The 72,089-nt window shown below is 45.0% G+C and overlaps 3 protein-coding genes across 3 annotated transcripts; all 3 read right to left on the bottom strand.

The window, feature by feature from the left end:
• Positions 1-9,816: 9,816 nt before the first annotated feature.
• On the bottom strand, positions 9,817-15,900 carry LOC136575053 (gap junction alpha-4 protein-like). The gene is made up of 2 exons (XM_066575058.1): positions 15,750-15,900; positions 9,817-11,752 (listed from the first exon to the last, which is right to left on the bottom strand). The coding sequence occupies exon 2, from the start codon at positions 11,732-11,734 to the stop codon at positions 10,688-10,690; it is 1,047 nt and encodes a 348-aa protein (XP_066431155.1). The 5' UTR covers positions 11,735-11,752; positions 15,750-15,900; the 3' UTR covers positions 9,817-10,687.
• A 5,351-nt stretch (positions 15,901-21,251) lies between these two features.
• On the bottom strand, positions 21,252-27,305 carry LOC136612137 (gap junction alpha-4 protein-like). The gene is made up of 3 exons (XM_066592267.1): positions 27,193-27,305; positions 26,297-26,403; positions 21,252-22,381 (listed from the first exon to the last, which is right to left on the bottom strand). Exon 3 carries the CDS (start codon positions 22,361-22,363, stop codon positions 21,356-21,358), a length of 1,008 nt encoding a protein of 335 aa, XP_066448364.1. The 5' UTR covers positions 22,364-22,381; positions 26,297-26,403; positions 27,193-27,305; the 3' UTR covers positions 21,252-21,355.
• Positions 27,306-46,462: 19,157 nt separating this feature from the next.
• On the bottom strand, positions 46,463-47,452 carry LOC136588106 (gap junction alpha-2 protein-like). Its single transcript, XM_066587120.1, has one exon. It carries the CDS (start codon positions 47,450-47,452, stop codon positions 46,463-46,465), a length of 990 nt encoding a protein of 329 aa, XP_066443217.1.
• Between the last annotated feature and the right edge of the window lie 24,637 nt (positions 47,453-72,089).

Genomic DNA, 72,089 nt, shown 5'->3' with positions numbered 1-72,089 from the left:
GAGCATGTGTAGCTTAACCAATACCACACATTTCTCACCAAAACCCATCCTATGAGGAACAACCCACAAATAATTCCATTTGACACTGTTGGAAAGTTTGGTGGCGTCAAGTGTAAAAACAGCCCTGCTCCCACTGAATCAATGATCCACCTAAAGATTCAATTATAACCTCTTTAAATTAATAGCAGTTGATTTTTTTGGCATAAATCTGGACTGATCCTCATATATTACATTCGTCATTACTAAAATTAATCTATTCGTAAGTACTGTCTCCAAGATTTTAACATCAGTGGTCAACAGAGATACTGGGTGATAGGACTCAGGAAGAGACAAATCTATTCCTGGTTTAAGAATGAAAACAGTCATAGCATCTCTCATTGATTGTGGATATATGTCTTCATGCAATGATTCATTAAAACTGTTAATAAATGTGTCAGAAGCATATTCTGGTAAAAATTTATTTGGAAGACTATTCAACCAAGCTGTTCCATCATTAGGAAGTGCTGCCACTGCATCCCTCAACTCATTCAGTGTCAAATGAGCCTCTAGTGTCACTCTTCAATAAAAAAACAAAGCTAGCAATTGCGCCCTATTAATAAAGAGCTTCACAATTCACACTAAGGCTGCATTCCCACGAACGTATATCGGCCCCACCAATAATCCACTAATAAAAAGGACTACTGTGTTTCCCGAAAATAAGACACTGTCTTATATACATTTTTGCCTCAAAAGAGGCACAGTGTCTTATTTTCAGGGGGTGTCTTAAGCTTACCCAGCCACCTGCGTCTGTGTCCCTCGCACTGGTCCCCTGCGCTGCTGCAGGCTGCAGTTCTCAGCGCTGACAGGAGTCTCTTCTTCTGGTAACTGGGCTTTGAATACCATGCCTCCGGTAAGCGCTATGATTGGTTCATCGAGCGCCGGCTCTGATCAGCTGCCACTCGATCCAATCACAGCAGTTACCGGAGGCAGGGCGGGATATTCAAAGCCCTGTTACCAGGAGAAGAGAATCATGTCAGCACTGAGAACTGCAGCCGGCAGCAGCACGGGGACCAGGGCCAGGGACACAGATGGCGGCGGCTGGATAAGTATAAGCAATAAGGTAAAAAAAGCAATAATCACCTAGCCGCCGGCGTCTATGTCCCTCACGCTGGTCTCCGGTGCTGTGGCAGGCTGCAGTCCTCAGCGCTGACACGATTCTCTTCTGGTGACAGGGCTTTGAATACCCTGCTCTGGTAGGAGAGTGCTGTGATTGGATCGAGTGCCAGCCAATCAGAGCCGGCGCTTGATGAACCAATCACAGCCATTCAGTGATGTCATTCACTGAATGGCTGTGAATGATCGAGCGCCAATCACAGTACTCGATCCAATCACAGTACTCTCTTACCAGAGGCGGGGCATTCAAAGACCTGTCACTAGAAGAGAATCCTGTCAGCGCTGAGGACTGCAGCCTGCCACATCCTCGGAGACCAGTGGGAGGGACACAGATGCTGGTGGCTAGGTGAGTATTGCTTTTTTTTACCTAGTGTAATAAGCTAGGGCTTATTTTTAGGGTTGGGCTTATATTTAAAGCCCCATCCCCCCAAAATAGGGGGTAGGGCTTATTATCAGGGTATGGATTATTTTCGGGGAAACACGGTACTTATTACTTTTATATACAGTAAATATAGTTAATGTTTATAAATTCAGTAGGCAGCGTCCCTAAAATTATCAAACAAAAAAGTCTCTCTCTGCATCATAACTCTCAGCCGTGCCGGATACAAAATAGCATAAGGCAGCTGTAAACCCCGTAACCTTCTCTTAATGTCTTGAAACTGCATCCGTTTTTTTTTGTATGACCACTGAATAATCTGGATAAACAGCTGTACAATGACCGTCCACAGTTAACTCTTTCATTTCTCTAGCTCTCTTTAAAATAATGTCCTGATCTTTATAATGCAGGAGTTTTATCAAAACGGTTCTCGGCATGACACCAGATGGAGGTGGTATAGCAGAAACTTCATGAGTCCTTTCCACAGCAAAAAGTGGAGAAAATATCTTCCCTAATAGTTGACTTCATCTATCCCTCAAAAAATTCTCTCGGATACAATCCTTCCACCTTTTCTGGAACACCCAGCAATCACAAATTATTTCTCCTTAGTCTATTTTACAGATGATCTGCTTTGTATTGCAACGTGTAGATAAACTACTCACATTCATGAATTGTTTCCTGCATAGGACTGATTTTTCCTCCATGTCATTAATGTGTGTCTCTGCTTTAGGCAATCTTTCAGTATCTTTCTGCAAATTGTGTCTTATAATTCCAAAATTGTCTTTTAGGCTACCAACCTGAGCAGAAAGAGATGCCAGAACAGTATTACTTTTGGTCACAACTAAAAAATATCATGTAGAGTAGGTTCATTTTGTATATCACTTTGCATATCTACACCACTAGCTTGTGCTGATATGGCCTGCCTAATATTATTCGCAGAAGCAGATGAAGCAGGTGAAACATATAAAACAGGGCCATGCTTATCCCTCTTATCAGAGTAAGATAACGTAGTAAAAGTCCCATCACGGGGGCAAATATGTAGTGGCCCAGAGTTAATGGGGCCCTTCTATAATGTTATGTGTTTCTTTCGTGTAATTGTATTGTCAGTGTCTTACATGTAGTGTGCATTTGAGATGTGTATTGCACATTTGCAGCAGTGAATTGGTTAATGTATGGGTTAGGCCTGGAAAATGTATCTTGTTATATGTCATGTGACCATGTTACATATATGTTTTTTATAGGTGTTTGCAAGTGAGTCTGAGAGAGTTAGTTGGGGTCGGTCTGTGAGTGAGTGAACCCCACAGACACTGGTCAGTCTGTGTGAAGAGAATGGAAGAAGCTAAGTGATCTCCGTCAGCTTGGCCTGGGCCTACTCAACCCGGGATATGCTGGTGCTCCCACTAAAGCACCGTAGGAGAGAGAGAAAAGCACATGAAGTGTGAGTGTTGACCGGTAGAGAGAAGGAGGGAAAGAGAGTCGCAGAGAGCTGAATCACACAGATAACTGGGACTGTGGATTGTCTGGATTACCCCGAGAGATCCTTCCTGTCACACCACCTTCTAGGAGTATAACTTGTGCTGAACTACTGTTATTTGTTGGAAATTTGTTGGAGGTAAAGTAAACATACCTTACCAACCATTCCCGGTTAGTCTAGAAAGTTATCCCTGTGTGTGGACTATTTGTTACAACTTCAGGATTCACCGCAGAGGATAGAATCACAAGTGACAAAGAACTTTAAGGTAACTGCTTGTTACTTTTTCCTTGTGACATCCCCCAGCAGCAACTTGGTCAGGTCCCGTGCTACCCTCAGGGGAGGAGATGGTAGAGCCCTACAAGGACCTCATCTACCCTGCCATCTCCTCGGCTGTGGGCCTGCTCCTCGGATGCTGCAAATACAACTGTAGATGTTTTGCGAGCATTTCTTACCAGGGTTGGAAGAGTAATCAAAATGGTCAAAGCCTTCCATGCATTCTACATGATCACCCTGCTTAATAATCAATTTTACTTCCAAAGCTGCACTGGCAGTGTCAGGGTGCAAAATACTTCCAGTAGCTTTGGCAGTTGTCTGCGCCTGAGTGCTATCATGCTGTGCCCATGCACGGCCGGTTTATTTTTTTCTCATCATTGCAACTTGGTTAAACAAGAGATAGAACTCATAACAGACCAACCTCTGCTGTTATTGCTCCTCCACTCCTCGACAACAGGAACCATGGTGCAGCACAACCAAAGGCCTAGGGACGAGCAAGGCAGTCAGCACAGCAGAGTCAAAAACACCACCTCAGAAAGAAAACCAAGCTAGGAAGCTTGCATAACAGGTGGAAGCTCTCCTGGTGTCTTCACTGCTCACGAGAAACATTTAGTAATGATAGTTCTCAGTAAGAGAAACCAAGTAATCTTGTAGATATGATACCTTTTAATGGTTAACAAAAATACATGATGTTGTTGCGAGCTTTCAAACCTCTCAGGGTCCTTCTTCAGGCATAATGGAGCAAATCTAAATATGTATTTATATTAAAACATATACACATGATCACGTGGGAGGATCAGACATCGTGAACTTAATTTGCAATAGTTAAATACCAGAGACAGGACAAGAGGCACAGACATTGTGATTAATAACACTTAGATTAATACCAGGGAGGGATGACCATAACAGTAAATAATTAGTCCAGTGACAAGGAATTTGAAAGTTTATAGTCTGTAAATTGCTGTTAGGGGTCAACACCAGGCCAGCATGCTACCTCTGCTCTGGGTTTATCATATCTCATAATCTCCACTGGTGTAAAAAATCCCTCTGAGATTCATACCATTTCTGATAGTATCAAGGGTGGTTATAAACGTTTAATTCTTCTGTGACATTGGGACTTAAAATTGCCCTTAACTATAATAATTCTCATATGTTGTATGTTGTGTCTGTGACTAGAAAAGTGCTGGCAAAAAAGGTAATTCTGTTCTTTTCTCTTTAATCGTGTGACCTGAGGAAGGACACTGAGAGATCCGAAAGCTCGCTGTAACATCATGTATTTTTGTTAGTCATTAAAAGGTATCATATTTACAAGATTACTTGGTTTCTCTTACTGAGAATAATCAAACTCCAGTGCTCACATCAGAGTCTGGTGCTTTGTGTGGTCATCTATTTATCATGAGTCCAATTAAAGTTGCAGTAACATTAGCACTGATGTCGTTCTTTAATTATGGGGATAAAACATGGTTTGGGGTTCCTGTCCTCCTCACTTCCTGGTAGCTTCTTCCTAACCACTCTATTCATTTCAATGGGGCTGCAGGAAATAGTGGAGTGCTTAGTACTGCTGTCTGTAGCAGTCCTGTTGAAAATGGGTGGCTGAGTGGTGAAATGGAGACATTTTTATATAACTAAACTGGTTAAATTGTTTTTGTTGTATAGGCAAACACAAACTTCAAGAACTGCTATCACCATTAAGAGATGTATTTAAGTAAGGTGTTGGGTGGAGATACGACTCATATAATCTAATAAAGGCACCAGGAGTCAGGAAGCAGAAGGAAATAGATTTTAGTGAAAGTAGGGAGACATTAGCCAAGTAAAATAGCGTGTGGTCAGGTGAAAAAACAAGGTTAACTGGCTGTAGTTTTGCCAGTCAAATGTGGAAACGGAAAAGTTTTCCACTCATGTTATCAGGTCAGCAGAGGACTTGCATATAGTAATGAGTTGCACTGAATCTCAAAAGTATATTAAACCTCTAAAATCCTACAGTAAATGGATTGTTTCTAATAGGAAAGTTGCACATACATCGGTAAGGTAGCGGAATATGAGATGGGGAAAGGAACGGATTACAGGAAAGAATATGTTTAGAAGAAAATAACAAACTTTTAGTTTAATTAATAAAAAAATCATGTTAAGAGATATACATGCTGTATTCCCTTTCAAAAGTTGTAAAGAAATTGAAAAGAAATGGTTGCTTTCTTCTAGAAACAGGGTCACAGCTAACTAAGGTTGTGTCTGGTAATACAGCTCAGCTCCATTGAAGTCCATAGGGTGGAGCTGCAATCTCACACGGAACCTACAGCCAGGTAGGACACTGTTTTAGGAAGACAGTCATTTTCTGTTCTAATCATGTACATCATGTTTACATTTTAAAGACCTTAATAAATTAAATTAAACACTCTCCTTAAAAAAAATGGCAAACTGTGTAACCCCTTAGGGTCTCAGCATATTTTGGCATTAAGAATAGAGATGAGCGAACGTGTTCTTAACGAACACTTACGCACCCAGACACCGGCTTATCCGAGGACTTCAGTGTCCGCGCGTAAGTATTCGGCCGGCGCCGGGCGGCGGGGGGAGGTGCGGCGGCGCGGGCGGCAGCAGCGGGGAACAGGGGGGAGCCCTCTCTCTCTCCCTCTCCCCCCCACTCCCCGCCGCACCCCCCCGCGCTGCCACGGCGACCCCCGAACTTTTTTCGCCCGAGCACGGAATTGCTCGCAAAGTTCGGTGCTCGGGTGAAAAGGGGCGGAGCCGAACACGTTCGCTCATCTCTAATTAAGAACCATGGTAATATATTCATTTATACAGTGCTGAATTCAGAGGGCCATTGGCATCAGAGGCATTGACTTCACCCCCACTGACTTCTATGGGGAATGTTGATGTGCGAATACATAGAAAAATAGTGCATGTTCCTTTTTTTTTTGTACTACTGAAATGTATTTGCAAAATACGGAAATGTGAATGAACACATTAAAATCAATGGGTTCTATTGTCTGCGTATTGTGCGGTCAAATACATCCATGTGAAACTGGCTTTAGATTCCATGATTGTTATTGGCCTTGGTATCTAACAGGTTAAACAGCTGAAATCAGAAGCTGTGCACATGTCCTCATCATATCAGAGCTGCATGGCATGGACCCATGTAGGCTGACATGGCTCACAGGTCATCAACATTTTAGTCCTGGAAGACCCCTTTGATTTGTAATCATGACATTAGACAACCAAAGGTATTATTGCAGGATACAAAATATATTGCTATATAGTACAGCTGAGAATGCACTTATTAAGCCATGGTTAAAAAGTAGGCCCTTTTATCGAAAATCCTGAAAGAGTTAGCTTAGACATAGCAAGCCACTATGCATACATATATTAAAGATTACAAAATGAGCTACTAGTTTGGTATGATGAGAAAGCACCATCGGTCCCATACAAATAAAATAGTATAAATCCCTTCGGCCTCCAATCACAGACATTTTTGTACAGCGTTTAGCGCTGCTTTTTCAACACAGAGCTAAACACTGTACAAGGCTCCCATTCACTTCAATGGGGCTGCTCACACAAGGCTGGAAAACGCAGTGTCTTCAATGCTGCGCTTTGACAGCGCTGTATGTTGTATTTTTGGCAGTTTTCTGCCCTGTTTTGCCCATTGAAATGAATGGGCAGTGGTTTCAGCGCTGCCAAAAATGCAGAACAATCGCACTTTTGGCAGCGCTAAACGCCCTAGCTGCACTGCCTGATTAAAAAACAAAATCAATACTCACCTTACAGGTGATGTCACTGTCCCCGGCGGTGCTCTCATGACATGTCAGCCAGCAGGGGAACTTTTTTTCTGGTGACAGGGATTTGAATTCCCCGCCTCCAACAAGAGAGTGCTTTGAATGGCTGAAGGCCGCTGATTGACAGCCCACTCACCCAATAACAGCCGGCGCTGGATGCGTCCAATCACAGTCATTCATTCATTGAATGGCTGTGATTGGAAACATCCAGTGCTGGCTCTGATTGGCTCAGACAGCTGTCACTCAGTGGCGCTTAGCCAATCAGAGCAATCGGCCGGCTTCACAAGGTCCCAACAGCGGCGCTGGGGACAGCGACTTCACCAGCTAGGTGAGTATTGATTGTCTTTCTTTTATCAGCAGCCTTGGCTGTGCTTTCAGGTGTGCTGAAAATGCAGCCAAAACGCTGGCATAACGCATTCCTGCGCAGGTAAAAGCGGGCAGAATCTGCAGTAAACGCAGCATTGAAAAACGCTGTATTTCTGCAAACGCCTGTGTGAGGGAGGCCTTAAGGTTACTTCCCACGGGATGGAATGAGTCCTTGTGGATTTTTCTGCATTGCAATGTTATACCTATGGGGCTTGAATTCTGCACCTGTTAAAATCCACAGATCTTTACTACAAAACTGGGAGATTCAATTCCACAATCCAAAATCTTTCTGCTGCAGAATTAAGGACATCATGCGGAATTGTTGTTGCGGATTTATAACATACAGCAGATGTAGTTAACGGATTAAAGTCTATGGGAAAAATGCAATAAATCCTGCAATACGTTCCGCAGTTAAAAATGCAAAAAGGTCTGCGCTGTGTCCTGCAGACAATTCTGCTCGTGTGAAAGGTCCTTTAGTTGAATAACATTTTTTTTAGCTCCTTGAGGCCGCCTTCATGCGGGCAAGAAAATCACGCAAAATTTGCATTACAAATGGGGTCATACACATGAGCGTTGTTTTCTGGCATCGTACGGCGATGCAAGGCAGGGAGCAAATCCCAGCATGCTCCATTCTTGTGCGAGCTCTTGCATCGCATCCCCCATTGTTTTTAATGGGGCTGGTGGCAGCATCGCTAGGTGCACACAGGGCGATGCAAAGTTTTCCCTACAGAAAACAATGGGAGAAACTCTGCAATCCTCCACCACAACCTACAGCCGTGGTAGAGGATTGCTACTTTACCAAAGTGATGCGAGGCAAAATTGCATGTTGGTGAGTGCTATATCAGGCCATGTGAGGTCAGCCTAAGAATGGGTCATTCAGAAGGTGAAATTTCATTCCTATAACCAGTGCTAAAACCACATGAAAGGGTTAACCCATATTCAGAAAACATTATATGTTCTTGGAAGCTGCTTTTTGCAAATAAAATTTACAGTTATTGCAATTTATCAAAGTTTTTTATTGCTTCTTTTTTCTTTCTTTATAAAACTAGAAGAACACACATTAAACGTGTCGTAGAGTCTGACTGTTACCAATGTCGTTGACACTATTTTTCCTTAAAAAAAAAAATTGAAATTGCGCACATTTAAAAAATAACTGCTAACAAGATCTGCTAGCCATCGATGAACTGTATGATTTTTGAAAATGCTTCAGCAATCCCTGAAAACAATATTCAGAGAAGAAAGAACACTAGACACTTGTACAATATGTCACTACAGTAGCGGATTAGCTGCTGCACCTTATGCCAACAACTAGTGCCATGACACATTTAGGTTAACAAATTGCACTGGAGGAACACATCACATTCTTTTATTAGGCCTCTTTCACATGAACATCATTTTGACGCTAAGTAGGCACGCCAAAAAATCGTGTCCATTAGACACAATGATTTCCTATGGATTTCTTCAGGTGAATGATATTTTGATGCACCTAAAAAATCGCACCAAAAAAGATAGGACATAATCGCGTTATATCTATGCCAAAATTTCTTGATGCGCTAAAAAATAGGTCCTGTCCTCATATGCAGGAGGCTCCATAGATTCCTTTGGAAGTCTATACGAGCCATCCGAAAAAGGAAAGGAGAAGGAGTTAAGCAACGGCGAGCGCTGCTAAACACTGACAGGTGCCTCTCGATGAGACCTTTAAGAGTCATTAAAGTTGTTCTGCCGACAGAGGGATTTCGGGGCTGCGGTGACATAACGTGTGAATGAATAATAAAATCGCCTTTGTTCATGCGATTTTTGGCAGAGTAAGGGGGCCTACCCACTTGCGTTGCTGATTTTCGCGCGTGAAAAACACGGCGTTTTCGCACGTTTTTTGCGCGTTTTTCATGGCGTTTTTTGCGCATTTTTTGCAGCCCTCCATTGACAATCATGGGTGCATTAAGAGAAAAATAAGGAGACATATGCAACTGACAGTTCCTATGTGAAAAAACCCCACGAAACGGAAAAAAAACCCCAGATAGACAAGAACACATTCTATACTAATTGCTCTTGAGAAAAAACGCAAAACATCACAGGAAAAAAAATCACAAGTGGGTAGGCACCCTTAGGGTAGTTTCACATGGGTGATAAAAACACACAGTTTTGCGTGATGCGAGACTCAGTAAAAAAGCAGATTATCAAACCAGTGATTTACATTTGTTTCCTTCACATTTGTGATGTTTTCACCCATGAGACGTGGAGTGAAAAAATAAAAATCTCAGCATGTCCTATGTTTCTGCGTTTTGCGTTTTTTAAAATCTCCTATGGTTCCTCCTTTTTATCGCAACAAACATGCGTTGTGATGCGATTTTAACATTAGAAAATCCTATTGACTTTCGCGTTAAAAACACAAGATTTTCTTGCAGGATTTTAATGCTGGTGGCAGCGATGCGATATTATTATTATCAAGAAAAAGCATCACTGATGCTCAAAAATCGCAGGAACAAAGATGGGATTTTGCCACGATTTTCATGTGGCAAAATCGCGATTGGCCATATAAAAATAGCCTTAGTTGAAATTTTTTAGTGCGGCTCACTTTGCCGTGAAATTATGCTCATGTGAAAAAGGTCTTAGCATGCTCTGCACTTTAATTCAGTGCCTGTTTTAGGCTGCTTCTGACCTCAAGCAGTACCCAAATGCCCATATGGTTAGCATTTCCTGTATGACAGGATCACACATTTTGCATAATTACAGTTAATATAATTTACAGTTTCAGAAAGGTATGCTATTATCAGCATTGCCCTGTAATCTGAATTGCAAGGAAACATTAAAAATAGTGCAAAAGAGTTCGTAAAAATTCATGCAATTATATACATCTGTGCATCATAGTCTAAGTCACACTGAAGGTCAAAAAGATATTTTGTACTATTTATTAAATGGGAAACCAACAAAACAGGGATAGAAGCCTCTAGTTATCTGGTCACCAGGAGTCAAAATGAGCCTGATGGCACTTCATCGATACACCAAGGTTGTGATGTCTTGGCTTAGGATGACTCCATTGACTACCAAACAGGCATAGAAACCTCTAGTCATCTGGTCACCAGGAGTCAAAATGAGCCTGATGGCACTTCATCGATACACCAAGGTTGTGATGTCTTGGCTTATGATGACTCCGTTGACTTCCTTCACATTTTTTGTACAATATTTTACTTATTATTTACTTAGAAATAATAATTATAAAGACCTAGAAGACAGTATTGTCAAACAAGTATTTTCTTATAACATGGCAAAAAGATTTGATCAAACGTATTGTTGCTTAGAGGCCGAACTACTGGCTCTGCTTGGTTGCTTCTCTACTACAGCATGGGAACTGGTAGGCACAGGAGTGAAACTACTAGAGTAAGATTGTTTCCCAACATGCATTGCTATCTGTTTCTCTGTATTGAAGTTAGTCCAGTTGTCCTCATTCTGAATTTTGTAAGCCGGGTAGGAAATGTTTTCGCTCATTGGAAGGTACATGTAAGCTTTGTCATTAAAAGGAGCAGTAGCAGTCGTAGGGCATTGACCAGGGTAACCATCCTCTTCTTTTGGGTATCTTGTGTTTGAATTGTAAGGAGAATATTTTTTCAAGGTATGAAGCATACTCTTGAGAACTAGATGTATAAGTTCTAAAAGGTTGAGTAAAAGAGAAATAAGTGACACCACTAACATAAATATGATGAAAATAGTTTTCTCCATTGGTCTAGACACAAAACAATCCACTAGGTGAGGACATGGTTGTCTTTCACATACGTATATAGCAGGCATAACAAAACCATATAGGTACCACTGACCAAGCAGGAAGGCAGCTTCAAAAATACTTTTGAAAATGACACTTGTAACATATGTACACATCAAAGCCCCCCTGATTTTGATTCGGCCATCTTCTTGAATGCAGATTTTTAGTCGTTTCCTCTCTATGACTGCTATGGCTTGGTCCACTTGATGATCTTTGTCACTTATAGCTCTTAGTTCCTCCTCTTTTTGCTTGAGCTTCTCCTCCTTTCTAGACAGATAGATCACATGGCCCAGATAAAATAATGTTGGGCTGCTAACAAAAAGAAACTGAAGCACCCAAAATCGTACATGGGAGATTGGAAAGGCTTTGTCGTAACAAACATTCGGACACCCAGGTTGATCTGTATTGCAGACAAAATCTGATTGTTCATCTCCCCAAACAGATTCACCTGCAAGACCGAGAATCAAGATGCGAAAGATGAACAGCAATATTAGCCAGACCTTTCCAAGGCCAGTGGAGTGTTCTTGCACCTGGTCCAGCAACTTTTCAAGAAATTCCCAGTCCCCCATTGTACATTCGTCCTTTCCCTGTAAGAAAGAAGGATTAAATAATATTTTTCTATTTATGATTTATACTCTAATTCATAAATTACCTTTTTGAAAAATAAGTAGCCTTAATCTACATTTTTATAGTTTAAAAATTCAATAAAATGTATTTAATCCAGCACAGCCAAACCCAATTTGTGCTGGATTCTCAAATATTTTGGATTATCAGTCACTCACAGTTAAAGAGGTTGTGTCATTACACCAAAAAAATTCTAACAGCTGGGTCTGCTTCAGGACATAGCTAAGTGACTTCTACGGCCCCAGCACTGACTCCCAACATGTATGTCCAATAGTCAGGTGATCGTTGTGGCCAATTAGAGGCCGGAGCCTCATCGTGCGAACTCCTGGCATCAGTGCTCATAATCTAGGCACCAGCCATGATGCCTGGAGTTTGGAACAGTGACCTTGTGGCTTCTGATTAGCCTCAGCTATCGCCTGGATGTCCATGCTGGGAGCTGCTTAAGGCACAATGATCACAGGCAAGTCATATTCTGCATGTAGGAGCCCGCAGTGGAATCTGTCTCTGCCTGCGGGCGAGGACACCGCGTACATGACCGGCTCTTCTATTCTCTGGTCGCGGATGCGCGCATTTGCAATGCATTTTTTTCTTTTAACTCCTGCTTTACCGCGGAATTCATGGCTTGTCTGCAATTCAATTGTGGACTGGCCTTGGATCAGATGGCTTTCATTGACCTGAATGAAAGCCATCCATGCGGGATCTACACTGAAATGGAGCATGCTGCGATTTGATTTCCGCATCCAAAGATTCGCAAATCAAATCTGCATGCTTTAATTCAATTGTGGACGCACATGCTTCCCTATGGGTGGCTTGATATGCGGATGCCGCAGATCTAACTCGCTTGTGGACATTGGGCCTAACTGTGTCTCGGGGGCTGAAGACTGGTGCGTATACTCTCTTTTTTTATTTTATGAGAGCCTAAACAGTTAGAACTTTTGTTTACAATGACAAAACCCGTTTAATGATGAAAAAGAAGTAACTGCACAAAATTAGAAAAAGACATGTCTGATTCCCCCCCCCCCAAACAGTGCCATTCTTCTTTCTGGACCTAAAGGTTAACCTTATTTAATTAAAAATGCGCAAATGCAAGATAATTGCTACAAAACAAGTTTATAATTTCATAATTGTGACAAATAATGCCAAGAAATATGCTGACATTTTTTGTGAAACTACTATGTATGTGGCGCCCCTTAAAAATTGAATGTAGGCGTTTAAAGGTTTTTCTTATACCTACATATGAGGGATTTTTTTGTTGGATTTCCCTACAGTCAAGAATGGAATGTGTTGGCAGCTGTTTACTCAGCTGGGCATGTGTTTAAACACATGCTGGGCCCTGCAAACAACTCATGCAGGTCCTTTTACATGCAAAGGAAGATGATAAAGTGTTAATGGACATTAACACTTTATGCAAATACATCGCTAAATCTTTCAATCTTCTGGCAGTTTTAAAAATTATCTTTGGCTGTAAAAGGACCTTTAGACAGTAATTAGTTCCAAATGGGAAAGGCCTATGTTTCATATACAGTAAAGAGGCCCCTCAGGTTAATATCTTCAGCTAGGCTTAAGGCCCTTTTACACGGGACGATTATCGTTCTAGTTGTTCAAAACCCCTGCTCTCACGATGGGTTTTGAACGGTAATTGTCCCGTGTAAAAGCATGCAGAAACTGAATGACTGGATGAGTCCAGTCGTTCACTTTTAAGCAGCTTAAAATCCGAACGACACATCGTTCAGTGTAAACAGCAGCTGTTCAGTACTGAACGGCCACTGCTTACAGTGAATGAAGAGGGGTGGGGGAGAGCGTGGGGAGAAATCTCCTCCAGCTGCCCCACCTCCCTGCTGGTCATGCTGTGAGCGAGCCAGTGATACTCGCTCATGTGTAACAGCACGGGAGCGAGTATACATGGGGATGAGTGTCAGGCATCGTTTGCCCGACACTCGTCCTGTGTAAAAGGGCCTTTACAGTACCTCAGTCCAGCACTGTTGCAGGCTGAATTCTGTTGACAGAACAAGAGAGTAAGAATTTGATATCCCTACTAATATCTACTACTCGGCTCTATTTTAGAATCTTGGGTTTAAAGGGGTTATCTGACAATATTGGGCAAAGGCAGAGGCGTAACTTGAAGCTCCTGGGCCCCAATGCAAAACCTGGAATGGGGTCCCCAACTATAATGCTTTATTTATAGTACTGAGCCTTATGGGCCCCCCCAAGGCTCCTGGGCCCGGGTGTAACCGCATCCCCTGCATCCTCTATAGTTACGCCCCAGTGCTTGCTCTCAGTCGCTTTACTTTGTTTATAAGGCTGCAGTGGTGACAACAGGTTGGGAACACATGGCTGCTGTGGCTAATCAGTAGCCTCAGTGTTGGGGGTTGTAGCACTGGGGTGGCGGGAGATTTATTCATTAAGTAAAGCTTACTTTGTTATTTTGCATCACCCCGACCTCCGGCTGTATAACATGATGCCCGCAGCTCAGTCAGCATATTCAGATTGACAGGCTCCCTTTAAGATTGGTATTTTGGGAAACTCATCATTATATTTGTAAAGATAATTCATAATTATTTCCAAACTTTAAAATCATTGAATGAAATCCCTGTGCGTATTTGTATGTTCAACGCTATAGAAAAAATATTAATATTAGTGACATTTTTCCTGCTTTTGGTTTGGTGGTATAGCTTCTGTACATTTTCCAACAAAATAACTAATGTAGGCATACTAGTGTATTAAGTTAATATGCAACGAACATGCTGCGAGGGATACAGCAATATTATCCTGGGCATTTTGTCTACGTTTTTCATCTATGAGCAATCTAATGCAGAAATATTCGAAGTTTCGACGATGAAAAGGAAATTGAGTCATAGCCGTGTAGTTGTGCTCTTGTATTTCTGCATAATTTTCTCTCTCTCTTACCAGCACAGTGGTAGATAAGCTTTCCTTCACTTGGGGTAAACATTCACTTAACTGCCCTAACCCAGTATCTGAATGCCCTAGACAAAACAACATGGCCTTTTGTTGCCACCTGGCACCCAGCACTATGGTCATATCTCCTTCCAACCTCCCAGGTACACCCTAGCATAACAGACTACTTCCCCATTAATATTTACTGGTTATCTGTTGTATATGTCAGATCTATGTTTATATACAAAATGGAACAGATGACATTGAAGAGGAGAGGTATTAGGGATATGTGCTTATGGATTGTGGTAAGATTTTCAAACCAATTAAGTCTTTTTGTGTAATTCCAAATGCCATTTCGATCATGGTGAAACTGTAGACCAGAGACATATCTGGCACATGTAGTAGGTTGTGACCTAGCTTCAATGAGTACCTAAGTAAATAGTCCAATTGTTGCTACTCAGAAGTCAGATAAAACCACAATATATTTCCAATCCAGAACTGATCTTGAAAGTTCTAGCTTTGTACAATGCTAAACATTTAGTGAATGCATTCATAGCAAAAAAAAGCAGTAAGATGTATAGTGGTCTTATGTATGTTGTTTATTATTGATATATCACACATTCAATGCCTAGAAAAACTAGCTCTGGTTCTATCATTTTTTGCCTGGGGCATCCTTATCCAGTTCTCTCTTGGTAGCATGTAAGAGCATATGGGGCTTTGTGTAGTAAAGTTGTGATGTATAGTCTAATTTGGAGTGTAATTTGAAAACTTGGTTCTACTAAAGGATTAAATCCATCATCCCACATACCTTTTGCTAATAGCGTCATACAAAAAATTGTTTATGTAATTTTTTAAAATAAGGATTAAAGAATTCAAAATGATCCTAAAACAAAAACTAATTCTTTTTATGTTGTTATATACAATATTGTTGAATAAAAAGAATTATCCTTTTTAACTTGCTTCTTATTTTCTACATCACTATGTTACACATTTCTCTCCTAAGCTGTGAGCAGAACAAAATGCCAATCATCTCCTTCTTATACCGTAAGTTAATATTTAACCTACCTTATCAGTATAGGAGCTCTACCTATAAGATGCTAAGGACTTTGTTCTTGCATTCCAAGGAAAGTCCCCGTAACCAACTGTAGTGCAAGTCTTTCTTGATAGAGCCATATGAAGTTTGCAGTACCAGAGACTGTGAGATAAGAGAGCTGGACAGATGATGCCCTTGTTTGAAAACAGAAAAGATCTCAGAGGGAAAAAGAGGAAACTATGGGATGGACTAGAGGAGGTGCAGGATATTAGGGGTGTGCACAGATGAGAGCTTGCTAGTTTATGGATGGAAATTTGTTCTTAACATGTAACAGGCAAGAATTGTGTCCTGCAGATTGTAAGCGGATATAACAGAGATGTAAGGGTGGTTCCGTTCGGGGAGCAGGAAAAGGGGAATCCCCATGGCCAAACGGATCTGTCTTATGACAGAACTGAACGGACCCCATTGACTATAATGGCGTCCGTTTGGTTTCAGCTATATAGCATATTACCGGACAATTTTCCTCCAGTATTTTGTGCTAGATATTCAAACACAGGTTCAAACACAGCTGTGAAACCACCCTTAGGCCACTCGCACACTCATCACTTTTTACTGCATTTCAAACGCCACACTAAATGCTGTACACCGCTTTCATTGATTTTAATAGGACTTCGGAAACTAGCGTTCTAACGTGGCATTTCTAACGCCATGATTTTCAAACACTGTTGTATTTTTGTACGTTTTTTATCGCTCATCACCAAATGACGGAGTACATTAAAAAACACCGTTGAATGCTGAAGAATACATTCGAAAACGTCGCTTGAAATCGGGGTAAAATTCCACGTTTTCGAGTTCAGCGTTTTTCTAACGTCTGCATGAGAGCGGATTTAGAGAGATGCACAGGTAGATATTAGTCACTGAATATGAATTGTTTCTATTTTAAATGAGCTTTAACAAATTTTTTCTTACATGTTTGGAATGACATTTCAAAGACATAGTAAAAGAGAATTCAAACAAATGAATAGTTTCTATAGATGGTAATTACCAAACAGATATGGGGGTGTTTGAGACCGAAATACATGGTAAAAAGTTAGTAGATGCTATAACTATATTTAACACCTGTGGTATAATGTGAAGTCATTTCATGTTTCCTAAACCAGGGGTCCCCAACTCCAGTCCTCAGGGACCACCAACAGGTCATGCTTTCAGGATCTCCTATAGTAAGAACACCTGTAGCAATGTCTGAGGCACCAACAATAATTACATCACCTGTGCAACACTGAGGAAATCCTGAAAACATGATCTGTTGGAGGTCCCTGAGGACTGGAGTTGGGGAACCCTGTCCTAAACTATGAACAAAAATTGTCAGGAAACTAACTTAGGGTTTCTGTACTCTACTACAGAAAAAAGTTGGCTAAATCAAATGTCGACTACTCATAATAGATCTTTATGAGGCATTTGACACTGTAGATCTTCAACTACTCCTCAGTATACTTCCCTCCACTGGCCTTCAGGCTAGTGCTCTCCCCTAGTTTTACCTCCTATCTCTCTAACCACTCGTTCAATGTATCATTAAGTGGGGATGCAATGTCACTTTGCATTAGAACCAGAGTGATTTTAATAGATATCTGTAAAAACCTTTGGTTTGCAAAAATATTGACTCCATTTGTCTATAACAGAGCAAAATTCTATGTGCAACCTTGCAAACCACGTTTTTATGCGTTCCTGTACAGCTCATACTTAGAAGAATGTGCTCACATCCATATAAGAGTCAGGGGTGTATGCAGGATTTTCTTAAAGTGGATATTCAGATTCTGACCCATCCATAAATATACAGTATATATATATATATATATATATATATATATATAATCTATCTATCTATCTATATTGGGGAGGACAAGTTTAATAACACAGTGGATTCAGCGGTTCAGCTCTAGTATACCTATAACTAATTTCACAGAGAGAGTGATATCGGACCGTGTAAAAAACACGAGCGATCCTCTGGGCGTGGCTCTCAGCCGTGCCGGAAGATTGGCAAGTGTTTCCCATTGATTTCAGTGTGAGACATCGCATCATACTCGCGTGCACCTTGCACGCCATGTGATGTTTTTCCGGCCCCATTGAAAACAATGGGTGAGGCGTTTCGAGTGGATGTCCAAATATAGGACATGCTGCGATTTTTTATTGTGAAAGTCAATGGGACTTTCTAATGTTAAAAACACATCACATCGATAGAAAATTGCAAGTTTTGTGCATTGCGATGCAATAGAAAAGAGGCTCCATAAAGAAACATGGGCGATAAAAATAAATTAAATTCCACACTGTAAAAAGATAGAGCATGCTGCGATTTTCTTGCCCGTGTGAAAACGGCCTTATGCAGCAAGCAGCCTCATAGGAGAGGAAAGGCAGCGTGGTAGATTTGAAATTGCTCAACTTCCATTATATTATCTACCAGTAGCTCAGTTTCTGTCAATCAGTCTATTCTATTAATTTAAATGAAAAATCGAGTTCCTAATAAGTGAAGAAGAGTATAGAGTCATAGTTGGGGATACAGGTTACATATCAGATAGTAAGGCTAATTTCACACAGGCGAAGGCAATATAGGGATGCGATTCCCGCCCCCATATCGCGCTTGCCATTCATAGGAGAACAGCCTCGCATCACTTCAGGGATGCAGAGATCCTCTAGCTGTCACAGCCACGGCAGAGGATCGTGGAGTATCTCCCACTACTTTCAATGGGGCTGCTGTCGCCATCCCCATTGAGAACAATGGGGCTGCAATGCAAGATCGCGCACCTAGATAGAACATTCTGTGATTTATTTCCAACATAGAATCGCATCGCAGTGTCATACAGTAAAACATCACTCATGTGTATGACCCCATTCAAAAGAATAGGGCTCATATTTGTGCAGCTCGCAACACACAAATCTTGCACGATTTTCTCATCCGTGAGAAGTCGGCCTTGTTGTTGATTATAAACAAGTATTTATTTTTTGAAATGTAAATCATAACAAGTTTAAAAGTGAATCACTGGATATAAACTATAGGCTCCCTGCACACGAGCAGAAATTCCACGGCGGGATTTCCCGCAGGATTTCCGCCCGTGCCCGCTGCCATAGGATTGCATGCATGCATGCAATCCTATGCACACAACTGCGATTTGTCTGCGTGAAAACACACGCAGAAAACAAATCGCAACATGTTCTATTTCTGTGCGGGTCGCGCAGAGGCCTGCACAGGAACGTCAGTAGATACCTGCCGGCTCTGTTCTGCGCACGCGCCGGCTGGGCGGCAGCCAGAACATCACAGAGAAGAGGAGACGCCGGGAGCCGGTGAGCTGCAGGTTTCTGCAGGAGCACAGGTCCGCATCCTGCTGCGAGAATTCTTGCAGCGGGATCTGACCCGGCTGTCTGCAGGCAGCCTTAGGCCCAATGTCCACGGGAAGATCTGATTTGCAGCATCCGCGTGGAAGATCCACAAATCAAGCCGCGCACCCATAGGAATACACCCGCAGAAGACTCTGATGGGTAAGTGTATGTTCCACAGTGCCCTCGGCCACAGGCATGGTCAGATTCCACTCTGGGCTCCTGCAAGCGCAATGTGATCCGCCCTTGGACATGGGGCCTAAGGGCGGCTTCACACAGCCGAGAAAATCAATGGAGGCGCATGGGCTGTGGGTACCCACATCATCACTTAGCAATGGTGCAGAAAATACATACACTGAAAAAAAAAAAACTGTACTGTGCATGATCGACGGCGAACCGCCACGGTCCTCTGCAACACAGAGAAATAAGGTACACAGGGTGACCGCCCGGGCTCACAGACAGAATCTACTGCAGATCTCCCACATTGGAATCAGATCCGTTCGTGTGAACCCGGCCTTACTTGTGTTTTTTGCTGAGGTGTTTTTTTTTGTCAAAATGCAGCATCCAGAGGGAAATATTGAACACACTATAAACAATGCATTTTTATGGCTTTTTTTCACCTGTTATGCATTTTTTAGAGTGCTGACATTTTTTGCACTTGGAGCAGGTTGTAGGTTTGGCTGTTTTTCTGGCAGTTTTGCATAGGCTTCTTTATGAGGCATGAAAAGTGACAGAAAACAAATATATGTGAGATATTTGTGAATAAGAAAGGAACACCTGAAAAACAGCTTTAAACATAATAAACTACAATACCATGCATTATAAATACATGATGTAAGGCTGTTCTCACATATGCATGCAGAAAACACAGCTTGAAATCACGTCATTTTTACCGTGATTTTGAGCTGCGTTTTTGAAATCACTGTACAGTGTTTGACAGCGCTTTTTAATGCACCCCATCATTGTGACAGGTGATGAGGTATGTTAAAAAACTCAAAAACAAACAAAAATAGAACAGACAGCCCTCAAAAATTGCGTAATTGGAAACGCCACATTCGAGCGCAGGTCTAAGAACCCCTTATTAAAATCAATGACAGCGTTGTACCTTGGTCAGCACAGTGCTCGGGACACTGCGCTAATCGCGGCAAAATAGCGGTGGGTGTGAGAGTGGCCTAAAGATCTGTGCTTTATTAGAATTAATTCAGCATTACTGCCCTGTGTTGTTATGAAAATACGGTACTGTGTAAAAGTTTTAGGCAGGTGTGGTTCCCACAGCAGATTCTGGCTTTGGCAGCAGCTGGTGACCCCGTGTTCCTGTATTTTCTCTTTTTTCTCTGTACTGCAGATGGTCGTGGCGAGCCGCTGTCGGATATGCGCGGTACAGATTATTTATTATTTACTTTTCCAGTGACGTCACTAGGCAATGATGCGGAATCTGCGACCTGTCCTCTGGTCTGATGGGTTCCATCGACTTCAATGGGAGCCAACCACGCGGAGTCCATGCAAAAATGGTGCATGCTGCAATTTTTTCTCCGCAAACGTAAATCACAATTGATTTCCACCGTGTGCAGAAAGAATCAATTTCCCATAGCATGCTATGGACGGTATTGTTGCGGATCCGCAGTGCGGACACCCACCGTGGATTCCGCAGCAAAAATCTGCCCGTGTACAGGTGGCCTAAAGAAGAACAGGGGGTCCTGGAAGTAATGATATTGCCCCCACAGAACTCTGATCTCATCATGATCAGGTCTGTCTGGGAGTACATAAAAATACAGAAGGATTTGAGCAAGCCTACAACCACAGATCTATGGTTAGTTCTCCAAGTTGTTTGAAAAAATTGCCTGCCAAGTTCCTTCAAAAACTGTGTGCAAGTGTACCTAGAAGAACTGATGCTGTTTTGAAGACAAAGACTGGTCGCATCAAATATTGATGTGATTTACATTTCTCTTTTGTTCATTCACTTTGCATTTTTTACTTAACCAAAAAACTATTATTAACACTTCTATTTTTGAAAGCATTCTTACTTTGAAGCACTTTTTCACACCTGCCTAAAACTTTTATACAGTATTGCATATTTCATACACTCTGTACATACCTAAGCTGGTAAGAAGTTCCTGGAAACACATATCCAATCTGAAGTTTTTATTTTTTTTCACTTGCAGGAATAATTTAAAAAACATATCAAAAGTAGGAAGCAGCAAGAAAAATATCCAGATTTTCAACACTTTGCAGTTTTTGAAGAGTCAGGATGGGACACATATTGCACGTTTTAAACGTATTGCTTTTTCAACACAGAACTATTTAATTGGTTGGGAGCGTGTGTAGAGTCATGACAGTAAACATTACGTTCCAGGTTGGAGTGCAAGCCCACATTTAGTCCCAACTCCTTCTCTGTATTGTAGTTCGCCCAGTTCTCCTCATAGGATATTTTGTAAGCAGGGCATTTATCCTTGTCCATAGGAAAGCACAGACAAGACTTGTTCAGCGCTAGTTCAGTAGGCGAGCTGTAGGCTTTTTCATGGAATATATCGTGGGTATCACCTGTATACTTGACAGACGCACAGCGCTTTACTTTCCGGCAAATGCTCTGAATGATAAGGATAGTCAGTTCTAGTAAGTTAAGGAATAAAGAGATGAGCGAGACAACAAGCATGAAAAGGATGAATATGGTTTTCTCCATGGGTCGAGACACAAAGCAGTCCACTCTGTGAGGACATGGAGGTCTTTCACACACATATTTTGGTGTCATCACAAAGCCATAGAGATACCACTGACCAAGTAGAAATCCAGCCTCAAGCACACTCTTAAAAACAATACTAGTTATATAAGTGCACATCAAAGCTCCCCTAATCCTCACTTTGCCATCCTCCTGAATTAAGAATTTCCTAGGCTTCTTTGCATCATGGTTTGCTTGATGGACTTTATCGTCCATAATTGTATAATCACTTTCTTTATTCCGTAACTTTGCTTCTTTCCTTGATATGTAAAGTACATGGCCCAGATAAAATAGGGTAGGGGAGCTGACAAATAGGAATTGCAGCACCCAGTAGCGAATATGGGAAATAGGAAATGCTTTATCATAACAAACATTTGGACATCCAGGTTGTTTGGTGTTGCAGATGAAGTCCGATTGCTCGTCCCCCCAAACCGACTCTCCCGCTAAGCTCAGAATCAGGAGACGGAACACAAATAAGACCATGAGCCAGACTTTTCCAATTGCTGTAGAATGCTCTTGCACTTGGTCAAGCAACTTTTCGAGAAAACTCCAGTCACCCATTTCACTTGGTTATAGTATCTGAAATGGAAAAAAAAACAGAAAAACTGAAGCACCAACAATGCTTACATCTGGGCAGACTTCATTATCAGTGTTTAAGCATTATATAAGGGAATGCTATATAAGAACCTAGAGAAAAAATTTCATATTTTTCAATGCATTTACACCAAACAACTGGCATGAATGTAGAGATAAACGACTCAGTGCTGCTCTTAATCCTTTGCTTTCCTTCATGTAACACTGGCTGTCTGCAGGCATCACTAGGCGGGGCTCAATGCATAGGAATTTATACAGTCACCATGGAACTCAATGGTGGTTGTAAAAATCTCTCTGCACCTTAGCGGAAAATGCTACAGCCCTAGATCAGGAAACATGAGTGCAGAACCAGACCCTCTTCCCGCCATGAACTTTGATATATGTGGGTTTCATAAATATGTAAAACACCTTAGCAACATTTTGGATTGATCCTCCTTCGTCAGCCTTGCACGGGGCCCTGACATATCTGAGTGACAGTAGTTCTGCAGTGGATTTTCTTGTGGATTTTGGACACTCACCCACTGGTCCCTTTGGGTCCCACTGGGATTTCATTGATCAGTTGTCCTTTCTACTCCTATGCCTGATAAAGGGCAATCAGTCCGAAATGTTGCTAAGACATTTTACATATTTATGGAACCGATATACATGAGTGTTCAATAAAAGTTCAACTTTTAGTCTATGGTTCGATTTCTTCTATTATTTTATTGTTTGTTACAATGAGATCCTAAGGCAGTAAGGGCCTAAACATGCACTCAGCAAACAACCATTCAAGCTATTGAAATGAGTACGGCCAACTGATTTGTTTTTCTTTTCACCATGGGCAATAGCAATAGCATGGTTTGCCTTTATGGTGATAACGTCACTGTTTGTCACAGTATCTTTAGATCACCTGTGCCTTCTTTTTAAAGAGAATCCGTCACCTACTTCTAGCTCTACAAGCTAAGCTTATTTGCTGAAAGTAGGTGACCCATGGGGCCTGGGGTTTTAAGTTTTATTCTAACCTTCTCTGTCATTCCCCTGATGTGAACACTAAAAGCTGGCAGTGAATGTGTTGAGTGGCACTCCAAAGTAGTCCACCCATTATAAAATTAGGACAGATGGACTACTTTGTAGTGCTGCTCAATGCTTTCAGTACTCATGTTAATTGAATTGATACTGCAATTTGGATGCTAGATACAGTTTACACATCAAAGGTGATAAATGTCTGATTGGTGGGGGTGGGGGCTGAGACCCCCCCCCCCCTCACAATCCCCAGAAATTAGGTTCCCATGTCAAACTGTTCTTGTCACTGTACCCCTGCAATAGGGTTGAAATTGAATTGAGTAGTGGTGCCATTCAATTCATTTCAGTGAGGCTAATGGAAATAGCGAGTACAAGTGCGAATGGAGCGATACCACACATGGATGACTGCTGCTGCATTCAATCTCCTCCTTCTGAAAGGGGAGGCAGTAAGCCTACAGTTAGGAGAAGAGGGTAACATGGAACCCTTGTTCTTGGGATCAGTGAGAGCCCTAATGATCAGACTTTTATCACTTATTCTGTGGATGGGTGATAAAAGTCAATCTTGGAACAACCCTTTTAATTTGTATGCAAGAACAATACAGTCAGAAGAAAATCTACACATTTTCAGTAGATATAGATGAATTTATTAAAGGGTATCTGTACTTTCACTTCAGAGCGCTCCTGCTCCATTGACCGTTTTTGGCTTCTTCTGGCAGGTTGTACTCAGATGACTATATACGAGTTGTGTCAGAAAAACTTGGCACAACTTACATTGGGCAGCAGATGGACACTCGATCGTATGCTGTCTGATATACACTCTGCAGATTGCATTTGCTATTCTGTGGTAATGAACATTCATGTGAATAGCCACATAGGTCGGGCTGTTATGGTTTACCATTTTTTTCAATCTATGGGAAAGTATAATCTGCTGCAGATGCATACATTCGTTTTTTTTCTTTAATGGGAGACTATTTAGGATGTATGCCGCTGTATGTCTATGAAGTACATACATTACAACCTTACTTTTGAGGTATTTATTGGGAAATACTCTGGACATATACCTCACACTGAAGGCAACAGAGAATAAGTTAGTGTTTTCATTTAAAGGGAACCTGTCATCCGGTTCACGCTGCATAAAGAACAAAGCAGCATTAACCCCGAACAAAACTGCTTGGTGCCCCCATGCAAGTGTTATTCTGAAACACTGGCATTTCAGAATATAGGCCTCCTTCAGACTGCAGTGCCAGATTCCACATGCGGAATCCTGCAGTGGAATCCGGCTATGGCAGCAGCGGCATACCCGCTTACCTGCTCTGTCGGCTTCTTTTCTGTACAGCAGTTGGAACCGTCAACTCGCCGTTGCACATGCGCAGTGCAGACTTTTTTTATTTCCCCGTGCCGTCACTAGGTGGAGACGCAGAATTCGTGACCTGTTAGCAATGTCCATTGCGGACGGGCTGCAGATCAGATGGCTTCCCTTAGCTTTAATGGAAGCTGTCCGCACAGAATCCACACACAAATGTGAATCGATTTCCCATACCATGCTATGGGCGCTATTTGCCAATGTGGACGCCTGCCGTGGAATCCGCAGCAAATATCCACCCTTGGGAAGGAGATCTTACATGGGGGCATGGTGCAAATCTGTCCCAGGTTCATGCTGCCCATGGTTTGGGCAGCATGAACCCAGCGACTAGTTTCCTTTAGTTTTAGTCTCAGTGAACCATATATTTTTTCTCATGGTTACATGTGATATAGTCACAGTCTGCTAAATAGTTGCATGTAGTAGAATTTCCTCTTAATAAACCCTGCTGGGAAAAAATGTTGTGGGAAAAGCATAAAAGAGGCACGTTTGGTACTGCTAAGTGTCAATTCCTCTCTATTATTTATGGAGCTTTTGTTTTTAACGAGTCAGCTCTGAAACCTGGATAAATACATCATATCCTTCCTGAATGAGGAACTTTGTGATCACAGAAAGGAAAGACAACTCACACTTTTTATCGTGTTCTGCAAGTTTTGTTACATGCTATCAGAACAAGCACTAAGCCAAATGATACAGTGTACTGTACATGAAATATAATGATAATATAAGGACATCTACAACATACGTCATATGCATATTGCATAGAATGACAAGACAGTATTGCGACATGTACAAATCATAAGTCATACTTGCATATTTGCGGCATACATTCCAACAATGAGAAAATACATATGCTAGCAGATAATATTGATAGTTTTGCAGAAAAAAATGCAATTTTAGTATGATAACTCAAGTGAAAGCAACATACCTTGTCTAAACATCAACAAGGACTCAATCATATTTACTTAAATTAAACATTGTTCATTTTATTGCATTCGGAGGAACTAGTCTTTAAAAGGCTAAAGCTTTCCCCTATGAATATATATTTCTTTTAGCCTGATTTCCCATCTGCATAAGAGGATCAGTTCTGAGTCCATGTCGAATATTCCATCAGATTTAGTCAGGAATAGTGCTGTATGCAGAGCTATTTTTCCCATTGCAATAACATACACCTTGGTGGAATCCAAGAAATCCCATTGTAAGTCAATGGGATTCTTCATGCGATGAACGCAGCACTGCAGAAACCATAATGCAGAAGTGAACAGGTCCTTGGTGACTATAATTATTTATACCAAATACAACATTAATAAATATCATTGGTGCAAATTTATCAATGGAGTTATTTATTTTATGGGTAGAAATGCATTAAACATATGGTGTGAGGGCTGAGTACCATATCTATTAAATCCCAGCCACCATTTTTCAAGTACATACAAATTCCTTTAAATAACTAGGTATACAAAATATATTTTTATGTAACCTTTTTTATTATGTAAAGTCCATCATTTCACTTTTGTGCATTGAACGTCCTCTCTTACCATGAGTATAGAAAGCTGGTGGCTAGGTGTCCGACATGTCTATATCAGGCTGTATGTTTGACAGTAGTCTTGTTGTCTTAACGGAGAAGACGTTATCCAGAGGTGCCCTGAAACAATGCAAGGGGACAGCCAAGTCTTCAAGCAGCTTAACCTCACATTAGCTGAACAAATCTTTTGCACAGAAATGATCTAAATTGTTTGATACTTTGTACCACAGATTAGATCACCAAGCATGTCTTCATGATACTGACCTATTCTAATTATCATCACGCTACTTAACTTTGTACGTCATTATGTATGTCATTCCTTCAAGTAATAAGCAAAAAGTTACTCATTTAACAATATGGAAGACATTTCCCCACTAAATATCATCTTAATAAGCTGTCAAATTTAATATAAGCTCCAGTCTATCACATTCAATTTCTAGTATCTAACTTCAATTAGTTAATGGTTTCAGAAGTACATACTGTGGATACTGATACAATGTACTGAATAGATTCTGTTGTTTGACAGTATTCTCCAGTACATGTATATAACATGAGAATTCCCTTAAATATCTAATTTTCTATGTTGATACTAATGATTTACTGGAGCATATCTGAGTAAAGGCTTTTGGCTTATAGTTTTTGATTTATTTAACTATACACGACTACATACACTGATTGTGATACCTATACATCAATGTAAAAATTAAGAGAAACCCCTAAAGTTTTCCTTCTTTGAACAGAGCAAACTGTTCATTTTTTTCTAGTTCTATTTCTAATTTGTTCATACGTGTATTAGACAAGTACAATAAAAAAGTGCAGACTTCCTGGATTATGTCCTTTTTGAAGTGCTGCTTAGTAAGAACAACAAGAAAACTATCAGCTGGTTAGTAGGCAGTGAATAGGACTTACCTTATGCAAGGTGTCCGACCACTTTTAAAAAAAGCCAGGTTATAAACTGCGAAGGATTTCCATTTAGATCATTCCGAATGTTACGCAGGATGGCAGAAGATTTTGGAGCACAGGATGCTGAGAGGAGGAGCAGGGAGAAAAGGGCAGGACATGATTTAACTCACTTTAACTCATTGTTTGTAAACTCTGTACAAACTAAGATAACGTTTTAGATGTAAAGTAAATATACAGGATTATGTAAAATATATAAAAATATAACATTTAATCATAAAACCTATGAATGTATAAATATATAAAAGGACATATCTCTACTACATTGACTATCTATACATTACGTGTGCAACTTGATATTTTGTCCAATGTCGGATATACAAATTAATTTCCCTGCCTTGGACACAGAAAGATAAACAAAGGGGGAGATTTGCTAAGCTAAATGCCTCAAATTCAGGCTCAATTTGTGCCAAAATAGCTGTTGTACATGGCTTACACCACATTTATAAAGTGTTTTAGGCACTTTGTGCCTTGCATAATGAGCGGGTGAGGCTTAGTGGAAAGAGGCATGGTGTAAAAATATGGCAAAGCTTTAGTGCAAAGTAAGCCAACCCGCAGTTAAAATTAGACAAAAGTCTATAAAGACGCACAAAATTTAGTATACAGAATTAGCCAGTGTAAACATTTTAGCACATCCTTAGACTGCCTGTTCTAAGTTTACACTAAATGTTAGAAATAATTAGCAAATCTGCCCCATTTTCTCACATTAGGTGAGGCATGAAAATACTATGCTTGTGTTCTTTAATGAATGACATTTATTGTCTGTGCTGTATAGATCTGTCATATAGAGCTTGCTATGGGTACATACATCCCTTCATGTTCATATGTGAAAAAAAATGTAGCATGTGGTATTGTATGGTGGCATTCTCTTACTCTCTGTGCTGCCAGATAGGGTGAGTGCATATAGCTTGTAAATGTGTATTAGTCTTTATACTATGGGTCTGGAGGGGTACAGTTTCTCACCAGTATACAGTAGGTTTCTGGATAGCTGGGTAAGATGCCCATGACTAAGAATTATCTTTTAATAGGGAGCACTGCTGGAGCATTGTAATATCTCACAGCTGAATGCCAGATTTCCCAGTGGAGCCTTTTAAGTCTCCTCACACCTATTAGGTCCTCTCCACAAGGAGAAACATTACTGCTCCCAACCAACATTATAGATCTCTTACACCATCAGAAACCTATCGTATATTGACAAGGGGAAAAAACCCCAAAACAGTTTGTCTGTACACGGTTATCTTTTCCTGCTGGAGAAGACTCTGGGTTTGGTTTATATTCCCAGTCATTGTTGCAATGCTTGTTAAAAAGTTGGACATTGACGTGTATGAAAGCTACCTTCCATTAGTAGGCGCTGCTGAGGCATTATAGCATCTTCCATTTGCATAACAAATTTGTCAGAGGAGCATGCACAGCCTTCAACAGTCATTAGGTGCAATAAATAAGAAAAAAAGACAAGGAAAGGCCGCCTGCACACGGGCGGAAATCCCGTGGCGGTATTTCCCGCGGGATTTCCGCCACTGAAAGTTTGCATAGGAGTGCATTACAATACGCACTCCTATGCAGATGGCCGCGGTTTGGCCGCGCGAAATCTCGCGCGGCAAACAAACCGTGGCATGTCCTATTTTTGTGCGGGGCTCGCACTCACCCGGCCGCCGGCTCCGGTCTGCGCATGCGCCGGCTGCGCAGCAGCCGGCACATCAAAGAGCCGGGGCCGCCAGGCGCGGGTGAGTACGCGCTCGTCCCTGCAGGCTCTCGGGTCGGGTCCCGCGGCGAGAATTCTCGCTGCCGGATCCGACCCGCTCGTCTGCATGCGGCCAAAGGGTAGTGGCCCTGCCTCTTAGAGGTGCTTCCTAAATGTAAATGACAATTAGAAATAACAAAACAATAAAAACATTCATCAAAATCAAAGTCAATAAGGTTTTTAGGTATTTCAAACACACCATAAAACCATTTTTCTGTGACATCTGGTTTAGAAGATTAACCTTATATAATTCATGGCAAAACCAATATATTTGTTTACAATAAGAGGGACAGAGAAACAAACAAATAGTTGCTGTGGACTAAATATTGTGGATACATTATAAAAGTGGGCTACAAAAAAGAAAAAGAAAGACACAAGATATACATCTTAAAGCAAATTGGGGTTGCCATAGCAAAGGAGACACTATAAGTCAAGAAGAAGGCCCTGGTGCATGTGCAATGGGGAGATGATAACAAAGATGACACTTGTGAGTGAAGGAAAAGGAGGCAACGTGAAGCTATACATCTGCATTAAGGAGTCTGCAGTGACCAGCAGCATTTCAAGAATGGTGCTACTTTCTGAATTTTACATTTCTTCTGAATGAATTGTGACCCTGTAAGTTCACTGCCTAGTCACAGCTTTCATCCTACGATGTCTCAGTTATTCCCACTATGTCATATTATCAGACATTATTATTACCACTTTGTAAATTTTATTGGTCAGACTTCTAGCCTTAGTCACCATGCAGTTTCAAGGTTTTTGGTTATTTTTTACTTTAAATTTGTCCTTATAACCTATACTAACTCCTTCCACTGTTCTACCCCAGGCCAGTGGTATACTTTAGGAGTACAAAAATGCACCTGTAATATTCTGGTCTGAAACTGGCCAGATAGAGAAAGAATATCGTTTTTGGTTCTGGTGCCATATTTTTGCTGGTTCAGGTGCCATATTTATGTTGGTTCTGGGGATATAGTTATGTAATGAGATATGTTTATCTTAAAAGCTTGGCCCTGGTGCCGTATTTATGTTATGAACTGAGTTTTGATGCTGCATTTATGGTATGTACTTGGGTCTGGTGCTGTATGCATAGATTGAGATTAGTTCCAGTGCTGCATTTATGTTAAATAGATAAACAGGTTAAGAGCAGAAACACACAATGCAGCTGGCCTCACATAGCCAGACCACTCATGACTGCGTCAGACAATGGCTGCACTACTTTGCCAGTAATATATGTGACCATGGTTTGGCTGCATGCAGGCAGCCACACCATGTGTCTTTCAGCTTTAGGGTGGTCTGCCACTCTAAACGTTTTCAGCCAGCCCCCGCTTGTCAGTTCACCCTTCACTTCTCTCAGTGTTGGTGAAATAGGGGGACCCTAAGATGGATTAGGGGTCCCATGCGACATCTGGGATAGGGGGCTTTCAGACCTCCGGCTGTATAAGCAGCTTGACTTGATTAACTCATCATGCTTAACAAAGCAAGTCTGAACACAGTATTGGCTTTTACTAGAAGAGGTCTTTGGTGGGAACAATTCCTCAATACCTTCCATATTTTGGATACTCTCAAACTGGATCTCAACAGCAAACTTGAAACAGTCTTTGGAAGGTGTGCGTATAATAACAAGGAGGGTTTATCAATGAATTTGCTTCTGCTAAAACCTGGTTACATTTGAATTCCATGGTGAAAACAAGCGCACCACTCATACTAGGTTCACAACCTAGCAACCAAGCTGTAATGAAGTTTAGTGGACAGAGGGCTTGGTACATCACTCTTCTGCCACACTCTTCTGTTACATCTCCCATGCAAGTACAATACATGCATGTTCTTAAAAAGACCACGTGTGGATTCCCAGTGTCCACATGTCAGATTTAAAACAACATTTTGAATACAAGAAGGATGCAATAGGTTGGTTGGCCACAAGATGTCAGGCATAGATTATAAGCAGGATTATGAATAACAACACCCCAATTATTGAACTCAAAATATTGGTGGGCCAGTACATTAGAGAGATCAGTGGGGAGATGCTGAAGAGTGTACACAGGCACTGATCAAAGTGTGGGGAAGAAGTAAAGTATCCATGTTTTTGGGAAGGACCAATCATACAGGCTGGAGAACAAAGGAAGCATGGCTGACTACAGGGGGAGGGACAGGGAAGTCACGTAAAAGCCGTTTTACATGAGACAACCTGACGGGGGCAGATGCCCGACAGGTTATCCCAGCAATAATCGTTCCTGTACTTTAACACAGGAAGATCATCGCTCAGTGAATTGAGGCGGAGCATGAGATCGTCCTGTCTCCATTCACAATAAACAGGCAGTCGCTCATAAGTGACCAACTGCTTGTTTACACTGGCTGATCAGTCATTTCGTTTTCTGCATGCAAAAACTGAATGACGAACAAGAAGCCAGTGAATTCTCATTCATTGTTCCATTGAGGCCTACATTTGTACTGAACAATAATCATTCAGATTCAGCTGAGTACATGTGACGTCACTGGGACTTATGTGAATAGGATACTGTTCCTGCGTTGTTGGTGAGTGAGGCAAAGTGCTAGATCTGTCTGAGCATAGTGCAGCAATACAATTGAGTGATGTCTGGTATAATGAAAGTTTGAGAAGAGCGAGGTCCCCAAGTGTGAATACCCCCACCTCCCCAGTTTGTAGGCCATCTGGCCAAAGTTAAAGTGTACCTATACTTTTTTTTCCAATAATTTTAATTAACTTTAATTAAAAGGATTTTGCTTGCTTTTTGTTTAAAATGATTTTTTGAACTTTCGCCAGCTGTTTCTAGGTTTACTTTACACTACTTCCTAGCAAGTGGTCTATGGACAGCAGAGTCTGTGCACGGGGAAGGGGGGGCAGTCTTATCTGCTGCTCCATGTCCGGAGGCAGCCTCAGTGTGGAACAGTTAATAAACTAGCTAACTTGTATAGAGACTCTGCATTCCGTACACCACTTGTTAGGAAGTAGTGTATGGATTAAACATAGAAGCGATGACCTGCAGCAGTTGGCCTTAGCTGTTAAAAAACATTTTAGCCAAAAAGGAAACAGTTCTATTAAATATATTGAAAAGTTTATTAAAATCACACATCCAATTAGGCCGATCTCACATGATTTGAATTGCGGATTCCTTGAGCATTTCATCAGCTGTAATACTCAATTCAATCAAATACATTGAATTACACAGTTCCACTTAAATTAATGTGTTGAAATAGTGTAATCTGCTTGCGGAAAATAGAATGTGGCATGTTCTATTTTACCGCGGATATATGCAGAATAGAGACCATTGTTCTCTAAGGTCGCGGATATATCAGCAGCCAATACGCAATTTATTTAAACTGCACAGTACATGTCACGAATAAAGCACAAAAAAAAAATGGCAAAATTAGCTCATTTTGCCTATCTCGCTTTACAAAAAATGGAATAAAATGTGATCAATAAAGTCGCATAGATCAATATATGGTACCACTAAAAGTTACAACTTATCCAGGAAAAAAAAAAAAAAAAAAAACCTCTTAGGGCTCAGTCGGATGGGTGTTTTTTCACGTCCATTGACACACATATGTCCTATGTTTTGGAGGTGGGAATTTTATGTGCATGTAAAAATAAATAAATAAATCAGACTTGTGACCAATACCATTGAAAAGCATTGGTTCTATATAGATGCAAATCGCAAACACAAAAAACAGGCACAGCAAAAAGTGCCCGTGTGACTGAACCCTTATACAGGACAATTGACAAATACAGAAAAATGCTAGGGGGTCTTTGAATGCAGTGATAAACAAAGAAATACTTAAAAAAAAAAAAAAAAAAAAAAGGCATGAAAAAAATTGCAAAAAATAAAAATTGGAAATAAAACATATAAATTTGGCATTGACATCATTGTACTACGAAAAAAAGCTTGGTACTGTGTTAGCCAGCAGAGCGATGTGTAATTGTTCCCAGCGAGAGTAAACAAGTAATCTCGTAGATATGATACCTTTTAATGGCTAATAAATCGCATGATGTTACAGCAAGCAAGCTTTCGGTGATATCGCCCCCTTCGTCAGGCTATTGAAGGCTCCCATTGATTTCAGTGAGGCCAACGCAGACATGCGTTTAATTGCGGTGCTGGGCAGCGCTTTCCAGCACCACGGTTTTCAAACGCCATCTGCTCTATTTTTTTGTGTTTAGCACACCTCATCACCCATCACAATGATGAGGTGCACAAATACAAGCTGTCGGCCGAAAATGAAAATAAAATTGCAGCGTTTTACCAAGCGCCTGTCTGAGAATGGCCTAACAGAATGGTATTTAACAAGGAGAAATGCAAAGTCCCACATTTGGGCAAGAAAAATTAACGAAGCACATACAGAATGGGAGGAACTGAGCTAAGCAGCAGCACATGTGAAAATGACTTGGGTATACTAATAGATCACAGACTGAACATGAGTCAACAGTGCAATGCAGCTGCAAAAAAGACAAAACACAATTTCGGGATGCATTAAGAGAAGCATAGAGTCTAGATCACGTGAGGCAATTATCCCACTCTACTCTTCGTTAGGCCTCATGTCCACAGGCGGGTCGGATTCCACATGCAGGACCCAGCAATGGAATCGGACCATGCCCACTTGTCTGGGTTATCTTTTTTCTGTACTGCGGATGTGTGCGGAAGTGCTGGCCGGCGCACTTGCGTAGTATGCTTTTTTTTAAACTCCTGATTTCCTGTGGAATGTGCGACCTGTCCACAGTGTCAACTACGAATGGGCCACAGATTGGACGGCTTCCATTGACTTCAATGGAAGTTGTCTGTGTGAGAACCTCACTAAAATGGAGCATACTGCTATTTTTCTTTTCCGCATGCGGAATCCGGAAAACAAATCCACATGTGTAAATTGAAGTGTGGACGCCCATGATTTTTTATAGGCGGCTTGAAGTGCAGTTCTTCCACTGCGGAGTCCGCAAATCAAATCCACCCGTGGACATTGGGCATTAGTCATACCTCATCTGGAATACTGTGTCCAGTTCTGGGTACCCCACTTTAAAAAAGACATAGACAAACTGGAGCAAGTTCAGAGAAGAGTTACAAAGATGGTGAGCGGTCTGCAAATCATGTCCTATGAGGAACGGTTAAAGGATCTGGGAATGTTTAGCAGAAGATAAGGGTGAGAAGAGACTTAATAGCGGTCTACAAATATCTGAAGGGCTGTCACAGCCCTATGCTCATTTGTACAAGGAAAGACTAGAAACAATGGGATAAAACTGAAAAGGGAGGAGACACAGATTAGATATTAGAAAAAAACTTTCTGACAGTGAGGGTGATCAATGAGTGGAACAGGTTACCATGGGAGGTGGTGAGCTCTCCTTCAATGGAAGTGTTCAAACAAAGGCTGGACAAATATCTGCCTGGGATGATTTAGTAAATCCTGCACTGAGCAGAGGGTTGGACCCGATGACCCTGGAGGTCCCTTCCAACTCTAACATTCTAGGATTCTACTGGCATATAGTCTATTCATCTAAACCAGAATATTCTTATTCACAAACATAAGACAGCGAGTAACTATTCACAGGACAATTATTAAGCCACACATGGGTGAGTGCAATATTGGGCTGTGATTCACGTCCTGATATTGCGCTCCTCACCATGGGAAATCCCCATGGATACAAGGTGTTGTCACGTGAAAACAGGTGGTATTATTGTATCTAGTCACCACCAGGAAGCTAGAGGTTTGACAGGGCTTGGATGCAGGAACGCCCCGCCACACCCCTAGCTCCTGATTGGCCACATTCATCAATGTCCTTGAAGGTCCTGTACCAGCACCAGGATTGCCACAACTTTGCTGTCGGCCCACTATTGTCTGTGGAGTGGTTTGGCAAATTGGAGTACAGAGTGGGGATATTCATCCCAATGTCCCCGGAAGGCGTCGGTATAAGTCTGTTTTCCCATGTTTTGCTTTTGGCTGGGGCAGGACCACATTGCTCTAATTCTCCCGTCCCCCACCGTTGTGGCCTGTGCAGCTGTCAGGTCTGACAATGTGGTTCTCGGGAATCCCCAGACCCTGCAGCTGTAACTGGGCCGCCGTTGTCGTTGTACTGCCATGTGTGGCCGTAGCCTTTCCTGTGGTGTCCAGACACCCCTTGTGACAATTATCCATGCACCCCTGGCTTTTCCATCTGCACAACGTTTGCTTGTAAGTCCCGACCTTTCTGACACGGTCAGCGATGAACAGAGTGTGTGTGTGTGATTTACTCAACGCCAGGTACAAAAGTCATGCCAGGTAGCTGTGAGGGAACGGAGGCAGAGGCGCGCTGGCAGGGGAGCTGCAAGGGGGACTGTATGCAGACACTGGTAAAGGACCTTCACCAAATTGCCGAATGCAGCCAATCGGGAGCTAGCGGTGTGACGGGGCGTCCCTCCATGATAGCCCTGTCAACCCCCTAGCTTCCGATGCCGTCAAGATACACCAATACCAAAACAGCCACACATCACATCAGTGATGAAGGGAATCCCCTGGCACGGCTGTCACAGCCACAGCAGGGGATCCTTCTGGCCGCATTAAAAGCAATGGGAGATCTCACAGCTAGATAGCATTGCGGTGCCATGCAGGAAAATATAACTTATGTGTATGACCCTATTCAAAGGAATGGGGTTCGTATTTGTGCATCACAAAATGCACAATCTTCTCAGGCGTGCGAAACGGGCCATGTACATATTTCAGTGTTTTTTGGTTATCAGTAGGGCAGAATTGTAACTGTGATTTTCTAGAAATTTACCTTTTCCTATGTTTGTTGGAAAGCAAAAACAAAGTCAACTTTTCTGAATCCGTTCCATTGGTGGTAATAAAACACAATCATGTCGATTTAATCATTGATTTACACAATTTTTCTTCCATTTGAGTTTCGATATCAAATAAAAAAAAGTTTGCTACTGTGCTAGCCAGTAGAACAAAATGTTACGTCTCTCAGAAAGGATTCCTTCACACTTGGGATAAAATTGTACAATTTTTACGCGATTCGAGTGTGAAAACGCAGAATTCTGAAATGAATTATTTGCAATTGTCACTTGTGCGATTCTGCGTGAAAGAAAAACAAAAAAAACGCGGCATGTCTTATTTTTCTGCAGTTTGCTTTTTTTTTTTAATCTTCCACGTTTCCCTATGGAGTCTCCTTTTTATCACGCCGCAAAGCATGAGCTTGCAATTTTCGTGCAATGCATTTTTAACATTTGAAACTCTTATTGTCTATAACAAGAAAAAAGTGTGAGAAAAAGTAAGCGGCAGCAACGTTTTTGCAAGAAAAAGCATCGCTGACGCTCAGACATTTAATGTGCAAAATTGCGATTTGGCTGCGCTTTTCTCACGGTGATATCGCGATCACCAGTGTGATAGAATCCTAAGGCAGGGCTTGCACAGGGCAGAAGCGCTGCGGAATTTCCGTGTGGAAATTCTGCATGTGTTTTTAAGCCTGAGACTAAGCAGCAAAGTGGATAAGATTTGCAAATGTTATAAGCGCCCACACGCTGCAGACAAGCCGCGTGGAAACTGACATGCAGCGCGGAATTCTAGAGATGAGCGAACGTACTCGGTAAGGGCGATTTCGCAATCGAGCACCGCGATTTTCGAGTACTTCACTACTCGGGTGAAAAGATTCGGGGGTCGCTGGGGGGCGGGGTGTGGTGTGGTGGCGCAGGGGGTAGCAGCGTGGAACAGGTGGGAGCTCTCTCTCCCCCCCACTCCCCTCTGCAACCCCCCGCTCACCCACAGCGCCCCCGAGTACTTTTCACCCGAGTAGTGAAGTACTCGAAAATCTCGGTGCTCGATTGCGAAATCGGCCTTACCAAGTACGTTCGCTCATCTCTACGGAATTCAAGTCCATGGCATGTCAATTGTTTCGCCGTTTCCATTGCAGATTTTTCTCTATGGGGAGAGATTCCTGCAGTGGTATACCGGTGCGGGTTTTGAAGCAGCCTTTCCGCTGCAGAAAGTTTGCGGAACTTCTGTGCAGTCCTACTGCGGACATTCCTTGACATTTCCGTCCTGTGGGAACCCAGCCGAAGAGAAACTAAATATTCTTGAAAATAGGATTCCTTTTAATAGTTAACAAAAAGAAATGTAACTTGTATCATCTACACAAGATTGATTCTCTTACTGAGAGCAGTAACATTTCTATAGCAACTAGTAGGGTTATCATGTAGGCTAACATCGCCATCTTCAGGTCAGTGCAGGGAATAGCTCATAGTCCATTGATCCAAATTTAATCTCCCGTTCTAAATGAAAAAATCATATGTTGCAGTATTTACCAAAAGCTTCAATTTTGCAATGTAATTCAGTACAGAATCCTCCTCCCTTCTGAGCTCCAGCAGCTGGAGGGACTTTTTAATGATTCAACCACTTAGCAACATGCACCACATATATATGGCACTACCGGCAAAATCTCATCACTTTCTAATCCTTCAGTTCTCATTCAGGCCAACTGATTTCTACACCAACTCTCTCTTTCTCGCTGGGCCGGACAACAGCCGTAGCAGACCAACAGACTGAACAGGAATGCCCGACCAGGGCAGCCTACCAGGCATCCCATGAACACACTTTTTAGACCACACCAGACAAAAAAATGGATTATACCTACCTGATAATCAGGTTTCCAGGAGTCTCCACAACAGCACCAATCGAGATTGCCTCCTCCTGATAGGACAGGAACACACTGAGAGGTTAAAAGCTCCCCCCCTTCCCCACTTTCCTCAGTGGATTCTAACGAATTGCCGGGGTAGGAGCTCAACTTAAATTTTTTCCCTAACTGGGTTTTTTTTTTTTTTAAATAATTTCTTTACTACATTCTTAGAGGGGGAAGGTACAGGTGCTGTCGTGGAGACTACTGGAAACCCGATTATCAGGTAGGTATAATCTATTTTTTCCCCAGTCGCCTCCAATTGAGATGTACCAACTAAAGTTTTTTCCTAGGGTGGGATTGCTGCCGAGAGGACTTTGCGGCCGAAGGCCATGTCCTGCTGCACTTTTACCCTATACTGTTTAACGAACGTGTGGGTTTTTTTCCAGACTGCGGCCTTGCATATCTGCTCGACCGAAGCTGAGCTATGTTCGGCCCATGAGGATGCTACTGCCCTTGTAGAATGGGCTTTAAGAGCTAAAGGGATTTCCTTCCCGAGGGCCTTATAGGACTCTATGATGGCTAGGCGGATCCACCTGGCTATGGAGCTTTTTGCTGCTTTGTTCCCTTTATTTGGGCCACTGAACAAGTTGTCGTCCCGCCTCTAGTGGCTTGTCGCCTCTATGTAGCCGAGAACTGCTCTCCTAACGTCCAGGCAGCTTAGGGTTTTTTCTTCCTCGTTTTTAGGTTTACTAAAAAATGAGGGGATTATTATGTCTTGGGACCTATGAAAGTGTGATACTACTTTTGGCATAAAAGCAGGGTCCGTTTTAAATACTAATTTGGTGTCCGAGATTTTCAGGAACGGGTGGCGAATGGACAAGGCCTGCAGCTCGCTAACCCGCCTTGCCGAGGTGATGGCTACTAAGAAAATAGTCTTGATCGTAAGCATTTTTATGGGTAATGCTTCGATCGGCTCGAATGGTACCGCTGTCATGGCCCTTAGAGCCCAATTAAGGTTCCAGTCTGGAAAAAGATTTATGGGCCTAGGCCGTAATCTAGCTGCTGCTGTTAGGAATCTGTTGACCCATCTGTTGTCTGCGAACTTTGTGTCACATATGGCGCTAAGGGCTGCGACCTGGACCTTCAGGGTGCTTGGAGAGAGGCCCATCTCTAGGCCCTCCTGCAAGAACTCTAAGATTAGAGGGATGTCCGGGATAGAATCCCCGGGATCCCTTCCCTGTCTCCATGAGGAGAACCTTCTCCAAACTTTCTGGTAGATGAGATGTGTCGTCTTTTTCCTGCTGGACATTAACGTTTCTACTACTCTCTCTGAGAATCCCTTCCCTCTTAGTGAGGATTCCTAAAGAGCCATGCTGTTAAGTGAAGCTTGTCTAGGTCCGGGTGGTTCAGTGGCCCCTGCGATAGAAGATCTGTCCAGGTAGGAAAGATGACTGGGTCCTGGACGCTCAATGTTGCTAGAAGACCAAACCAACTTCTCTTGGGCCAGAAGGGGGTCACCAGGATTAGCATGCATACCTGGGTTCTGAAATGTTGTAAGACTCTGGGGATCAGAGGTATTGGAGGAAAGGCGTACACCAGCCCCTCTCCCCAGTCTTGGCCTAAGGCGTCTACTGCTGTCGGACGATCTCCTGGCCGGAGGGAGAAGTTGCTTACTTTGGCATTCTCCCTGGTTGCGAACAGGTCCAATTGTGGGGTCCCCCACCGGTTGGTCAGGATTCTGAATGCCTCCAGGGAGAGAGACCATTCTCCTGGGTCTATTTGCCTCCTGCTAAGGAAGTCCGCTTTTTGGTTTAGCGTCCCCTTCAAGTGGGTTGCCATGATCGAGAGGATCCGGCCCTCTGCCCAGTGGAAAATTTTCTGCGCGATTTTTTGCAGGGCGGGAGACCTTGTGCCCCCTTGGTGTCGTATATGTGCGACCACGGTGATATTGTCTGACAGTATCTTTATATGCTGGTTCCGTAGCGAGTTCCCTAACTGCTGTAGGACCTGCCATATGGCCTGTAGTTCCCTGTAGTTTGAGGACCGTTCTTTTGTCCTTTGAGGCCATGGGCCCTGAAAGAACTGGTTCCCCACATGCGCTCCCCATCCCCAGGCGCTTGCGTCCGTTGTGATGTGAGTGGCTGGGTTTTGTAGCCAATGAACCCCTCTCTGCAGGTTCGCTGGGGATGTCCACCAACGCAGGGATGTTTTCACCGTACTTGGGATGTACATTCTTGCTCCTAGAGAGGACTGTCTTTTGTCCCACGTGGATAGGACTGAGGATTGAAGGGCTCTGGTGTGAGCCTGGGCCCATGCTACTCCTGGAATGCATGACGTCAAGCTTCCCAGGAGAGACATGGCTTCCCGAATTGTGCATGATTGTCTCCGTATGAAGGTTCTGACTAACCGTCGGATATTTAGTATTTTTTCCTCGGGTAGGCAGGAGCATTGTGATTCTGAGTTGAGCGTTATGCCCAAAAACGTCTTTTTCTTGTCGGGATCTAAGCTGGATTTTTCCCAGTTTATGATCCATCCTAAGGACTGGAGAAGTTCTAGCACTATCCCCAGGTGTTTCGTTAGGAGTTCTCTGGACTCTGCTATTATTAAAATATCGTCCAGGTAGGGTATTATTAGGACCCACTTTTTCCTCAGGTAGGCGGCTACTTCTGCCATAATTTTGGTGAAAATTCTGGGTGCTGAGGAGATCCCGAAAGGCAGGCATCTGAATTGATGGTGCTCTATTCCTTTGCCCATATCCACTGCGGACCTTAGGTATTTCTGGGACCCCTTGTGGATCGGTACGTGGAAATAAGCGTCCTTTAGATCGATGGAAGCCATGTAGGCTCCTTTGGGGATCAACTTTATAGTTGAGGAGATGGACTCCATTTTGAATATTCTGTATCTGACGCAAGTGTTCAGAGGTTTCAGATTCACTATCATCCTCTGTTTCCCGAAGGGTTTCCTTACTAGGCAGAGCCTGGAATAATGGCCCTGGGTTTCCTCGTTTCGTGGTACGGGGGATATTGCGTTTAGTTGTTGCAGGTCCCGAACGCTTTGCCTTAGTAGGTGTAATTGTTGCCCTGAGCCTCCCGTGATAATGAATTTCCTTCTGGGGAGGGACACCAGCTCTATCCGGTATCCCTGCTGTAAGATCTTTGGGATCCATGGGCCTTCGCAAATCGCGGCCCATTGATCCACAAAGCTCCCCAGCCTTGCCCCTACGGGGATGGCGTCAGGGTCTCTGCTTTGGCTCCCCCTGGTGGGGGTTAAAGAGGATATTCCTTCCTCTGCCCCCCTTGGGGTAACTCCAGCGTCCTGTCTTGCCCTTGCCTCGGTAGGCCTCGGGCTGTTGCACTGGGGCCCGGAAGAAGGTCTTCCCTCTCTGTGGCTTTTCTTCCGGGAATCCCTTCTTTTTGTCGGCCGCCTTCTCTAGGATCTTGTCCAAGTTCGGTCCGAACAAAAACTGGCCGTAGAACGGGAGGGCGCATAGCTTATTTTTGTAGGCTAGGTCGCCTGACCACGATTTCAGCCATAACACTCTTCTAGTTGAGTTAGACCGGGCTGTAGCTTTCGCCGAGAGTTTGACAGTTTCGGCCGCGGCATCCGCCAGGAAATTTGTTGCCATACGCAGGATAGGAAGAGAATTTTGGATCTGTTCCCTTGGCGTCTTATTGGTTAGATGCAGCTCCAGCTGTTCTAGCCACACCCCCAGAGTTTGCGCCACGCAGGTGGCTGCGATCCCTGGCCTAAGTATGTTTGCCGCTGCCTCCCATGATTTTTTTAAAAGGCCCTCAGCTTTGCGATCCATGGGATCTTTTAACTGTGCGGCATCCTCAAAGGGCAGGGTCGTTCTCCTGGCTACTTTGGCCACTGGGACGTCTACCTTGGGTACCTCCTCCCAGCTTGCGCAAACTTCCTCCTCGAATGGGTATCTTCTTTTTACCCCTCTAGCGGAGAAGGAGCCTGCGTCTGGTTTCTTCCATTCTTTTTGGATTATTTTGGTGATATTCTTGTGGACAGGGAAGGTGTGCTTGCGCCTCTCCCCTAGTCCCCCGAATATCTCATCTTATAAGGTACGTGGTTCTCTGGGCTCTTCTTCTTTAGTGTAGCCCTGACTGACTTAATCAATTCCGTTAAGTCGCCTTGATGGAATAGATATCTTTTGTAGTCCTCCTCATCTGAGGACTCCTCGGCCGCCTGTTCCTCTTGCTCCGACCCGATAGAACACTCGGAGTCGGAAGCCTCGTCGGGAACATATGCCTTTTTCTGGCATTTAGCTGGCGGCGCCAGCTGTGACGTTAGGGCTGATCTAACCTCCTCTTTCATTAGCTTCCTAACGTCCTCCATGAATGCCCCCGATTCCTCTTTGACTAGCCTAGCTCTGCATGCCTTGCATAGAGGCCTCTGGTACGTAGCTGGCAGTCTCGCCCCGCACTCCACGCATTTTTTGAGTTTTGTTCTGGGGGGGATGTCTTTTTTATCCCCCTGACAACAAGAAAAGCATTTTTTGCGGGTAAATATGCAATTTTTCCGTAAACAATACACTGGATATTTGCATTTGTATTTTTGCCGCACTGGCTACTTACGGCCGCTGAGGCTGAGGTTTCAGCTGTCTCTGGTGCTGGAGCACTCATTTCTGTACCAGTGCTACAGACACCTTGCGACCTGTAGTGCTGGTCTCTTCTGGCTTCTCTCAGGTTCCTTTATTTTTGAATTTCCGCGCTCCTGCGCTAAGCCCTGCCCCCTCCGTGCGTCTTCTGATGCAGGCGCGATGATGTCATTGCGCTGGACACGTGACGTGACGCCCCGCCCCCCGCCGTCAAAGGGCTTCCTGGAGCGCCGCGCTGTAACTCTGCAGGGAAGAGGAGGGGGACTGAGGCTCCCGCTTTGTACCCCCCATGGGCCGCCGCGGGAGGAACCTGTCCCGGGAGTCGTCTGGCTTGGAAGGGAGAACAGGCTGACCCACTGCCCTTCGATCCGCCTGTAAGTAGATCCTGGCTGGCTTCTCCACCAGCCCCTCTCAGAGATCCTGCCTCCTGGCAGGACAGGAAGACACTGAGGAAAGTGGGGAAGGGGGGGAGCTTTTAACCTCTCAGTATGTTCCTGTCCTATCAGGAGGAGGAGGCAATCTCAATTGGTGCTGTCGTGGAGACGACTGGGGAAAACTATACATTTTCCAGACATTAACCCTTTCATGCCCGAAGCCATCCAATACACATAAACCTGATGCATTCCACAAATAAGAAAGTGCACAAGACAAACACAGAACACTCTTGAGGGGACCCCAATAACTCTGGGCCACTACACAACTAGCCAAACAGAATGATAATCGCTCAATTTAAATGTGAGTCAACGACTGCATGATTAAAGAGAATAGCGCTTTTCTTGTTTGTCACTCAATTTCAGCCAGCATAAAAATTTGTACTGGTTTGTGCAGTTTAGACACTGATCGTTCAGTGTTTCACATAGGAATGTCTAAACACGCGGCCTGAGTGAGAATGAACTGGTGATGACGTCACCAGCTTCTTCATTTAGGCAAATGAGAGTCGTTTGATTCTTGTTCAGTGTTAAAAGGGGCATTAGTCCTTCCAAACCTTGAATGTATTGGAAATCAGAAACAGTACTGTAGAGAGAGAGGGTAGCAGTGGTGCATAGGAGGCTCTGAGATCTGGGGACAATGCTGAGTGAAGGAACACCCTATTTTCCAGGAAAAGAGTACAGAGCTCAGCTGCTTGATGGAAGACAAAACTGTAAGGCTGGGTTCACACAGGGCGGATTCCAGTCGGAAATCTCGTGGTTTGGCCGCAGCAAAAACTGCGAGATCTCCGCGGGGCGAACCGCCATGGTTTAAGCCGCGGCGGCTTTGAAGCGGCTCGGCCGCTTGCTTTTCCGTTGCGGCCGGCGCTCCCATAGAGGAAAGCGCGGCCGCGACGAAAATAAACAAAAAAAAAGTAAATAGACATGCTGCATCTTCTGAAACCGCAGCTGCGGCGGCCACAGCCGCGGTTTCAGCTAGATTTACTGCAGCGGATTGGCCGTCCCGTGTGGACGAGATTTCTGAGAAATCTCGTCCACATGGCTGGCTAATCCCGAGATTAGTGGCCGCGGGCGGATTTGCCGCGGCCAAACCGCCCAGTGTGAACCCAGCCTAAGGCTGGGTTCACATGGGGTGGATTTGCCGTGGAAATTCCGTGCGGAATTTCGCCGCGGCAAATCCGCATGCGGTCGCTAATCCTGGGATTAGCCAGCCATGTCGACGAGATTTCTCAGAAATCTCATCCACACAGGACGGCAAATCCGCTGCGGCTAAGACGGCAGAAGCCGCCGCGGTGCGGATTTGCCGACCGCAGCATGTCCATTTTTTTCCCCGCTGCAGCTGCCCTCTCCTCTATGGGAGCACCGTCCGCAGCGTAAGAGCGAACGGCCGGGCCTCTTCAAAGCCGCCGCGGGTTTTGCAGAAGCGGTTCTCCCGGCGGAAGTTTTTCGCTGCAGCCAAACCGCGAAATTTCCGCTGAGAATCCGCCCTGTGAGAACCCACCCTAACAAAGGTTTACTGCAGCAACCAGTGTCAGGCAGCTGCTGCCAAGACAAATAGGATCATGGGGCACATGACGAGAGCATTGTTCTAGCTCTTTACAAGTCACTGGTCAGACCACACATGGAATATTGTGTACAGTTTTGGGCACCGGTACTCAGAAAGGACTTCTCACAGCTTGAGTGGGTACAGAGTAAAAGTAATAAATGGAATGGGCAAACTACAATATCCAGAAAGGTTATTAAACTTGTTTAGTTTAGAAAAAAAAAAAAAAAAAGACGGCTGAGGGTCAATCTAATGACGATGTGTAAAGATATCAGGGAACAATACAGAGATCTCTGCCATGATTTATTTATACCCAGGAATATGACAAGGGGTCATCCGCTACATCTAGAGAGATTAAAAAAAGGGAGGTTTCATCACCAATACAGAAGGGGGTTCTTTACTGTAAGAGCAGTGCGACTGTAGAACTCTCTGCCTGAGGACGTGGTGATGGCAAATTCGATAAGAGTTCAAGAGGAACCTGGATGTTTTTCTTGAGCAATACAATATTGTATGTTATAATCATTAATAACTTCAGCAGGGGTTGTTAATCCAGGGATTATTCCGATTGCCAGATTGGAGTCAGGAAGGAATTTTTTTCCCTAACGCCTCTTTCACATGAGCGTAAATTTCATGGCAAAGTTAGCCACACAATAAAAATTGCGAACAGATTGCAGCTGCTATTCGCAATTCTTTTGTCCATTCACGTGGCTGGCTGTGGTATGATGCAGGGAAATTACGCCACAGCTCCGATTTACCTCGGTCATCAGAACTACTAGTAAATTCCTTTTAAATGCCTCACTAGAGGCACCCGTCAACGTTTAGCAGCGCTAGCCACTGCTAAACTCCCTCTTCTTTTTCTGAGGGTACCCATTGGCGTCTCCAGCGTTTTTCAGTCCAAAGATAGAGTAAGACCTATATTTTTCGGCAGCGTGGAATTTTGGTCCCAGAAATCACGTGCTTATGTGCTATATTTTTCGGTCTGATAATCGTTTGAATGAATCCATAGAAAACCATTTGTTTCAATGGTCATGATTTTATTGAGTGGCTAACTTAGCTGCGCAAAAATGCTTGTGTGAAAGAGGCCTTAAATGGGGAAAAAGTGGCTGCTACCTCATTGGGATTTTGCTGCACCAAAAATTGGTTTGAAAGGCTCATTCACACGAGTGGATGTACGTTTGCACACCGAACAAGGCTTTTTTGCACACGTATCTTACTGTACTTTTTCTGTCTGCAGAGCATGTTCATGTGTGTGCGGCCAACAAAGATGCACGGCTTCAAGTGTCTAATGAGTTCCAGATGTGTTCTTTTCTCAGTGGAATTACACATCGCCTTGTGTATTGCGTTTGCGCACTCCTCAATGACTTCTGTGGAGATCTTTGCTGCACAAAAGTAGAGCCTGCTGCAGGGTTGTTTTTTTTTGCGCAACTCAAATGTGCAAGCAAAATATGGAAATGTGATCAAACCCATTGACATCCATGATTTCTATTCTCTGCATATTGTGCAAGTAAATATTACGCATGCAAATATGCCCATGTGGAGCCACAAATGAAGAGACCTGATGCTGCAATCAGGGTTTCTATCATATGTTCATGTGACAAAATAGGGCAGCATTAAGGCCCATGTACACACAAAGATAATCTTTCAACTGATTGCTAAAACTTTCAATGTTTCAATCTTTTTGAATAAAAAGTGTTAATGGCCATTAACACCTTATCTTCATTTACATGTAAAAAGGCTGTTTGTAGAGCCCAGTGTGTGATTAATCACACGCCCAGCTGTGCTCACTGCTGCATTGTTCTCCTTGTGGGTGACACCAGAATACAATGTTAACCACTGGCTCCCCGTGGAGATAACAGCCTGTGGTCTACTGACAGATTAAGGTGTTTGCTTTATTTCCAGTAGCTGAAAGATGGATTTTAAGTTCCACTTAAAATAATCCTTCAAACAAAAAGTGCCAGATGCCCGCGTTTACATGTAACGATTATCGCTTCGGTCGTTTGAATGACTTTTGAGCGATATTCGTTGCGTGTAAATGGTCCCTAAAAGCCAATCCCCCCCCCCCCCCCCTTTTTGGTTAAAGAGGTCTTTTCCCAGTCACAACACCACCACTGTGCCCAACATGTACTAGTATTTTATTTTATTTTTTTTCATATTTATAGTTAACATTGCGAGTAAAAAAAAAAGCCAGCCATGAAAGACACTGCCATTGTATTTTTTCCCAAACATCATTCTATCTAGGCAACTCTTTAATAATATATAGTCTTTGCCATGTAGCATTTACCTAAAGAGTCACCCTTACAATCATAAATAATTAGACATATTGTTTACAAGCTGTCTGGGAGTGGCACGTCATGTTTGCCAAGTTGGCCACTAGACCTGGAACATCAGTAAGTGCCATGGATAAGCCACTTTGGGAACAACAGTCTGATGATGCCTTCACCTTCTCACTACTGTTGAGTTTTTCTCCCATATTAATACTTGGCCAACGATGCCTACTAGATACTTTTTTATAGACTGGTAGCTCTTGGTCACTTGGTGTAGCACAAGACTGATGATAACCGGCTCCATTAGGCAAGCTTTTAGTAGAGCTAGGAAGAGAACAATGAGGTACTTCTACATTTATATCACGTTTTTGTAATTGCTTGTTGAAAAGGTGAATAAATTCAAACAAATTGAGTAACAAAGATATAAGAGAAACGACCAACATGAATATGATAAAGATAGTCTTTTCCATGGGCCGGGAGACAAAACAGTCTACTTTATGGGGACAAGGCTTTCTTGAGCACTCAAAAATTGGAAGCATCACAAAGCCATACAAATACCACTGACCAAGAACAAATCCAGCTTCAAATATGCTTTTGAAAACCACGCTGACCGCATAGGTGTAGACTAGGGATCCGTGGATTTTCATCTTTTTGGTAGCAGATTGATTTTTTATATTATTCTCCGTATTTGACTCTTTAGTTTCAGCATTCTCCTGCTTTAATTTCTCCTCTCTTCTGGACAAATATATAACATGTCCAAGGTAGATCAAGGTGGGAGTGCTGACAAAGAGGAACTGCAGCACCCAGTAGCGGACATGCGAGATAGGGAAAGCCTTATCATAACAGACATTGGTGCACCCAGGTTGATTTGTATTGCAAGTGAAGTCAGACTGCTCATCTCCCCAAACAGATTCTCCTGCCAAGCTTAGGATAAGTATTCTGAAGATAAAAAGTATAGTCAACCAGACTTTTCCGATGAGTGTCGAATGTTCCTGGACTTCATCAAGCAATATTTTAAGTAGATCCCATCCTGCCATAATTCACTGAAAATACAAAAACATATAGACAGTAAAATAATGAAATGTAATTCACAAGTCAAAAAAAAAAAAAAAAAAGGGGTTGTAACATCAATGCAAGCATTGATCAGAGTGGATCTGGACTGATCTACAAGCCAAAGTAGTTAGCGAGTATTTGTACAAGATCTGGCAGACTTGATCTAAATGCCTACTATGTTATCCTTTAACAGCCACTGCAGGTATAATGTCTAGATATCTGCGTTTTCCCCCAGCATAATTAATTCCGTGCCAGGGAGCCCCCACATTACTTACATTGGTTGTCTGAGATGAGAGATCGATGACGTGTCGTTTGTATATGCCATTTAATATCAGATAAAGAGGCATAATGTTATCCTAGCACTTCTGTTACTCATTTCAGCCTTGTCATTAATGGAGGCATTGCAGTTGTACCCTGCTGATTGGACACCGGTGGCATATGGTAAAAATTAAACTAATTGTATAATGTTTTGGTATGGATGAAGCGTATAATTAATAAGAATCAGGTCTTTCTGTAGGTCTAAGGCAATCTTTCCCAACTTGTTCACCCCGTTTTTCCCAGGGGTGCACCAAGGCTGATGTCAGGGCTTACCCCATGATTTCACCTCCGATATTGCGGGCACCCGGCGGCCTCCAGTGAGTGCAGTGGCACTGGCCACTTCTGCATCACCTGACAAGCTACGTGTAAACACGGCTGGGTCCACATAGGGACGATTTGCTGTGGACTGTCTGCAGCAGATCAGCAGTGGAAAGTCGGCCTCAAAACCTGCACCATTTGGGTTTTATCGTGTATTTTTGTGAATTCTACAGTGGAAATGGTGATAAAATTGACATGCTGTGGAATTAACTTCATCACTGTATGTCAATTTCCACACAGATTTTTTCCACAGCTTGTGGAGGAGATTTTGAAAATCTCCCTTTGTTAACACTGTTAATGCCATGGAATTTCTGTGTGGAGCGTCCACATAGGAATTCTGCCCTGTGTGCACCCAGCCTAAAATTACGTTTACATGGGACAGAAATGCTGCATGGCTCTGTTTTTGGATGAAGAAATACTGCAGAATTTACAGCAGATTTTACACTGTCAACATTCTGCCACATTTCTGCCCTGCGTAAACATACCTTGAGGGCTCAATCAGATGAGCGTTTTTTGCGCACCAATAGGCGCGCAAAAAGAGCGCTTCTAAAATAACCAATGAGAGAATACATGAGAGAATGTTAGGTACACGATTTTTAGTGCGCTGCACAGGAGTTTCCATAAACTTCTGCTCCTATAGAAGTCAATGAAAACTCCTGTGCAGTAGCCTGTCCCTGCCTACAGCGGGACATTTAACACCTACTGCCAAGAAGCACATTTTAAATGTCCCGCAGTAAACTCCTGTTAGTCCCCATGGGGATGAGGGGACTCCCCGAGGGTTGCATTAATCCCCGCGGGAACTAACAGGAATTTTCAACGGGACATTTCAAATGTGCTTCTGGGCAGCACCTTTTAAATGCCCTGCTGTAAGCAGTGGGGTATTCCTCCTGCCGTCCTGCTGGGCAATTCCGCAGCAGCAAGGGGCAGTAGGTGACTTCCTCCCCAAGGGATTTCTACAGCGGGGAGAGAGAGGAGGGGGAGGTTACCGGGCTTTTCCTGAGGGGGAGGGAACAAGGCTACAGGGATCCAATCTCAAGCCCCGCCCCTCTAGCTCTACCCCTATATATATTTGCTATAGGGATTCTCTGTTAGAAGCTCTCTAGCAACCCCCCCCCCCCCACACTCTCAGCTATGGGGATATCCCTCGAGAATCCCCATAGCAGGGAGAGAGAACGGAGGTATGGGGGATTAACCCTTCACCCCCACTCTGTCTCTCCCTCCCTTTTAAAGCGCAACTGCTCCAGTGAATGGATAATTTTCAAGTGCACAAAGCTCCAGTTTTATGCGCATGAAGCATTGCCCATTTATGCGATTTAGACATAGGCACACAAAAACCACTTGCCTATTTGTGCACATTAAAAAAAAAAAAAAAAAACGAGGCCTAAAGAAGTTTTCCAGAAAAACACAGTTTTTGATGCAGATTTAAATGCAGGGCTGCACCAAAATATGCAATGTGTGAACATACCACAATAGTTGTCCCTCTGTGTCCCTAGCCTGACCTCCTCCCCAAGTAATGATGGCCTCTGTGGATTTTTAAAAAAAAAGTTTTTGGCCAAATATTTTTTTTCCTTTTGATTTAACCCCTTCTCTGCCTGACCTAATAGCCAATTAACACTGGAGCAGAGACACACTCATGCCTATACTGACAGCACACCATCCCGTACCTTGAAGTTCTAAGCACTGCTCCTGTGATTAGCACAGCGCTCCTGCGGGATGCATGGAGGACAGTGTGTGCACCTGGACTCCTCCTCCCTCCTCTACTTCTGCGCACCTCTATGTATGAGAGGAACCAAAGAGGAGAGGTAGAATTTGGGTGCACCCCACAGCAGCACTTCGGTGTTCAAGGTAACAGGATGGTGTGCGGTCAGCGATTCCCAACCTGGGAGTCGTGACACCCTGGTTGCCCATCAATGTGCTAAGGTAACCTAGTACAATGTAGCCAACTGCTCCACTTTTTGTTCGTGCTAAATTTAAAATCTAGATTACTTAATAGGCTGCCATGCAAAAAAGTACAATATCGAAGTATTACAGTATATTATACAAGTGACAAAACGTTTGGGTTTATAGGAAAAACTAAGCCTACTTCCCAGTACATGCATTTAAAGACAACACACACAAAAAAAAAAAAGTTGCATGTAACCCAAATATATACCAGCAGTGATTACAGCTTGCTCCCACAAACACTAAACAAAAACCACACACAACACACGCAGTCCCTTAGACGGTGGGTGAGAGAAGTTATTGGACTCCTAGCAAGAGCGATTTTTTTTTTTTCTTTTAAAACAATCAATTTTGTCAGAACAGCATATAAAAAAACCCATGTAAAAATTTTGTTTTGTCTTAATTGTACTGACCCACAACAAAATAAAGTCAACACGGCATTTTACCACACCATGAACACTGTAAAAGCAAAGACTTCTCAAAAATAGCGCAGTTGAGTTTTTACTCCATTTTTTCAATACATTAACTGGAGGCTCACTCTGTGTATTCATCTTGGATTGGAAAATTACCAGTACAAGCGCCACTTGCTTTCCAGATCACTGCTATAGTCACCGACATACCCTATTGTAAATCAGCAAGGTCAGTGGGGTCTACCATGCAACAATAGCAGCCCTGCGTTGTGATTTCTACTATAAGTAACACAAATGTGCAGGAAGCATTCTCGTCATGCATTATCTGTAGATCTCCATACATCCAATATATACTCAGACAGGTCAGTCATTGGGTTTGGCACAACCAATTTCAGATTTACAGAACTTCAGCTGTGGATCTGCACCAACTCACAGTCTTAGCACAACTGCACTGTCAAACCAGACTCTAATGCAAGCTTCCCCCAAAGAAACAGTGACAAACTCACCTCTGCTGAATATGGATCTACCACTCCTGACCTAACACATCCAGCTCCACCATAACTAACACTGGACACAACCTAATGGGCAGTCTGCACTTCTCCAACCCAGGTGTGATCTCTAAATGAGGAGTGTCATTACAACTATATAGTCTACAGCAGTGGAGGACAAGTGGGGAGATTTTGGTTCTGTAAGATGCATTTAGGCTGGAGCTCCATGGTAACTTTGGCAGTGATTTGTTGTGCGGCCAAAGATTAAATTGTAGCCCTACTACATTGCATCCCGATGGAAGTGAATGTGGTCACATTGTAACTAACAAGTTGCTGAGCCTCCGACCCAACAATTGCAACACATCCATCACATTTTTTGTGGTTGTTTAGTTGTATACAGAGAACCTTGTGAATCACAATGTGACCACATTAAGGCCCCTTCACACGAGCACATGCGTATTTGCAGATTGAGCAGTGATTATTTGCGTGTGCATCCGTGTATTTTACTGTGTTTTTTGCACCCACAAAGCATATTTTGCACGCATTTGCACATCCCCAATCACTTCTATGAGGACTTTGGTATGAAAATGCGCAGCTAATGGAGCGTGTTATACTTTTATTGCGTGACCGAAATACGCAGGAAACAAATCTGTGCATGTGAACGAAACAAATTTAAATCAGTTGGTTCTATTCTCTGCGTATTGCACATGCAAATACGCCTGTGTGAAGGGGGCCTAAGCTACATTAGGATACAATGTACCAGGGCCATAGTGTGATTTTGGCCACAAATACAAAGACACTATGTAGCACTGGCCGCATATGGATGGTTTCATGCATAGTGGAAAAATGCTGCGTTTGGCCCCCTGCACATGGGCAGAAATTCCACGGCGGGATTTCCCGCAGAATTTCCGCCTGTGCCCGCCTGCATAGGATTGCATTACAAAACACAATCCTATGCACACAGCCGCGATTTGCCCGCATGAAAACATGCGTAGTAAATAAATCGCAACATGTTCTATTTCTGTGCGGGTCTCGCAGAGGACCGCACAGAAATGTCAGTAGAGACCCGTCGGCTCTACTCTGCGCATGCGCCGGCTGGGCGTCAGCTGGCACACAGCACAAAGAGGAGATGCCTGGAGCAGGTGAGCCGTAGGTCTCTGCAGGGGCACGGGTCTGCATCCCGCTGTGAGGATTTCTTGCAAAACTTTTCCTGGTGTTTTTTTCTGTGTTTTAAAAAAATAAATAAAATAAATGATGTGGCCAGATGTTAGCTGTACATAAACAATAAACTATGAAATGTTCTTTTTGTCATGTGTTTTTGATTTCATGTAGCATGCCATACATGTGTAATTTTTTCAGGCATTTTTCAATAGTTTTCTCTGTAAAACACATGAAAATGTGCATAAGGACTTATTCAGACGACCATATATCAGCCGGGTATTCACGCCGGCCAATATACGGCATCCCTCTCTGCAGGGGGAGGAGGCTGGAAGAGTCGGGAGCAGTGCACTGAGCTCCCACCCCCTCTCCGCCTCCGCCTCCTCTCCGCCCCCGCCTCCTCTCATTGCAAATAGTGCTGAGGGGCAGAGAGGGGGTGAAGAGGAGACGGAGAGGGATCGGGAGCTCAGTGCACTGCTCCCAGCTCTTCCAGCCTCCTCCCCCTGTAGAGAGGGATGCCGTATATCGGCCGGCATGAATACCTGGACGATATACGGTCGTCTGAATGCGCCCTAAAAGAAATGTGTAAAGAAAAAAAGCTATGTAAAAAATGCATGAAAATCACGGCTCCCCTCTCAAAACCTGAAAAATGTGGGTTTAAAGGCAGTCTAAAGTTTAAGGGCTTATTCACATGGACGGACTTCAAAAGGAAAGGACTTCAGCTGGAATATTTTTGGAGAGCCCTGTGAAAATAACAGGGGGACTTAGTACAATCATGCAGGTACTACAACAGATACTTCTGTAAATATAGTTTATTCTGGGAGTCTACCTATTGTGGACTCATTTATTAATGTACCATTATAGTTTAAAGAAGAGTCACAAGTCTCCATGCATAGCACATCCTACAGCTCCAACGTCATTGACCACCCCTAGTGGCAAGGAACATACCCAATAGTAGAAAAAAATAGTGTAAAAAAATATGGGAGAGGGTGATGAACAGAAAGCTAATCTAATAAATCCTTTTCTTTTTCTGTGTTTTCACTTAGGAAAATGAAATGTGATGTAAAATGCAAAGTTATACATTCTCCATTAAATATCACCAGTCTAACCCAGGAGGAAGTGCAGAGCTGTCTTAGGGCTTATTCACATGGACGTAAAAACCCGGCTGATATACGCTGCCCCTCTCTGCAAGGGAAGGTGGCCGAATGGGGCGGGAGCTAGTTTGCTGAGCTCCATCACCCTCTCCGCCCCTTACCACTGTTTGCAATTAAAAGGGTGGAATGGGACGGAGCTTAGCTCTGCCCCATTCCGCCCCCCCCAATTGCAAACAGTGGCAGGGGGTCGGAGCTCAGCACACTAGCTTCCGCCCCGTCCCGCCTCCTCGCCTTGCACAGAGGGGCAGTGTATATCGGCTGGGCATGAAAACATAGTCGATATATGTCCATGTGACTAAGCCCTTAAACAGATTAAAATAGAAAATACCTGCATGATTGTACTAAGTCACCCTGTTACCTTCACAGAGCACTCCAAAAATATTCTGTCTGAAGTCCTTTCCTTTTTCGAAAGATGTACGCCAAGCAGTAACCAGGCTTTTTAAACTATCAAGGCCTTTAGACAAATCTCTCTGTATACTTTGACTTTGTTTTCCAGATCCTACTATCAAGCCCTTGTTCTAACTCCATGGCTCCCCATCTGACTACTCTTACCACCTCATCCATTTGTACTGCAAATGTGACTACCTGCTGATGACTCCTGGCTTCCCATCTGACTGCGCTTCCTGCCTCATCCATTGTACTGCAAATGTGACTACCTGCTGATGACCTCAGGCTTCCTCCTGACTACTTTCGAATCCCGTGCGTCTACTACACAAGCGGCTTTTATCCAGCGCCGGTAAGACATTATACGTACGCACAACTGCTCATAAAGCGCGTGGCACTGGTGTCTGGTAGGGGCCATGCCATAGCAGCAGAATCCTGGTCTGCATCCTCACTAGCTGACTGCCCAACTCATTCTGACCTCTGGCCAGAAAGTGATCAGAGAGCTCAGGACTAGAGATGAGCGAGCACCAAAATGCTCGGGTGCTCGTTGCTCGAGTCGGACTTTCCGCGATGCTCGAGAGTTCGTTTCGAGTAACGAACCCCATTGAAGTCAATGGGCGACTCGAGCATTTTTGTATATGACCGGTGCTCCGCTAAGGTTTTCATTTGTGAAAATCTGGAAAACCCAAGAAAGTGATGGAAATGACAGAAACGGATAGGGCAGGCGAGGGGCTACATGCTGGGCTGCATCTCAGGCTCCCAGGTCCCACTGTTAAGCCACAATAGTGGCAAATTTTTACTTTGGACAAACCCTCATTAGCAAGACACACCTTAGCTAAGCACCACACTACCTCCAACCAAGCACAAGCACTGCCTGCGGGACACACCGCTGCCTCTTCTCCTGGGTTACATGCTCCCCCCCCCCCCCCCGCACGACCCTGCGTCCGCAGCGCACACAAAAGTGTCCCTGCACAGCCTTCAGCTGCCCTCACGCCACACGCTGGCCTCATAGCCACACCACCCTCATGTCTGTTTATAAGTGCGTCTGCCATGAGGAGGAACCGGAGGCACACACTGCAGAGGGTTGGCAGGGCCACGTAGCAACCCTCTTTAAAAAGGGCGGGGCGATAGCCCACAATGCTGTAGAGAATCGATGAGAAATTGACGGTCGATCTTCATTCCAATCCTGTGCCACCTCCGTCAGGAGCTGCAAACATAGGCATGAGTTACATAGCTATGGGGAATCCATGTGCCCACACAGTATTCATTCTGTCTAGGTGTCGCACAGCTCAATCGACACCGCAAGGGGAAAGCCATCTGCACTCTGCCCCCTACCCAAGTCAGTCAGTGTCTTTGTGCCAGACAGGTCAAACACCGCGATGGGAACTAAGTGTGCACCAACAGCATAGGTGGGTCCTAGGCAACCCAAGACATGAACAATAAATAAATCAGAGCGGCCAAACATGGCAGACTTGCACCGCGCTGACGACATAGGCCTCGGCCCACAGCTTCAGCAATCGTAGGCATGAAGCGAACTTCGATGCTAGTTCATCTGCGACGAGCTCATTAAATCAGTTAGCTTTCCTTGCACCGCTCCAATAACTGGATTTGCAGGAAAAAGCTCCACAGCCCCAACCTGGCGTACTTGCACTTCCCCTGGGACATAGGCCTCAGCCCACACCCTCAGCAAACATGGGCATGAAGCGGACTTCGATGCTAGTTCATCTGCGACGGGCTCAGTAAATCAGTTACCTTTCCTTTCACCGCTGCAATGACTGGATTAGCAGGAAAATGCTCCACAGCCCCAACCTGGCGTACTTGCACTTCCCCTCGGGACATAGGCCTCGGCCAACAGCTTCAGCAATCGTAGGCAGGAAGCGGACTTTCACTGCACCCAGGACATAGGCCTCTGCACAAACCCTCAGCAATCGCAGGCCTAGAGCGGACTCCAATGCTAGCGTAGCTGTGAACATCTCATTAGCGCTGTATCGCTCCTCTTGTTTGTCCCAATGCAGTGCCCCGGATAGGTGCGGTAACGTGAGATAAAATACAGGTTGGCTTCGGCCCACACTGCATGCCCTAGTCAGGCTGGGTTTTTTTTATAGTGCCAGACAGGTACAACTCCGCTATGGGAAGTCTGTGTGGACCCACAGCATGGGTGGCTCCCTGGAACCCACCGACGGTACATAAATAAATCCCATTGCAGTGCTCCGGGTAGCTGAGGTAACGTGAGATAAAGTACAGGTTGGCTTCGGACAACACTGCATGCCCTAGTCAGGCTGTTTTTTTTTTTTATAGTCCCAGGCAGGTACAACTCCGCTATGGGAAGTCTGTGTGGACCCACAGCATGGGTGGGTCCCAGGAAGCCACCGACGGTACATAAATAAATCCCATTGCAGTGCCCCGGATAGCTGAGGTAACGTGAGACAAAATACAGGTTGGCTTCGGCCCACACTGCATGCCCTAGTCAGGCTGGATTTTTTTCATAGTCACAGGCAGGTACAACTTCGCTACGGGAAGTCTGTGTGGACCCACAGCATGGGTGGGTCCCAGGAAGCCACCAACAGTACATTAATAAATCCCATTGCAGTGCCCCGGATAGCTGAGGTAACGTGAGATAAAATACAGGTTGGCTTCGGCCCACACTGCATGCCCTAGTCAGGCTGGGTTTTTTTACGGCCAGATACGTAGAACACCGCGATGGGAAAACTTAGTGCACCCATACTATGCACAGACCCCTGTAATATTCCTGTAGCAAAGGTATAAACTGAGCCCACTAACAGTTATGTTGCAGAAGTCTCAGTAGACCCCAGTAACATTTCTGTAGTTACAGTATAGACAGACCCCAGTAACATTTCCGTAGCAGCAGTATAGGTAGAGCCCTGTAATATTTCAGTAGCAGCAGTATAGGCAGAGCTCAGTATTAGTAACATTTCAGTTGTAACAGTATAGACAGACCCCATTAACATTTCCGTAAAAGCAGTATAGGCAGAGCACAGTATTAGTAACATTTCAGTAGTAACATTATAGACAGACCACAGTAACTTTTCAGGAGCAGAAGTATAGGCAGACTGAAGTAACATTTCTGTTGCAGAAGTATAGTCAGACCCCTCTAGCATTACTGTGGCAGAAGTATAGGCAGGCAGACCTGAGTTACATTTCTGTAGCAAGAGTGTAGGCCAACCCCTGACACATTGGTGTACCATGAGTGTAGGCGAAGGCCAGAAAAATTACTTGGATTATAGTGTAGGCGAGGGCCCAAAAAATTAGTGTACCAACAGTACAAATATACCCCAGAAAAATTGCACAACCGAGAGGGCAGGTGAAACCCATTAATATTTTAGCTCAATGTGGCTTAATTTGTAACAGAGCCTGGAGGCAGCCCTGTTAAAAAAAATTGGTTCATGTTGAAGTTTCAATGCTTTAGTTAGAAACGTAGAAATATTGTTTGAAAAAAGTTATAGGAGCCTTTTGGGCCGCAGAAAAATCGGCAGTTCAGCGTGATGACATGATGTTTCAGGAGGAGGAGCAGGAGGAGGAGGACTAATATCATACACAGATTGACAAAGGTAAATGTCCCTTTTTTTACGGTGATAGAGAACAATGCTTGCATCCGCGGTTGCAGCGAAAAGAATCTTTAGGTAACGCTGCTCTCCGCTGGTGGAGAAGAGAAGTCTGGGGAAATCCAGGCTTTGTTCATCTTTATGAGTGTAAGCATGTCGGCACTGTCAGTTGACAGGCAGGTACGCTTATCTGTGATGATTCCCCCAGCTGCACTAAACACCCTCTCTGACAAGACCCTAGCGGCAGGGCAAGCAAGCACCTCCAGGACATACAGCACGAGTTCGTGCCATGTGTCCAGCTTTGACACCCAGTAGTTGTACGGAGCAGAGGCGTCACAGAGGATGGTGGTACGATCGGCTACGTACTCCCTCACCATCTTTTTACAGTGATCCCTCCGACTCAGCCTTGACTGGGGAGTGGTGACACAGTCTTGCTGGGGAGCCATAAAGCGGGCAAAGGCCTTGGAGAGTGTTCCCCTGCCTGCGCTGAACATGCTGCCTGATCTCCACACCTCCCCTGCTACTTGGCCCTCGGAACTGCGCCTTCTGCCACTAGTGCTGTCAGATGGGAAGTTTACCATCAGTTTGTCCACCAGGGCCCTGTGGTATTGCATCCCTCTCGAATCCCTTTCCTCTTCGGGAATGAGAGTCGAAAGGTTCTCCTTATACCGTGGGTCGAGCAGTGTGTACACCTAGTAATCCGTGTTGGGCAGAATGCGTCTAACGCGAGGGTCACGAGAAAGGCATCCTAACATGAAGTCAGACATGTGTGCCAGGGTACCTGTACGCAACACATCGCTGTCCTCACTAGGAAGATCACTTTCAGGATACTCCTCCTCCACAGGCCATACACGCTGAACAGATGAGAGGCAAGCAGCATCGGTACCCTCTGCAGTGGGCCCAGCTGTCTCTTCCCCCTCCTCCTCCTCAGGCTCCTCCCCCTCCTCCTCCTCCAAAATGCTCTGAGATATAGACACGAGGGTGCTCTGACTATCCAGCGAAATACTCTCTTCCCGCGTCTCCTGTTCCGACCGTAAAGTGTCAGCCTTTATTTTTTGCAGGGAACTTCTTAACAGGCATAGCAGAGGAATGGTGACGCTAATGATTGCAGCATCACCACTCACCATCTGGGTAGACTCCTCAAGGTTTCCAAGGACCTGGCAGATGCCTGCCATCCATGCCCACTCCTCTGTAAAGAATTGAGGAGGCTGACTCCCACTACGCCGCCCATGTTGGAGTTGGTATTCCACTATAGCTCTATGCTGCTCATACAGCCTGGTCAACATGTGCAGCGTAGAGTTCCACCGTGTGGGCACGTCGCACAGCAGTCGGTGCACTGGCAGATTAAACGATGTTGCAGGGTCCACAGGGTGGCAGCGTCCGTGTTGGACTTGCGGAAATGTGCGCTGACCCGGCGCACCTTTCCGAGCAGGTCTGACAAGTGTGGGTAGTTTTTCAGAAAGCGCTGAACCACCAAATTAAAGACGTGGGGCAGGCATGGCACGTGCATGAGGCTGCCGAGCTGCAGAGCCGCCACCAGGTTACGGCCGTTGTCACACACGACTATGCCCGGTTAGAGGCTCAGCGGCGAAAGCCACCGGTCGGTCTGCTCTGTCAGACCAAGCAACAGTTCGTGGGCCGTGTGCCTCTTCTCTCCTAAGCTGATTAGTTTCAGCACGGCCTGCTGACGCTTGCCCACCGCTGTGCTGCCACGCAGCGTGACACGACTACTGGCGACGTGCTGCTAACACATCTTAATTGCGAGGTAGAGGTTGCGTAGGAGGAGGAGGAGGGGGAAGGTTTAGTGGAGGTGGCATACACTGCTGCAGATACCAGCACCGAGTTGGGGCCTGCTATTCTGGGGGTGGGTAGGACGTGAGCGGTCCCAGGCTCTGACTCTGTCCCAGCCTCCACTAAATTCACCCAATGTGCCGTCAGGGAGATATAGTGGCCCTGCCCGCCTGTGCTTGTCCACGTGTCCGTTGTTAAGTGGACCTTCCCAGTAACCACGTTGGTGAGGGCGCGTACAATGTTGCGGGAGACGTGGTTGATCAGGGCTGGGACGGCACACCGTGAAAAATAGTGGCGACTGGGGACCGAGTAACGCGGGGCTGCCGCCACCATCATGTTTTTGAAAGCCTCCGTTTTCACAAGCCTGTACGGCAGCATCTCCAGGCTGATCAATTTCGCAATGTGCACATTTAGCGCTTGAGCGTGCGGGTGCGTGGCGGCGTATTTGTGCTTTCATTCCAATGCTTATGCTAGCGACAGCTGGACGCTGCGCTGAGAGACATTGCTAGATGGGGCCGAGGACAGCGGAGGTGAGGGTGTGGGTGCAGGCCGGGAGACGGTCGTGCCTGTGTCCTTAGAGGGGGTGGGATCTCAGTGGCAGGTTGGGGCACAGGGGGAGAGGCAGGGGTGCAACCCGGAGGTGGTGAACGGCCTTCGTCCCACCTTGAGGGGTGCTTGGCCATCATATGCCTACACATGCTGGTGGTGGCTCCCTGGCTGATCTTGGCGCGACAAAGGTTGCACACCACTGTTCGTCGGTCGTCCGCGCTCTCAGTGAAAAACTACTACACCTTTGAGCACCTTGGCCTCTGCACGGTGGCTTGGCACGAGGGGGTACTTTGGAAAACAGTTGGTGGATTATTCGCTCTGGCCCTGCCCCTACCCCTGGCCACCCCAGTGCCTCTTTCAACCTGTCCTGCTGCTGCACTTGCCTCCCTCTCTGAAGACCTGTCCTCAGTTGGCTTATCAAACCAGGTGGGGTCAGTCACCTCATCGTCCAGTGGCTCTTACTCCGAATCCTCTGTGCGCTCCTCCCTCGGACTTACTGCCCTTACTACTGCCTCACTGCTAGACAACTGTGTCTCATCATAATCATCGACCTCCTCACCCACTGAAAGCTCTTGAGACAGTTGCCGGAAGTCCCTAGCCTCATCACCCAGGCCCCAGGAACTTTCCAAAGGTTGGACATCGGTCACGACGAACTCCTCCGGTGGGAGAGGAACCATTTTTTCCCAATCAGGGCAGGGGCACGAGAACAGTTCCTGGGAGTCTGCCTGCTCATCAGAATGTGTCATTTTCATAGAGTGAGGAGGCTGGGAGGAAGGAGGAGCAGCAGCCAGAGGATTCAGAGTTGCAGCAGTGGATGGCGTAGAACAGTGGTCCCCAACCTTTTTGGCACCAGGGACCGACTTCAAGCAAGACCATTTTTACAAGGCCCGGCAGGGTTGGGCGGGACATGGGTGGGACTTTGGTTATATGGGCGGGGCTTTGGCTATACGGGGCGGGGTTATGAAGGGAGTTGGAGTTTAGTGCATTCTTATTTAATTATGACATTTAGAATGTCCTGGCAGTACACACATAGGGCAGTATATAATCTATCCTCCCCCCCAGCACACACATAGGGCAGTATATAATTTATCTCCGCCCCAGTAATACACAGCCCCCACCTCTCAGTAATTAGCAGCCCCTCCCCCTGAAATAAACAGCCCCCCCAGTAATAAGCAGCCTCCTCCCACTAATAAGCAGGTCCCCCCCCCCGTAATAAGCGGGTCCCCCCGGTAATAAGCAGGTCCCACCCCCCCTGTAATAGGCAGGTCCCCCCCCAGTAATAGGCAGGTCCCCCCCCAGTAATAGGCAGGTCCCCCCCCAGTAATAAGCAGCCCCCCCAGTAATAAGCAGCCCCTTCCCCTGTAATAAGAACCCCCCCAGTAATGAACAGCCCACCCAGTAAGCAATCCCCCCAGTAATAAGCAGGTCCCCCCCAGTGATAGGCAGCACCCCCCAGTAATAACCAGCCCCCCCAGTAATAAACAGCCCCTTTCCCTGTAATAAGTAGCCCCCACCCCCCCAGTAAGCAACACCCCCAGTAATAAGCAGGTCCCCCCAGCCAGTAATAGGCAGCCCCTTCCCCTGAAATAAGTAGCCCCCCCCCAGTAATAGGCAGCCCCTTCCCCTGTAATAAGTAGCCCCCAACCCCCCCCCAGTAATAAGCAGCCCCCCCCAGTAAGCAACAATCCCAGTAATAAACAGGTCCCCCCAGCCAGTAATAGGCAGCCCCCCCCCAGTAATAGGCAACCCCTTCCCCTGTAAGAAGTAGCCCCCCCAGTAATAGGCAGTCCCTTCCCCTGTAATAAGTAGCCCCCCCCCAGTAATAAGCAGCCCCCCCAGTAAGCAACCCCCCCCAGTATTAAGCAGGACTCCCCCAGTAATAAGCAGGTCCCCCCCAGTAGTAAGTAGCCCCACCCCCCAGTAATAACCACCCCCCCTAGTAAAAAGTACCCCCCCAGTAATAACCAGCCCCCCAGTAATAGGCAGCCCCTTCCCATGTAATAAGTAGCCCCCCCAGTAATAACCAGCCCCCCCCAGTAATAAGCAACCCCTTCCCCTGTAATAAGTAGCCCCCCCGGTAAGCAACCCCCCAGTAATAAGCAGGTACCCCCCAGTAATAGGCAGCCCACCCCAAGTAATAGGCACCCCGCCGCCCCCAGTAATAGGCAGCCCCTTCCCCTGTAATAAGCAGCCCCTTCCCCTGTAATAAGTACCCCCCCAGTAATAAGCAGCCCCCCCCCAAGTAATAAGCAGGTCCCCCCAGTATTAAGCAGGTCCACCCCGGTAATAGGCAGCCCCTTCTCCTGTAATAAGTAGCCCCCCCCCAGTAATAGGCAGCCCTTCCCCTGTAATAAGTAGCCCCCCCAGTAATAAGCAGCCCCTCCCCCAGTAAGCAACCCCCCCAGTAATAAGCAGGTCCCCCCCAGTAATAGGCAGCCCCTTCCCTTGTAATAAGTAGCCCCCACCCTCCCAGTAGTAACCAGCCCCCCCCCAGTAATAGGCAGCCCCTTCCCCCGTAATAAGTAGCCCCCACCCCACCCCCCAGTAATAAGCAGGTCCCCCCAGTAATAGGCAGCCCCTTCCCCTGTAATAAGTAGCCCCCCCAGTAATAGGCAGCCCCTTCCCCTGTAATAAGTAGCCCCCCCAGTAATAGGCAGCCCCATCCCCTGTAATAAGTAGCCCCCCCCCCCAGTAATAGGCAGCCCCTTCCCCTGTAATAAGTAGCCCCCCCCCCCAGTAAGCAACCCACCCAGTAATAAGCATGTCCCCCCAGTAATAGGCAGCCCCTTCCCTTGTAATAAGTAGCCCCCACCCTCTCAGTAATAACCAGCCCCCCCAGTAATAGGCAGCCCCTCCCCTGTAATAAGTAGCCCCCACCCCACCCCCCCAGTAAGCAACCCCCAGTAATAAGCAGGTCCCCCCCAGTAATAGGCAGCCCCTTCCCTTGTAATTAGTAGCCCCCACCCTCCCAGTAATAACCAGCCCCCCCAGTAATAGGCAGCCCCTTCCCCTGTAATAAGTAGCCCCCACCCCACCCCCAGTAATAGGCAGCCCCCCCAGTAATAGGCAGCCCCCCAACCCATATACTTACCTCCTCCCTGCTGTCGCTCTCTGTCTGCTTGCCCGGAAAGCTTCCTCCCCGAGTCCTCTCCTGCGGAACTAATGAGCAGGGGACTCGGGGAGGAAGGCGTTCCGGGCTGCACACGTCAGTGCGTGTGCCGGGATCAGCGCAATTACCAGCGGGGAGCTGCGGCGCCCCCGCTGGTAATCGCTTCAGTGGTCAGCGGCGTCGGCACGCCGCGGGCCACATAGCACAAGGCAGCGGGCCGGATTCGGCCCGCGGGCCTTGTGTTTAGAGCAAAAGTTCCCGGCGGTGCCGCGGACCGGCGCTAAACACCCAACGGCCCGAAGGATTTTTTTTTCTTAAAATTTTTTGGAAATGCAGTACAAGCTATATAGCGTGCATCTGACTTTCCCTCTTTCTGGGGCTGTCGCCGTACTCTGTGCGTGCAGTTGACGGCAGACGCAGAGCGGTGTAAAAAATTTTTGAATTATTGACATGCAGTTGGAGGCAGACAGTGCTTATGTTACGCAAACTGCAGCCATAAAAAAATTATACAGAAGCCTGCAAGCAGGCCTAGCTGTGCAATAGTGAGGTACTACAACTCCCAGCAGCCACGGAGTTAAATGCACATGGTCACAGGTAGCCCTAAGAAGGACCATTGGGGTTCTTGTAGACAGGATTCCACACTACCACTGTCCTTGCCTCACCACCACTCTCCATATACTATGTAGTACAGACTGCAGCCTGAGAACGCTATAGCCTGCACGCCGGATATTAAAAAAAATGAGCAAAACTGCTCCCAGCAGCCACAACAGTAATGCACTAGGTCAGATGTGGCCCTAAGAAGGACCGTTGGGGTTCTTGTAGACGCTAACACTATCCCTGAATGAACAACAGCACCTTCCCTAACCTCTGTCAGCGCGTGTGTGAGGCGAGCCGCGGGCGGGCCCACTTTATATACTCCGCGGTCACTTGATCTCACCCGCCACTCGCTGCAGGGGGTTGGGATAGGGCTGGTACGTCACAGCAGGAAGTTGTAATGCCTTCCCTGCATGTCTATTGGCCAGAAAATGGCGCAAAACTTTCAGGGAAGGAAATGAAAGTGACTCGAGTAGCGCGTGGTGCTCGTCTCGATTAACGAGCATCTCGAGTACCCTAATACTCGAACGAGCATCAAGCTCGGACGAGTACGCTCGCTCATCTTTACTCAGGACCAGATGAGAAGTGTGCCCAATCACAGCTACCTCCACTGTCTCTCCAGTTGTGTACTCTTACTGGTATACCTTTAAATAACTTAACTTCCCTAAAAATTTTCATAGCCTCAACACTTTAGTTTGCTGTATGATTGATATGTGTATTTATATTTGCCCACACATGTTAAGGCAATGTAGCTCTCCAAGTGTTGCTCAAAAATCAAGCACCTAGAAGTTGTCGGAAACGAATAAAACTACATATGTGTGATTGTAACATCTATATAAGTGATTACGATATCAAAGCAAAAGGATAATTTGCTATTATTATAAAGCTGCTCCATTGAGAAAATTTGACACCTCTAAAATCCCCCAATCATACACTATTGAGGTAACAAACAGATTCAAACTACATCAGAAATGTATCCAGAGGAACTATGGCACGATATACAGTCAACAGTTATGGAAACAGCCAATAAGCATTTCACCTATAAGAAGCAGGAAAAAGGACGCTATTGGTTATCCGAGCAAACTCTCAGGATAGCGGATAAAAGAAGAGCAGCAAAGGCGGCCTGCAGCAAAGACAAGGAAATGGACTGAACTGCAAACAACTTGAAGCAGAAGCCATGAAAGGCTATATCCGAGGTCAAGATGGCCTGAAAACCTTTCATGGCATGCAATGGCACAATCAAAGGCAAAAATGGGAAGGAAATTAGGGTGAGAATAGGTGCCAGAAACATAAACAATATCCGTTACGCAGATGACACAACTCTGCTTGCAGAAACAGAAGCCGGTCTGAAGCAGCTGATATGTAAGATTAAAACTAAAAGGGAAAAAATAGGCCTCTAACTGAATTTAAGGAAGACATAAATTTTGACAACTGCAATTAATGGCCAAATTCAAATCAAAATAGACAACGAGACCATAGAATGTGTGCAAGACTTCATCTTCCTTGGTTCGAAAATTGACCAGGAAGGAGAATCTTTACCAGAGAGAGATAAAACATAGGATAGCAATGGAGCGAAGCGTGAGGCTAAACATGGACAAAATCTGATAAAGTAGGGATATCGGTATACCAACAAAATGCAGGATAGTGGAAACCACCGTTTTCCCCATAGCCATGTATGGATGTGAAAGCTGGACTGCGAAAAAAGCCGATAGGAGGATTGATGTGTTTGTGCTGTGGTGCTGGCGAAAGCTGCTCTGTATGCTCTGGACGGCTAGAGTAACAAACAGAGAAATCTTGAATCGTATAAGACGTGATATATCACTAGAGGGGAAGATGGCCAGACTCAGACTCACGTATTTTGGCGTGGCATGAGGCGTGGTATTCATGTAATGCAAGCAGAGTCGCTATAAAAAAACTATAATGCTTGGACAGATCAGAGGCAAAAGAAGACCCGGCCGCCAAAGGACATAATGGCTGATACTGTCAGAGCTGATACTGACATGGATATCACACAACTGAAAGAAGCACTGACCAAAAAACATGCGGAGAGCTCGTCTTCAAGTCTCCTACCCACTTGGGTTTTTTTAACGCTGCGATTTCGCTGCGTTTTTTTATGCAAATGTCAATGGGACTTTCTAATGATAAAAACACTGGCACAAAAATCGCGAAGCATAAACTTGCATTTTTGCCCATACATGCGATGCGTTTTTCACATTAGAAAGTCCCGTTGACATTCACGTTTTAAAAACACAGCGATATCGCAGCGTTAAAAAAAAACACAAGTGAGTAGAAGCCCTTAGGGTCACTGAGACTCGTGAACAACTAAACGATTAGCAACAACAACACTGTGGAAAACTGACACCTTGAAGGGAAGCTTTAGTACCCTATTGGGCCGACAATAACTTGGATAAAAGATGTGATATGGGTGGGCATGGAGGCTCTAGTACCTTGTTATACCACCTCTAGCTTTGATACAAGATGTGATACAGGCAGGCATGGAGGCTCTAGTACCCTGTTGGGCCACCTGGGTTTCCAGACACGAACACAGTTGTTTGCAGTGCTCAAACTAAACATGGCTTCTTCACCAAAGACAACCTAGTTGGCGATTATGGGTGGGTGTCCAAGGCAGTAGTTATAATGTGTGCTGTGAGAGCAAATGTCCTTCAGCCATGTGACTCAGAATAGTTCTGACAGACACAGGGGCCTGTAAGAATGGCGCCATCTGCTTTTGGATGCCAGACAACGAACAGTTGGAGCTGTTCATGCTTGTTGGATGATCAGACGATGCTCTTTACTGGTGATCTGCTAAGGGCATCATGAGCCAGGTCGCCTTGTGTGTGTGCCATCACTCATCCTAACAGTTTAATCAGGACAGCCCAGGAGGCGGGCAATTCAAACAACAATAAGGAAAAATCACAGGTTTCAGTGCATAATAGTAGATTTTCTGGCTACAAACCCAAAGTTTAAAGCTGCTGATATATTTTGTTTAAATGTTTGTGACATAAGACATCAGGAACTCAGGGTTACAAGCTGGGAACAAAAAGTGTGTTACACATTGTAACCTACTCTAACCTAGGTACTGTCTTCAGTAAATTTGGCACATTTTATGACTTTTGATAAAACCCTTTCTCTTGAAATAGTTCAAAACTGTCAAGGTAAGTGTAAAAAAAATATTTTAGACATGCCATGTATTCCATATTTGCGCACATAGTGGTATATTTTGCTTAGCAAATCTCCCCTATAATGTTTCAATTGTGTAGGCACATCTATGCGAGAAAGTTTTGCGGAGAACTGCTATTTGAAAGTAGTATTAATACAGTTACACAGTGTTGAATGAATTTCATATGTTAGATTTTGTACTATTATTTGAATGTAATATATTTCAATACTAGACAAGGTGAAATAATGTAATAGGTGATGGGGGAAATAAGGCTCAGATGCTCAGTAATAGGCCTGTCACATCAAGCAGGTCATGTCATTACATGGTGGTGTTTTTAAATCTTGCTGTCATTATTGTGATTTATCGGGCTGCATTTTTCCTAAATACCAATACCAGATCATGTATGAGGTACTAAAGTCATGATGGTGTAATGCATGTTTTAAGGAATAAAATACAGCTTAACCCCTTGACTGTCATAAGCGATGGCCCCCCCAAAGCCAACACACCAGCAGTGGGGGCAGTGTGCCGCTCCACAGCAAATACAGGATTAAGGCGCTTACCCCTAGGTCTCCAGACACAAACATGGCCATCATCAGTGCCCATCACTCACGACACCACTGAAAATGGAGGCAATGGTAGATGGTTGTCAAAGACAGAACACATAATGGGTTCGATGAGACCATATGTCCCTCAGCCTGGGTGTCTGGAAATTGTTCCGACAGACATGGGCCTGTAATTATGGTGCCACCTGTCTCTGGATGGTGGACAACGAAACAGTTGGAGCTGCTTGAGCTTGTTGGAAGATCAGATGATCCTTTCTGCTAGTGGTCTGTTAAAGGTGTCCTGAGCCTGGTCACTGTGTGGGTGGCCTCATGCCTCCACTGGTCCCAACACCTCCTAAGAATCTGCCCAGGTAGCAGGCACTTCATCAATGGGAGCATCCAGGTTCTCGCATTCCAATAATTTTTATTATTAACTCTTCTCAAACTACATTAGCATTTAAATTACCCAATCACACAATCAGGAGCTGCATGTTGCAGAAAAAATGTACTGCTGTTCGGAATTCTCTTGGTCGGTAGAAATCCTTCTAATGACTTCTAATGTCTAAACTACAGGCACCTGTCTTCTTTCCTGAGCATTGGACGCATTGGACGAGAGCTCCCTCCCTCTCCCTATTTTTTTTCATCTCCCATAGGAGTCTGTGGAAACTCCTGTGCAGCATGCACCAAAGATAGGTCAGATCTAGAGATGAGCGAACGTACTCGGTTCGTGTGTTTTTGGACTCGAGCACCGTTTTTTCCGAGTAACTGACTACTCAGACGAAAAGATTCGGGGTGCGCGGGGGGTTGCAGAGGGGAGTGGGGGGGCTGGAGAGAGAGAGCTCCCCCCTGTTCCCCACTGCAACCCCCCGCTCCACCACACCACCCCCCGGCGCTACCCGAATCTTTTCGTCCGAGTAGTTAGTTACTCGGAAAAAGCAGTGCTTGAGTCAAAAAACACCCGAACCGAGTACGTTCGCTCATCTCTAGTCAGATCCAATCTTTTCACGCAGCAGGGAATTCCATTTGCTGATGTCCTATCTTTTTAGGTGTGAGTTTTTTGTGCGGCTAACATTTCTTCATCTGAACGTTTCCATAAGAAACTATTGATTCTAATAGTCATATTTTTTTTTGCGCATGTAAGTTAGGGCTTTTACCCACTAGGGCTTTTTTTTATGCTGAGATGTCGCTGTGTTTTTGTCAATGGGACTTTCTAATGTTAACATCGCCTCGCACAAAGATCGCAAGTTTGTGCTGTTGCGATTTTTGTGTGATGCGATTTTAACATTAGAAAGTCCCAATGAAAAAAACACAGTCATATCGCGGCGTTAAAAATAACGCCAGTGGGTAGAAGTCCTTAGCTGCGCAAATTCCCTTATGTTGATGAGCCCCTAGGACTCACTTGCATAAGCGTATGTTCACTGTGTATTACGTGCACAGTTTTTGCATGCATAGTACGCAGTACTAATATCCCATAGATTGTCATTGTATTGCTCACATGATGCACACAAAATACATGAGCCAAAAAAATGTGGCATGTCCTATCTTGGTGCATATTACACGTGCATGCATGCCAAAAGAGGCTATGGGGATTAAACATATGCAGCAAGTACAGAATGCGTGTCATGTTGACCGCTGCATGTAAAGGGTTAAACAGTGGGGATCAGGAGTTTCTCAGGTCTCCACTGTTAGAGCATGTTCTGGGCTGTCACCAGGCAGACGTGTCCCAGCTTCAAGTGGTATGGGAGACCTGCGTCAGTATTCTGATCCAGTGCCGGAAAGAGGCGCATGCATCAGAATAAGGACCAATAGTGACCACCATAAAAAGGCATATGGGCAGTCACTAATGGGTTAATATGCAAAGCTTTTATAATGGAATACAAGTAGAGATGAGCGAGCACCAAAATGCTCGGGTGCTCGTTACTCGAGACGAACTTTCCGCGATGCTCGAGGGTTCGTTTCGAATAACGAACCCCATTGAAGTCAATGGGCGACCCGAGCATTTTTGTATATTGCCGATGCTCGCTAAGGTTTTCGTTTGTGAAAATCTGGGCAATTCAAGAAAGTGATGGGAACGACACAGCAACGGATAGGGCAGGCGAGGGGCTACATGTTGGGCTGCATCTCAAGTTCCCAGGTCCCACTATTAAGCCACAATAGCGGCAAGAGTGGGCCCCCCCCCTCACAACAACTTTTACTTCTGAAAAGCCCTCATTAGCAATGCATACCTTAGCTAAGCACCACACTACCTCCAACAAAGCACAATCACTGCCTGCATGACACTCTGCTGCCACTTCTCCTGGGTTACATGCTGCCCAACATCCCCCCCCACGACCCAGTGTCCACAGCGCACACCAAACTGTCCCTGCCCAGCCTTCAGCTGCCCTCATGCCACGCCACCCTCATGTCTATTTATAAGTGCGTCTGCCAGAGGAACCGCAGGCACACACTGCAGAGGGTTGGCACGGCTAGGCAGCGACCCTGTTTAAAAGGGTCCACAATGCTGTACATAAGCAATGAGAAATCCAATCCTGTGCCACCTCCATCTGGAGTTGCACACGTGGGCATAGCAATGGGGAACCTATGTGCCACACACTATTCATTCTGTCAAGGTGTCTGCATGCCCCAGTCAGACCGCGGTTTTTTATAAATAGTCACAGGCAGGTACAACTCCGCAATGGGAATTCCGTGTGCACCCACAGCATGGATGGCTCCCTGGAACCCACCGGCTGTACATAAATGTATCCCATTGCAGTGCCCTGGACAGCAGAGCTAACGTCAGATTAAATGCAGGTGGGCTTCGGCCCACACTGCATGCCCCAACCTGACCAGGGTTTTTAATTCATAGACACAGGCAGGTACAACTCCCTATTGTGAAGTCCCTGTGGACCGACAGCATGGGTGGGTGCCAGGAAGCCACCGGCGGTACATAAATATATCCCATTGCATTGCCCATCACAGCTGAGGTAATGTCATGTTTAATGCAGGTGGGCTTCGGCCCACACTGCATGCCCCAGTCAGACTGGGGTTCTTTAGAAGTGGACACATGCAGTTACAACTCCCTGTGGACCCACAGCATGGGTGGCTCCCTGGAACACACCGGCGGTACATAAATATATCCCATTGCAGTGCCCAACACAGCTGATGTAACGTCAGCTGTAATGCAGGTGGGCTTAAAATTAATTTGATTACACTGTAGGCGAGGGCCCCCAAAAATTGGTGTACCAACAGTACTAATGTACCTGAGAAAAATTGCCCATGCCCAACCAAGAGGGCAGGTGAAACCCATTAATCGCTTTGGTTAATGTGGCTTAATTGATAACTAGGCCTGGAGGCAGCCCAGTTAAAATAAAAATTGGTGGAGGTGAAAGTTTCAACGCTTTAATGAGCATTGAAACGTATAAAAATTGTTTAGAAAAATTATATGGCTGAGCCTTGTGGGCCTAAGAAAAATTGCCCGTTCGGCGTGATTACGTCAGGTTTCAGGAGGAGGAGCAGGAGGAGGAGGATGAATATTATACACAGATTGATGAAGCTAAAAGGTCCACGTTTTTGATGGTGATAGAGAACAATGCTTCCATCCGCGGGTGCAGCCTACGTATTGTTTAGGTATCGCTGCTGTCCGCTGGTGGAGAAGAGAAGTCTGGGGAAATCCAGGCTTTCTTTATCTTGATGAGTGTAAGCCTGTCGGCACTGTCGGTTGACAGGCGGCTACGCTTATCCGTGATGATTCCCCCAGCCACACTAAACACACTCTCTGACAAGACGCTAGCCGCAGGACAAGCAAGCACCTCCAGGGCATACAGCGCGAGTTCAGGCCACGCGTCCAGCTTCGACACCCAGTAGTTGTAGGGGGCAGAGGCGTCACCGAGGACGGTCGTGCGATCGGCTACGTACTCCCTCACTATCCTTTTACAGTGCTCCCGCCAACTCAGCCTTGACTGGGGAGCGGTGACACAGTCTTGCTGGGGAGCCAGAAAGCTGGCAAAGGCCTTGGATAATGGTCCCCTGCCTGCGCTGTACATGCTGCCTGATCTCTGCGCCTCCCCTGCTACCTGGGCCGCGGAAATGCGCCTTCGGCCACTAGCGCTGTCGGATGGGAAGTTTACCATCAGTTTGTCCACCAGCGCCCTGTGGTATAGCATCATTCTCGAACCCCTTTCCTCTTCGGGAATGAGAGTGGAAAGGCTCTCCTTATACCGTGGGTCGAGCAGTGTGTACACCCAGTAATCCGTAGTGGCCAGAATGCGTGTAACGCGAGGGTCACGAGAAAGGCATCCTAACATGAAGTCAGCCATGTGTGCCAGGGTACCTGTACGCAACACATGGCTGCCCTCACTCGGAAGATCACTTTCAGGATCCTCCTCCTCCTCCTCTTCCTCCTCTGGCCATAGACGCTGAAAGGATGACAGGCACGCAGCATGTGTACCCTCAGCAGTGGGCCAAGCTGTCTCTTCCCCCTCCTCCTCATGCTCCTCCCCCTCCTCCTCCTCCTCTGGCCATACACGCTGAAAGGATGACAGGCAAGCAGCATCTGTACCCTCAGCAGTGGGCCAAGCTGTCTCTTCCCCCTCCTCCTCATGCTCCTCCTCCCCCTCCTCCTCCTCCTCAACGCGCTGAGATATAGACATGAGGGTGCTCTGACTATCCAGCGACATACTGTCTTCCCCCACCTCCGTTTCCGAGTGCAAAGCGTCTGCCTTTATGCTTTGCAGGGAACTTCTCAAGAGGCATAGCAGAGGAATGGTGACGCTAATGATTGCAGCATCCCCGCTCAGCATCTGGGTAGACTCCTCAAAGTTTCCAAGGACCTGGCAGATGGCTGCCAACCAGGCCCACTCTTCTGTAAATAATTGAGGAGGCTGACTCCCACTACGCCGCCCATGTTGGAGTTGGTATTCCGCAATAGCTCTACGCTGCTCACAGAGCTTGTCCAACATGTGGAGCGTAGAGTTCCACTGTGTGGGCACGTCGAACAGCAATCGGTGCACTGGCAGATGAAACCAATGTTGCAGGGACCGCAGGGTGGCAGCGTCCGTCTTGGATTTGCGGAAATGTGCGCTGACCCGGCGCACCTTTCCGAGCAAGTATGACAAGTGTGGGTAGCTTTTCAGAAAGCGCTGAACCACCAAATTAAAGACATGG

The sequence above is a fragment of the Eleutherodactylus coqui genome, chromosome 1, assembly GCF_035609145.1.
Source record: "Eleutherodactylus coqui strain aEleCoq1 chromosome 1, aEleCoq1.hap1, whole genome shotgun sequence".
NCBI lineage: Eukaryota > Metazoa > Chordata > Amphibia > Anura > Eleutherodactylidae > Eleutherodactylus > Eleutherodactylus coqui.
Note: the sequence above shows the minus strand (reverse complement) of the source record. Positions and strands in the feature narration are given on the sequence as shown.

Coding starts and splice junctions, on each gene's coding strand:
- LOC136575053 (XM_066575058.1), bottom strand. CDS start 11,734: ATGGGGGACTGGGAATTTCTTGAAAAGTTGCTGGACCAGGTGCAAGAA.
- LOC136612137 (XM_066592267.1), bottom strand. CDS start 22,363: ATGGGTGACTGGAGTTTTCTCGAAAAGTTGCTTGACCAAGTGCAAGAG.
- LOC136588106 (XM_066587120.1), bottom strand. CDS start 47,452: ATGGCAGGATGGGATCTACTTAAAATATTGCTTGATGAAGTCCAGGAA.